At 46.0% G+C, this 72089-nt stretch overlaps 2 protein-coding genes across 2 annotated transcripts in view; one reads left to right on the forward strand and one right to left on the reverse strand.

The window, feature by feature from the left end:
- Positions 1-1773: 1773 nt before the first annotated feature.
- Positions 1774-29979, reverse strand: CTH (cystathionine gamma-lyase). Its single transcript, XM_089665623.1, has 10 exons — positions 29690-29979; positions 17415-17496; positions 17204-17299; positions 15099-15208; positions 13127-13258; positions 9205-9262; positions 7611-7688; positions 5185-5337; positions 3580-3701; positions 1774-1837 (listed from the first exon to the last, which is right to left on the reverse strand). The coding sequence occupies exons 1-10, from the start codon at positions 29864-29866 to the stop codon at positions 1781-1783; spliced, it is 1065 nt and encodes a 354-aa protein (XP_089521749.1). The 5' UTR covers positions 29867-29979; the 3' UTR covers positions 1774-1780.
- A 25877-nt stretch (positions 29980-55856) lies between these two features.
- The window catches only part of LOC149431413 (ankyrin repeat domain-containing protein 13C-like), a 65931-nt gene continuing 49698 nt past the window's right edge, over positions 55857-72089 (forward strand). The window contains exon 1 of the mRNA XM_089665624.1: positions 55857-56239. Within this exon, the coding sequence (XP_089521750.1) occupies positions 55978-56239 (262 nt within the window). The 5' untranslated portion in view covers positions 55857-55977. The remainder of the gene's footprint in view (positions 56240-72089) is intronic.

Consider the following 72089-nt stretch of genomic DNA (forward strand, 5'->3'; position numbering starts at 1 on the left):
TTTTCTTTTTCTAGAAAAAAACATTAAAGCAGTGAGTGGAAAGGAATGAAGGATTGGGATAAAATTCAAAGCCTGGATGTTGCAATTTTTTCCCCCTTTCCACCATGTGTGGCAAGAAAAGAAAAAAAAAAAAAAAAAAAAAAACCTTGCTCGATAACCCATACACACTCAGGGTTGATGGGGGAATCCCACTTACAGCCTTATTGTGTTGTGCCAGTGGGAAGCCTTCACAACTGGCAGAACACAATGATTACTGCTAGTGGATATAGCCTCCGGCAGTAATTGCACAAAAAAAAAAATTAAATCTGACAAGCTGGTTGTACCCTAGTTGATTGATGGATCGACCTGGGAACAGCCAGCCTACCCGTAGATGGGTCAAATCTCGGCAGGTCCCTGATGATCTTTGACCAGCTTAACTGCTGTGTAACCAGAAAGGGGATTGGGGGTGGGCTGAGGCAAAGCCCATTAAGTAGGGGGAAGAAGGCTCTTGGGAAGAATGGAAGGGGGGGGGAAACAAGGTGCCCAGATTTCAAAATATTTTTCAGTCTGGTCATTATTCCCACAGTAAGATGCTACAATAACTGAATATTGGCTACTCCAGCAAGCCATTGTTCTTCTCTAGGTGGATCAGTCTTTCCACATGGAGGGTATGCAGGCCTTTGCAGCAATCAAGAGGTGTTTGAGAAGAGAATTCTTATGGCGCTTAATAGACATTGGGGCAAGCATGATGCAGCTTTATAAATATGTTCTCTCCCCACATAACAGTTATGATCCAGGGCTTACATCTAGAGATAAGGATTTAATACATTATGATAAAAACCAACATCTGCCAAGTGGCTTTAACCACCTTCCGCCCGCCATATAGTACAATGACGGGCGCAAGGTGGTTCTCTCGTTCTGATAGGACGTCATATGACGTCCCACCATTCTCACCGTGCATGCGCGGCTCAGGGAGCGCGCAGCGTGGCGATTGCCGGTGCACGGTGCCCCTCAGACACAGCGGATCACAGAAAGCTGAAGATGTCGGCTCAGTCATGTGATCAGCTGTGTCCAAATCACAGCTGATCACATATAAACACGGAAATGCCGGTTATCGGCATTTCTCTCCTTTCGAGGTGTCACGCTGACAGCTTGAGAGGAGAGGAGAGCCAGTAATCGGCTTTCTGTGGAGGGAACATGTACACTGATCATCAGGGCACTGATGATCAGTGTGCCCTGATGATCAGTGTAGCCCCAGCAGTGCCACGTGCCAGTGCCCATAAGTGCCACATATCAGTGCATACTAGTGCACATCAATGCCACATATCAGTGCCCATCTGAGCACTGAGTCAGTGCCATGCATCAGTGATGCCTGTCAATGCCCATCAGTGCAACCTACCAGTGCCTCATCAGTGCAGCCTATCAGTGCCCATCACCGCAATCTCGTTAGTGCACATCAGTGAAGGAGAAAAATCACATATTTAGAAAATTGTATAACAAAAAACGAAGAAAAAACTTTTCTAAATTTTCAGTGGTTTTTGGTTTGTTCAATCACCTCTGGGATTTTTATTTTTTCTTAAATACCACCAAAAGAAAGCGGTTTCAAAAAAATTATAAAAATTTCATATTGGTACAGTGTTGCGTGACCACGCATTTGTCATTCAAAGTGTGACAGCGCTGAAAGCTGGAAATTGGCCTGGACAGGAAGGGGGTATAAGTACCCTGTAGGCTAGTGGTTAAACTAAAATGTAAAAAAACAAAAAAAACAAAAAAAAAAACACACCTTACAACTCTGTTATACTTACGGATGCTCAGCCAAACTTTCATATCCACCAAGACTTTCAGCCAAAGCAAAAACCTATCAAGACAGGTTTTGTTAGCAGAATGATCACCACATTACCATCTAGGCATGCAGTATGTACAAATAACGTGCTGCGACTACAGTGCTAAAGACAAATTTTTGGTTAGGGAAATTTGTACTTTAGGTATAAACATTTTAATCTTTGTTTCTAGTTATAGACTACTAGCAAGCTTTGCAGTAGTTTACAGAGGTCACAGTCCCACCTAATCAGTTCTGCACAACTAAAGAGCCTGTGTACAGGCGTGACACAGATCAGCAGATTCCTAGCGGCCTTAAAGTGGCAATAAGCCCAAAGTCTAAAATGTAATCTATTGCACGTTACCAGATTTGGTGGCTGCATTCATTTTCTATTTTAGGCTTTTTTTACCCCTCAGTTTTCACCTGGAGATCCAACCAGTAACACCTCCTGTATTAGAGCACCGCCACTCTGGATGAAGGAGCACGGGGGGGGGCATCTTTGGAGAACAGCATTATTAATCTGGGGGGAGGGGCGTGTTAGTGTATCTAAATCTGCTAGTCCATCTAACAAATTGGAGCCAAACCCTAGCTAAGAGCTGATTCACACATGTATGATGCGAATTGAAGCTCAGGTGTCACAGCCAATTGATACAGTAGTTATTCAGAGGATCATGTCAGGTTTACATCAGCTTCAGGACAGGATTAACTCAGGATTGTATCCTGTTCACACATATGCCATTTAGGAATGGTTCCCATAGAAGTCAATAGCCTGTAATCTGCACCTGAACCTGAAGGTACTGCTCAGGACTCTAAAAAAACACACTAAATCTGCACTGCCAGTGCACCTGACATATGTAAACAGGCACCAAAAAGGAAGCAATGTTGGTTCATATATGCAGATTGGATGTAGTTTGAACTGCATCCAATCCACACAACCTGTGAAATTACACTAATACTTTATAAGCAGTTACAGCAAACCACTTTTCCCTTTTGGAGGTTTTACATAAACAAAAAGCTGATCATTGGAAGCACCCCTATCAGTGGTAAATGGTTTTTCAAAAGAAAAAGTTCTCCTCCTGCAGAATGTATCCATTGCAAAGATGAGATAAACTGACTTACTGGCCAGATCACCAGATGAAAAAAATAGGAGAAACAGAAAAAAAGAATGCAGCAATCATATCTAGGAATTGGTAAGTTGCAATATAACAAAAAGGTTTGCTTTTGGGTTTAATACCGCTTTAATAGAGTGAATGGCAACTCTGGGGCTGTGTTGGAGTTGTGTTGATCTGTATGTTGTAAGTTCTAAAGTCCTGCATTGAAATGGTGTTTGCTGCCTTGCTTAAAAAGAGCAGAATAAACCTCCTTGGACTTTTGCTGGGTGTAACTGTTTTGTACATGTTTACTGCTCTATATCAAATTGAACCCGCCCTCTTACAATATATTATCACCACACATCTCAGATCAATTATATGGCTATTCTAAAGGGCATAGGGCTCCATGTGCTAGGTACCAGAGTCACATGGCCTGCTGAAGGGTGCAATATAGAACTAAAAAAAAAAAAAGTTGCTTTCATTTGTGTGTTATTTATGTGGCTCTGACAGCTAGCAACCTTTAAGCTCATACCTACACCCTTGTAACTAGTGAGGATAGGTCTGTGGGTCCTCGACATGCTGTATACCAGGGCCAGACAAGCTGCTGGAATATGTAGCTTTATAATGCAAGTCAATAATATATTCCAGAACATCCAGCCTGTATATTAGCTGCTGAAGAACAATATTCACCTTCACACTCTTCAGAAATATCTTGGCATGTTCCAAGTTGCCTTTGACGTAGAATGTAACCATACCAGGGACACCGGTGCACTGCCGCTTGGTGAGCTCGTATTGTGGATGGGATGGCAGCCCTTAAAAGTAATAAGTAAACAGAATAAAAGATAAATTTTAAAAGGGGAAAGAGGGGGGGGGGGGAGAGAAGGGGGGGGGAAGGGAGGGAGGAGAGAAGGGGGGGGGAAGGGAGGGAGGAGAGAAGGGGGGGGGAAGGGAGGGAGGAGAGAAGGGGGGGGGAAGGGAGGGAGGAGAGAAGGGGGGGGGAAGGGAGGGAGGAGAGAAGGGGGGGGGAAGGGAGGGAGGAGAGAAGGGGGGGGGGGGAGAGAGAGAAGGGGGGAAAGAGGGGGGGGGAGAAGAGAGAGAAGGGGGGAAAGAGGGGGGGGGAGAAGAGAGAGAAGGGGGGAAAGAGGGGGGGGGAGAAGAGAGAGAAGGGGGGAAAGAGGGGGGGGGAGAAGAGAGAGAAGGGGGGAAAGAGGGGGGGGGAGAAGAGAGAGAAGGGGGGAAAGAGGGGGGGGGAGAAGAGAGAGAAGGGGGGAAAGAGGGGGGGGGAGAAGAGAGAGAAGGGGGGAAAGAGGGGGGGGGAGGAAGAAGAGAGAGAAGGGGGGAAAGAGGGGGGGGGAGGAAGAAGAGAGAGAAGGGGGGAAAGAGGGGGGGGGGAAGGAGAGAGAGAAGGGGGGAAAGAGGGGGGGGGGAAGGAGAGAGAGAAGGGGGGAAAGAGGGGGGGGGGAAGGAGAGAGAGAAGGGGGGAAAGAGGGGGGGGGGAAGGAGAGAGAGAAGGGGGGAAAGAGGGGGGGGGGAAGGAGAGAGAGAAGGGGGGAAAGAGGGGGGGGGGGGAAGGAGAGAGAGAAGGGGGGAAAGAGGGGGGGGGGGGAAGGAGAGAGAGAAGGGGGGAAAGAGGGGGGGGGGGAGGAGAGAGAAGGGGGGAAAGAGGGGGGGGGGGGAGGAGAGAGAAGGGGGGAGGAGAGAGAAGGGGGGAGGAGAGAGAAGGGGGGAGGAGAGAGAAGGGGGGAGGAGAGAGAAGGGGGGAAAGAGGGGGGGGGAAAGAGGGGGGGGGAAAGAGGGGGGGGGAGAGGAGAGAAGGGGGGGAAAGAGGGGGGGGAGGAGAGGGGGGAAAAAAAGGGGAGAAGAAAAAAAAGGGGAAAGAGAAAAAGGAAAGAAAAAAAAGAAAAGAAGAAGACTACATTGATCTAGAAAAAGATTTCCCCCAAGTCAGTGTGACGCAGTTCTTGGATTGGTTGATAATTCACCTAAGAAATATGTGGAGACTTGCTGACCTCTACTGTATTTGCTAATGCTAGCTGCAATAACTGGCTTGCATACCTGATGCCAGTAAAAAAGGATCAAGAAAGTCAAAGTTGCTATCTAAACAAATAAAACTCAAAGCCCTCCAGGTGGATCTTTGTTCCTACACCTCAGACACTATTGCCGGGTGCTGGCCCAGCTGAGCATTTAAGGTTTTTCACATTAATGCAGAGAATGCATGTTTTATAAATTAGAACCTGTAAATTCGCCTCTCCTGCAGAACCTGAAATGACCCTTTAAACAGTTTGGATGTTCTACCTGGGAAGATGACTTTGTCAACACGAGGGTCCTTCTCGAGATACATGGCTACAGCCAGAGCATTGTGGTAGTGCTGCCTCATTCGCAGAGGTAAAGTCTTCAGGCCGCGGTTACAGAGGTAGCAATCAAACGGGGACGGAACGGCGCCAAGTGCTGAAACAAACAGATGTTCATCATCATAGAAATATATGTCTGATGTACAGTGGGAGTTTATGTGTAGCCTGGACACAAGGAAGAAAATATCCTCAATAGGATATCTCCTGCTCTCCAACCCATTAAACACTGAAGGAACTGACTTTATATTAATCTCATTATCCTAGTTATCTATTCGTACAGTAGAATCCTAGACGCTCTGTAGACTTTCGCTTCCAACTCTGCTTCCTGTGCAGCAAAATAGTTTAGAAATCTAATTGTGGCAATTATGTCTGCATAAATGGGGGACATTTATCAAACGAATTAGTAACACAGCTAGAACGCAAATCAGGCTGCCTCTTGTTTGGCGAAGTCTCCAGCATATTTGTGCCCCCCTTGCATCTGCACACTGTTGCAGTTGGCTGCCCAGGAATAAAGGTCTGAGATTTATTCAGGGCTTTCCCCCCCTCAGAGAATAGGTACAGGAACCCCTCCCATTCTGAGTCACTGTTTCCACCCCAAGCACTTTTCCCTGGTTCCACCCTCTACTCCCCTCCGAGTATCACCCCTTTTATAGAACACAAACAAAATATTTTGTGGTGACAAGAATTTTTTGATGGCATTATCAAATGATAAAGGCAGACAGTAAAATGTACCCCCTGGAGCTAGCAACAATAGACCCCCACAGCAATAGACCCCCTTTCCCATCAACAGATTTTCTCCAGCAATAATGGACACTCATGCATCAGGCGGCTCCCCACAGCCAGCATCAGGCGGCTCCCCACAGCCAGCATCAGGCGGCTCCCCACAGCCAGCATCAGGCGGCTCCCCACAGCCAGCATCAGGCGGCTCCCCACAGCCAGCATCAGGCGGCTCCCCACAGCCAGCATCAGGCGGCTCCCCACAGCCAGCATCAGGCGGCTCCCCACAGCCAGCATCAGGCGGCTCCCCACAGCCAGCATCAGGCGGCTCCCCACAGCCAGCATCAGGCGGCTCCCCACAGCCAGCATCAGGCGGCTCCCCACAGCCAGCATCAGGCGGCTCCCCACAGCCAGCATCAGGCGGCTCCCCACAGCCAGCATCAGGCGGCTCCCCCTTGAATAGTAGATATCTCCCAGCAATGATTGACCCCTAGCAACATAAGACTCACCCCCCCCAGCAAAAAATAGATCCCCCCACCAGCAGACAGACCTAACCAGCAACATTAGATGCCCCTCAGATCCCATCAAGCACCCTAGAGCCTGAGAACCCCTTGTCATTACATACATTCAGTGCTGGAACTGCATTCCCCCCACATTCCTGCTGAAAAAAATCCCTGGATTTATTACAGTTTGGGCTGATGTCAGATGGGCCATTCTGCCACCAGAGAAATCACCAGCTGCACGATCGCTAAAGAGGCCACCTGGCTGTCCCTATGAAATGGCTCCCTCTGTAGACAGGTGTAATATGCCACTCTGTCACTGGTCTAAGCACTGCTGAATTTTGAATTGCTAGCAATGGGAGCAACATTGTGCCACCTGTTACAAAAGCAATGATTCCATAGGAAAAGACAGGCTGCCTCTTAGCAATCTTGCGGTTAGAGACTCTGTATACAGCCCTAAAGAACAGACAGTGCACAGTCCACATGTGTTTATCTGCTGCCCCTCTGCTAACAGGAACTTTATTAGAAAAAAAGACAGTTAAAATCATAAAGGCAGCTATAAACACTGCCATCTACTGGTTGAAGAGTATCTCCATCGAATATGGTTGGTGTAGTTGCACAAAAATACAAGAACACTGTATTCCAACACTTGCCCTTAGCAATTTCATCAAACTGTCACCAGTAGGATTGCAAGAGTGTCCAGTCTGACATCAGCATCGGCCCCTTTCACATAGGCAATGCTGCTAAATTGCAATCTATGGTGGATTGCTTTGTCAGCAGTTGGTCTGTGATTAGCAGGCCATATGCCACCTTCTGCATGCCTTTTTGAAGACAGATTTCACAATGAAACCAGTTTTTCACTGCACTGCAGCTCCGTCCAATGGGCAGCCTGCTAATCTCAGGCCATCTGCTTTTAACAAAGTGCACTTCTGTGGGGCACATTGACAGGTGACAATGTCCATACATCTTGGTTGGGGGGGGACATGCAATTTGTCATTTGCCCTGGGCTCTAAATGACCTTCCAGGTGCAAGAGCAATTTCTATACATATGAGAAATTGGCTTAGCTTTGGATGGCATTGACCTAATCCATAGATCTCCAAATCCGCACTCAGCTACCCCACCCTTCGGCCCAGACGCCATATAGCAACTTACCATTCTGCAGAAATTTGAGTCTCTCGTAGAGTTTGTCACAGTTTACAGAAACCAGCCCCATGACAACATCACTGTGACCTAGAGCAAATAAAAACAAACACACAATTTTCAATATTTAAAAATTGTCAGACACACACACCCCCCCCCCCTTGTCAGGATGGGGGCAGAAGTGACTAACAATTGTTATCTACAGTCACCCATACAACAGGAGGGTACCATATTTCATTTACATGACAAAGTATTTCCAGAGCACTATAGGTTAGCTAAGGAGGCTGCCTGCCCTTAGGCTCGGTTTCTGAAAAAAAAAAAAAAAAAAAAGAAGACACACCAACACATACTGTCTGAACTATGCACCTTCTATGCGTTTAAATACAGGCTTCAGCCACTGAGATCCATAACCTGGCTTTTTTCAACAAAAAGGAGCCAATAAAAGTCTAAAAATGTAATCCTTAAAGAGTTTAACAAAAAATGCAAATGTGAACAGAATCCTCCTCTACAGTCCCCACAAATGATCCTCAAATTCCAACACCCTCTCCAGCCAGTATAACTGTTAGTCACTTTTTTTTTTAAGCCCTAGTCTGTTATAGTGGCTGGAGGTGTTGGAAGATTGGAAAATTATAAAAAAAAAAAAAAAAAAAAAAAGTGGGGACCAGAGGGGTGGTTCTTTGGAGAAAAGAAAACTAAATATAAAAACTAAAGACATTTTTTAGTTTTAGACAGAATCAAACCCCTGTGTTTTTATTGCGGTTTGTACCCCCTTTATAGAGATCCCCCCTCTTATTTGTCCCATTTACCATTGTCACTAAAAGTGAATGTAATAAAAGTCCAAATTTTGGGTTGTTCTTAGAATAGTGATAGAGGGGAAATGGTCAAATTAATCAGTGGGGATAAGTTCTGGTGGCATCCTGGGCTTCCCTCAGGGAAGAATTTCTGCACTTCTTGTTTTGCCTATGGGACAGGAAATAATTCATTATGGGACCCAAAGAAAAAAAAAAAAAAAAAAGAAGTACAGTCAAAGGTGTTTTTTTGTGTTTGTTTTTTTTTTAAGTCTTTCCTTTGACTCAAAGTATAAAGTAGGGTAGCGCCCATGGCCAGAACATATAACCCAGGCCTTTTCACTTGTGTGGAGTTTTACTTTTAAAAAAGAAAAAAGTGATAATCTTTTAGGTCTACATCAGTGGTTCTCAACCTGTGGGTCGCGACCCCTTTGGGGGTCGAACGACCCTTTCACAGGGGTCGCCTAAGACAATTGGAAAACACATATATCCGATGTGTAAAGAGCAGCTACTGTGTAGAAAGCAGCTGCTCTGTTGAAAGCAGCAGTATTGGAGGTAAAACACTTCATTAATTATAATTACTGGGTAAATAATTTTATGGTTGGGGGTCACCACAACATGAGGAACTGTATTAAAGGGTCACGGCATTAGGAAGGTTGAGAACCACTGGTCTACATCATCCTATAGAAAGGACAGACAGGACTATCACATTTGGCTTCAAGGTTTTGCAGCAAAGCACAAGAGCAGCCTCTAGTGGACAAGGAGCTAACTGCATACAATAAGCAACATTCAATATCCAAAAGCAATAATACACCTACCGTTCATGTATTTAGTTGCTGAATACATACAGATGTCTGCCCCTAGGGCCAGTGGGCGCTGTAAAACAAAGGACAAATCTTTTGCCTACAATCATATGAAGGTTCTACGACATGAAAAGCAATACATTATGTAGCGCTCATGTAAATACAAATATTAAATAAAAAAATTAAATAATGAAAAATACACACGTCACAGATGGTAGATGATTTAGATAAGGGGGGGTGTCCCCCAATCCACATGGGGATAATACGTGACCCCTTAATCCATAATCAGGGGACATAAACAGGTGTTAAGCAAGTCCCTATACCGGGATCAAATGCTTCAGTGTGAGTGAAAAACAGCACTGCAAATCAATAAAAAACCAAAACAGTCCAGTGATCTGTGTAGCATTCCTTCTGATCATGCAAATAGAAAGGAATGTATATGAACCAACACACCCTGGATGTGATCCAATAATGGCTGTAATGGCCTCTCACCTCCACCCTGCGACCCTGCAGGGCCACAGAGCTAGATCATCATCATCGCTGGGCCTCTCAGCAAACAGCACTCCTCAGGAACTGGTAACTTGAAAAAGGCTCCCCAGTAATCAGTATCCACCTTTCCAAATTCTCCTTGGGGACCAGTGAGCAGGATGAATCATAACTCAAATCCCCATAAAACAAGAGAAGAGAACATCCTCCATAGTGTAATGATTTGATTACAGCTGCATATATGCGAGTTTGCATTTCACTTACTTCCCTTAAACAATAAAGTGGATTACACTATGGAGGATGTTCACCAGTCTACCATGCTTGTTATGCACACAGTGAGTGATTGCTACCGATCACTCATTGTGTTCATTCAGGGAAGGAGGGGGCTGGTAAATGTAGCAAATTTAATGGACCCTTCCTACACTATCCATTCTGAATGATCCTATTGTGTGCTTGCAGCTGCCAGTGAGAATGAGAGGAGGGAAGCTGGCAGCACTGCAGGGGGTGTGGGCAAGGTATGGTGCACTGGATGCAGTGGGGGGGGCAATTACTGGAACAGATTCCCTGCATGGCTCTCTGCAGCAGCAGCTGAAAGCTAGCAGGAGGGAGAAAAGAAGCCAGCTTTCAGCTGCTGCAGAGAGCCGCACAGGTTGGTTACAGTAATTGCCACCCCTGCCATGCTAATCACCCTCCCTTCCCACATCCGAGTCCCCCAGCTGCCTGGACCACCCCTGCTGGCCCAAGCCCTGTACAAAAGGACTGGTAGTACCCCCTTATCCACTGCACTGCCTTCATGTTTGTTCCAGGTCAGTGACTCAAATTATTGAAGCAAATTTGGTGTGAAAGGATATTCAAATAATGATTGCCGAGTCTCTGTACAGGAAAGTGGCGGCTCACGATTAGTCTCAGCTCTTAACATTTGCTGAAGCTGTGTTCGGACGCAGTTCTGCTGCACACAGCCTCAGCTGTCAGTTAAATGGAAGGCTAGCAGGGGACAGCTAGAAAGAAGAATCCGACACACCCAGAAGTGTCAGGATCTGCATTTTCCTGGCTTTACTTGTAGAGCTAAAACTCAACTGAAATGTTAGTGTAAGTCTTTCAAAGTTTTAGTTTGTTTTCCTTAAAGCTTCTCAATAGCCATAAAAAGGATTAAAAAAAAAAAGCATTAAAATGTCTTTGCAAACCCAGATAACGCCTTGTAAAAGTAGCAGTGACATCTGCTGTACAGGGGTTAGACATAAAAATGGAAACACTACATAGATTGTAAACTCTAACAAGCAGGGCCCTCGGTTTCCTCTTGTAGCAAGTTGTAACTAACGTCTACCTTCATTTTGTAACGCGCTGCACAAACTGTTGGAGCTATACAAGTCCTGAATAATAAAATTTGCAAGTGTGAAAGTGATGACATGTTTCACATTGAAAGCGGAAGTGATGTAATATTCTTTTCTTTCCGCTGTGTGACGACAGGTGGGAAGCCTCACTTTCGTCATTCACTGTGTGCGCTGCTAGTAATACAGAGTCATGTCAGAGCTCACTGAGCTTCAAAGAGGGCAAATTGTTGGTGCCGCTTAGCTGGTGCCCCTGTGACTGAAGTTGCCAATTTGCCATATCACGAGGTACAGGATCAAAGGTTATGACAGAATATACTGTTTCCAGGAAAAAGTCGTTCGATCAGCATAGGTGCGGTTGATATTGTCAACTGACTGAAAGACAAAGGACATTGCGCAGGATTGGGACCCAGAATAAGAAAAAACAACTGCTGCAAAAGGGACTACAGAGCTCAATCTCAGTCTTCATGGGAGAAGCAAACACAGCGGAAGCAAAAAGAATGTTACATCACTTCCGCTTTCAATGTGAAACGTCTTCACTTCACACATGCAAATCATAGTGTTTCCATTTTTTTGCCCAACACCCGTATATAGCCAGTACAGAGAGCAGTGCAGTCAGAGGGGCCCACTACAGGCTGGCTGCAGAAAACTACATGTGAGGAAAGTGCTGCCGACAACTGGCAACTGTCAGACAGCTGCACTGATAGGGCACGGAAAAGTGCAGCCCCAAAAGTGCCCACCGGTGCCCCTCAGTGCTACCTATTAGTGCCCACCAGTGCAGCATCATCAATACCTCATCAATGCCCACCTCAGTGCAGCCTCAAAATGCACATCAGTGAAGGAGAAAAATTACCCGTCTGCAAAATTTTATAATAGAAACAAAAAGCATTTTCTTAAAAAAAAAAGTGGGTTTTTTTCGTTTATAGTACAAAATAAAAAGCCCAGTGGTGATTAAATACCATCAAAAGAAGCTATTTGTGTGAAAATAACAATTTCATATGGGTACAGTGTTGCATGACTGCGCAATTGCAATTCAAAGTGTGACAGCACTGAAAGCTGAAAATTGGTCTGGGCACGAAGGGGGTAAAAGTGCCTTGTAGGCAAGTGGTTAATCTAGAGGAAATCTGCTGGATTATGGCACAGGTCTAAAAGAAACAGCAAGTCAAGATCCACACAAAAATACACATGCCTCCTGTATTTAGACAATATTTGCTTATTCCAGTGTTGAACCTTAAAAAATAGCCACACGTAGTAGAAAACCCTGTTTCTGGCCAGCATGCTGCAGAGGCTGGTTTCCTTGTGTGGAAGCAGTGGTCTCTTTGCAGAGGTCTGACACTTCTCTGCAGAGTTAGAACTAGATCAGCAGGGAGCAGGAGATTCAATTGCAGTACTATAGGCCTAAATCAGCAAGCGTGTTAAAACTCAGACCACTGCTTCCACAAAGAGGGCGGGGATTCTCGGACATGTTGGCAGGAAACAGGCCTTCGACTTGGGCTACTTTCTGGAAAAAAAAAAATTATATATATATATATATTTATAATAATAATTAATAATAAATTATAGGATTAAAACAAGCTCCCTGTTTGATTTAAGCAGATTTAAAGCGGCCTAATCATATACTTGGCTTGGAGTGTGCGGCCCCCTTCATTGCTAGACCCCTTTTTGGGTTCCTGGACCCGCTCACTCCTCATGGGATCAAAACAAATCCTTTCAGGATGGTGATTGGAAGAACAAACAAACAAACCCTGTTCCCCAATCTGCTCTGAAATCACTGAACCTGGAAGTGCTCAGTGCTGAGCACTTCCAGGTTCGGGGCCATCATAACCCAGTGCCTCTAGCTGGGAAAACAAGGAGAGCGAGCCCTGCACTGGAGTGCAGAGGAGACATGAGGGCTCTAGTATAGAGTACCTGAGACTTCATCTATCATGTGTTAAATGTAATCAGTAAAAGCGTAAAAGCAAACTTCAGGCCAAAAATGTGCACTAAAAAGCTCAGCCAGCAAAGTGTTTTTAAAGACATGAGGATGGGGCAGGCAATTAGATTTAAGTAAAAAAAAAAAAAAAAAACCCCATTTACAGAAAACACAAATTAGTACACTTTTTAAAAACACCAGTTTTACTTACTTGGAAATATGCCGACATAAAAGTGTTGTCTACCGCCAGGATGATATCTTTATGTTTATGGACGACCTCAGCAGACCCTTGAATGTCGATAACGCTGAGGGTTGGGTTTGTTGGGGTTTCAATCCAAACAAGCTGAAAAAGTTAAATTGCCTTAAAAACTAAAGAAATAGCGGCACACTTTTAGAGCACAAACCACATTATATCTTATATATATCTACAGATGAATCAATTCTCCAAGTGGTCAATGTGATAGAACGGTCATTGTTTTTAGCCTGCGGACTTATTTTCAACTCCCATTAGCTATCTTTGCTGAAAATTGAAGTGGATCTAAACTCAAAAAGGTTGTTTACATTAAAGTATCTGTAACCCCTTACATATACCCAGTGAAGTGACTGGCCTCAGGTGATACCCAGAGATGAAACAAATCCTCCTACATAAGTTATACCTGTTTATCTGCAGCCGTCCATCCCCTACACCCATTGAAAGTGCAGAATTTACACATCTCTCAGCCCTGAAAAGCAGGGGGTGGGGGGAAAGTGAGGAGATCTAAGAGCCGATTGGAGGGGAGGGAAAGGACCCCTCCTCCATACAGAACGCAGGAAGAGAGCTGAGGCTGTCAATCTGCTAGAGGATCCTCCCATCACCATTTTTCTTTTGGGGTCAGGTAAACTTGTCGGAAGCGATTCATGCTGATAGCACACAAATAAATCAGCAGATGGAAATAACACTTAGTGCTCTGGATAGAGACAAGCAGACACTATAGAGCGGCTTTGTTCATATTTCAGATCTGAGGTTTACAACTACTGTAATACATTCTCTGCAATAGCCCTGGTTCACACCAGTGTGACTTGGTATGCGTTTCGACAGTTCCAAGTCGCACCCCTTTGTCGGCAATGGAATTGTTCTGAGTGACGTAGACGTGGTGCTGCACCGATTTGAATTTAAAAAAAAAAAAAAAAAAAAAAAACTCTGCATTATTCTTTGTGATTTTAGGTGCGACCTGTACAGGCATCTGTGCGTTAAGTCACACAGATGTCAGCCAAGTTGCACCTGAAATCACACTGACCAGAGGAGAGAAAGTGGCGGGGATTTCAAATCTTCTCCGCTTGCTTTCCTCTGATTGCAGTGATGACAGTTTGGCCTAGACGGCATCCGATTGGTCTGTACTTTTGTTATTGCAGTGATGTCACAAGGGCAAACTTATGATTTGCCTCAGCAGAGCTCAGGCAACATCTCAGTTTCAGAGATGGGGGGGTTGACTCCCCTATACCAGTGGAAGGAAGGAAGGAAGGACTCCGACTCCCCCCTCCGGCAGAGAGAGGGAGCCTGACACCAACCAACACCAGACCCCCCACCCCCCCCAGTGAGGGCCTACAAGTGACCAACACCCCAGCTCCATCCCCAATTAAGAGCGCCTTCCACTAACATCCACCCCCACGGCGACAGACTCACCTTCACAGCTCTGGACATCCCCAAGAATGAAAGTTTGGCTCTGCATACACCATCAAGCACCCAGCAGCCTCTCTCGGATCCCACCTGGTCCCCATGCTGCATATGTCCCTTCTTCTAGAGGGCAGTGCTGCCCCCCAAAAAAACGCCACCCTAGGCAAATGCCTTGTGGTAAATATGCCCCTGCCCTATACACATCCCATAAACAATTTATTGTACAGCGTTATATGGCTGAGTAGTTGTCAGTCAAACGATCACAGCGTTAAAAACTGAAAAATGTCCTGGTAATGGAGCAGTACAGGCTGATGCTGAAGTGGTTAAAATAGAAACCTGCAAACTGGAGTTCTGCTTTGATGTTCGTATTTCTTTACATTATATAGCACCGACTTGTTTCATAGAGCTTTACGGATTTAAAACAAATCCCTCAAACACCCAAGGATTACCATGTAATAGATAATGAAGTGTGCGCTCCTACACAACTGTTGTATGTTTAGCTTTTCAATACCCGATCTATCATACTTACTTTTGTTTCTGGTGTAATTGCTGCCTCTAGACACTTGAGGTTGGAGCAGTCAACAAATACCACTTTCACCCCCATTTCTGTTGCAATTCTTCTAAAATATCGGTTTGTACCTGCCAACAGTCCAGATGAAGGATCCTTAGTACAGAATCACATCAAAGTCGTATGACCCTTAAAATGGCATTTTAATAAAAATGTAGTAATCACTGCACACTACCCAACACTCATAAAGAGGACTTTCTACAGATCTATACCTGGAAAACTACATCCAAAAGAGCAAAATGCTGGCCTACATAAAGAGTAACTCCACTTTCGATGAGCAAAAAAACACTCCTCTGGGTGATCTATGTACATTGCAGGGAATTAAAAAAAAAAAAAAAAATCCTGTTGCAGAGTTCAACCTTTTGGTAAAAAAAACAAAAAACAAACAGGAAAAAGCTAGTTGTCTGTGTCCATGTGCAAATTAAATCTAATGGGAGTGATTTTATAATCAACTAGCTGCTGCACCTACAGCGTTCTGAGGAAAGTGTTGGAGTCTGCATCCCTTTAGATGTGATCTCACTTTGGGAGTATCTCACCAAGTATGTTGTTTTTGTTTGGGGGGGGGGGGGGGGGGATTTGAAGACCATTTATGTACAGAACACCTCCATGCTGCCAAATTGCATTTTACAGAAAATTACAGCACTGCAGTTCTGTTTTCTGTAGAGCACAGGGCTATGCACATCAGCACCACATTGGCATGAACTGCTTCCATAGAAACACATTGCTTTTAAGTATACGCCTTTGCATGCATTGATCAAGGCATGATAGCGCACCTGGTGTGAATGGGTCCTAAAAAGGTTAAAGAAGTATGGCCAAAGCTTTTGTTGATCATTCTTCTCTTATGGGTCACAGGAGTGCACTTTTGCTCTTCTGTGACCCAGAGTCAACCTATAGCGGACTATTACCCATTGTCAGTCAATCTGGTGGAGCCACTCCTGGTTCTAGAGGGATCCCAACAATATTGTTGGGATCCACCCAACTTCATGATTGACAGCTGAGAGACGGTGCCAGCTGCGCCCGCCCTTCTCCAGCCTGGCATAACAGTGAGTGCTGGAGGAGCTGAGTGTAGACCTGGTGACTGACAACCACTGCTGTCCGCTCGGAGCAGACCGAGAATCGACATGAACAGCTGCAGCATCAGACCTATGCTGCAACACAGAGGGGAGTATGGATCTTTGTTTTTAATTTTAAATCCCAGACTTTTTAGGTCCACCTTAGGTTATGTTAAACCCATATTTATTACCCACCCCCCCCCCCCCAGTCAAATTCCCCCCTCAACTTGTCCAAAGCAGAACTGAGCTGGGGGTTATTTACTAAAACTGGAGATTGCAAAATCTGGTGCAATTCTGCATGGAAACCAGTTTCCAGGTGTTATTCCTCATGCACAATGGATTTTTTTTTTTTTTTTTTACAGCCAGTAAAACCCCCAGCATGTTATCTTATGTGTCCATGCACACATAGGCTTTAATCAGCATTTCTTTGGCAGGGGCATTTTCTGGCTGGAAAAAAAAGGCCCAGAACTAGTGGGTTTCTACAGAAGTTTCTATCTGTAAAAATGCTCTAATGCTGGTAAACGCAGCAGGCTTTTTTTTTTGCCAAAATTTTAATTTGTTAAACACAGCTGAACGATAATGCAAAAACATTTAACGTGACTTTATACAGCGAACGCTACTGGAGTTTTTTTTAAAAAAAACACCCAATGTGCACGAGGACTTGTTAAAAATGAACAAGCTGAAGTTAGACGCCGATTGGCTACCATGCACAGCTGCACCAAATTCTGAGTGCTCCAGTTTCAGTAAATCCCCCCCACAAATATGACAGAATGGAGCCTGCCCTTGACCACTTAGTTGTGTATCTGTTTAGAGTGAACATTTGTCATCTTCAGTGAGAAATCTACTGCAGACCTCCGTAAATCTGTCACAATGAGCTGCCCGAGATTACAAGTGCACAGGTCACAATACTACAAAACAGCAGTCACACAAAACTTTGTTAAAAGAAGAGTCTTGATTTATGTCTAACTGGGTCACTCATTTACTGGATCGATATCACCCAAAGTTGACATTTACCGCCATATACGTCAGATGTACAGATTATCTGGTCTCCGGCTTTGAGTAGGTGAACAACGTTAAGAGTTGCAGCCAAACCAGAAGCATAGGCCAGACCTGACAAGAGAAAATCTGTTAGAGTGAACCTTTCAAGAAAAAAAATAAATAAAAGCTGGGATATTTCTATTTCTCTAGGAAATTGCTTATAACAGTAAATTTAAATGTTCCTTACAGTATTTTGCACCATCCAAGGTAGCAACAGCTTTCTCCAGGCAGTTTCTTGTAGGATTCCCGCTGCGGCTGTATTCAAAGCCCTGGAGGATTAACATAGAAGAAAAAAAAAAAAAAAATAGTCAGAACTTAGTGCATGGCATCAATATATTAGATAAATTGCAAATAAAATCACTTCGCTCTTGGCAAAGGAGGTAAGAGGCTTCCCAAGATGAGCAAAGAGATCAAAGAGGGAAAGCCACTCCACTTCTGCAGCAAGTAGGGCTGAGTCTTAGGTGTCCTTGTTAGAGAGCTCAGGATGTAGTTTGGGGGCACTAGCTAATTGTGCAGGCCATAAGCCTCTGGGTTGAAAATCCCTCTTCCCTTTTATTGCATGTAGCCTCCAAGCTCAACATTCTCTGTTCCCTTTCGTCTCATGCAGCCTCCAGGTTCAGCATCCCCCCCCCCCTTTCGTCTCATGCAGCCTCCAGGTTCAGCATCCCCCCCCCTTTCGTCTCATGCAGCCTCCAGGTTCAGCATCCCCCCCCCCTTTCGTCTCATGCAGCCTCCAGGTTCAGCATCCCCCCCCTTTCGTCTCATGCAGCCTCCAGGTTCAGCATCCCCCCCCTTTCGTCTCATGCAGCCTCCAGGTTCAGCATCCCCCCCCTTTCGTCTCATGCAGCCTCCAGGTTCAGCATCCCCCCCCTTTCGTCTCATGCAGCCTCCAGGTTCAGCATCCCCCCCCCTTTCGTCTCATGCAGCCTCCAGGTTCAGCATCCCCCCCCCTTTCGTCTCATGCAGCCTCCAGGTTCAGCATCCCCCCCCCTTTCGTCTCATGCAGCCTCCAGGTTCAGCATCCCCCCCCCTTTCGTCTCATGCAGCCTCCAGGTTCAGCATCCCCCCCCCCTTTCGTCTCATGCAGCCTCCAGGTTCAGCATCCCCCCCCCCTTTCGTCTCATGCAGCCTCCAGGTTCAGCATCCCCCCCCCCTTTCGTCTCATGCAGCCTCCAGGTTCAGCATCCCCCCCCCTTTCGTCTCATGCAGCCTCCAGGTTCAGCATCCCCCCCTTTCGTCTCATGCAGCCTCCAGGTTCAGCATCCCCCCCTTTCGTCTCATGCAGCCTCCAGGTTCAGCATCCCCCCCTTTCGTCTCATGCAGCCTCCAGGTTCAGCATCCCCCCCCTTTCGTCTCATGCAGCCTCCAGGTTCAGCATCCCCCCCTTTCGTCTCATGCAGCCTCCAGGTTCAGCATCCCCCCTTCCCTTTCATCTCATGCAGCCTCCAGGTTCAGCATCCCCCCTTCCCTTTCATCTCATGCAGCCTCCAGGTTCAGCATCCCCCCCCCCCCCAACTTGATGTCTCCTACTGTCCAGGAAAGTAGCCTTACAAGTAGGCATGTTGCTAGAACACACTAGCTGCTCTACATACACCTACATACAAACCTTTTACCCCTTTCCCTGTGCTGAGAGACTCCTTTACAGGCATAGGCCAACGTAAAAACAGCTTTATTTGCATTCAGCCAGTCTGCAGGCCAGGACTGAGTACAACAATGAAGGTGTCTGATCCACATTCCTGACAGATTCAGCCTGGCTTCACACTGATGCGGTGTGGGAAATGCAACAATTTCTGTGCTTTTCCCACACCATAGCAATCACACTGTGCTCATGTGATTTGCTGCAGGTGTCAGTTTTAAAAAAAGGACACCCCAAAAGCAGGTAGCAAAAAAGGCAGTGCCTGAATTGAATCACATGGAATCCGGATTCCATTGCGGCAAAAGTGCCTGTACCATTTTTGTGCGGATGCGAATTGAGCCATATAAAAATGAATCTGCACAGAATTACATGTGCGTTGCACAGGAAATCAGTGCTATTCCTGTGCAACTCACATGCGGTGTGCAATGAATCGGGGCTCAATGTCATAAAGTGTTGCATTGCACTCATGTAATCACTAGGGAAAGGGATCACAAACTGCAGAAAAAAAAAAAAAAAAACCAACAAACACACATGACAACCCGCAAGCAAGACTAACTAAGCCCTGCCTATCGCCTCATCCCTTGTGATTCAGCAGCAAAATTGTTGAAATCATTATGCACATCAAGTAGTATCTTTGTTTCTCTGTAATCTGTTTAATTACAGGCTGAAAGAACAATACAAGGCTTTCTCCAGCCAGGGAGTGTGATGACATCTTTCAGAACACAGGGAAAAATGTTAAGTTATTATAGTTGTAAAGATGCATCCCATTTATCTTAAAATTTAAGAAGTACCATTACCAGCTAAACCGGATCTTCACAGTACTGTAGAGAATTTTTTTTTTTTTTTTTTTTTTTTTTTTATTTAAGTTCATGGGTAAGTTCAAAGGCACACCGGTCTAAATGAAAGGCAGGAGTTGAAATCACAAACCAGTTACACTGAACTTGAGTCCTGGGAATAATTACTGATTCCATAGACAATCATTACCTTATATTGTACAGTTGCACAAGAACATGGAGTGAACCTTTGTCTCTAGTCCATCAGTTCAGAAAATCACATGTTGTAATCAGGATGTTAAAGTGACCTTAAAGTATTTTTTTTTCATACATAAAACAGATACAACTAACAAACTTCCATGTATTATCTGGCATTTCTATAAAATGTCTTCATCAGAGTTTACATTTCAGATTGCCCCCTAGCCACGCTGACACTTTCCCCATTCATGTGCTGTAAAAACTTGGAGAACCTGCTTCCCTCAGCCAGAACACTGAAGAAGGGACGTGAAAGGGTCTTCCAGCATGGCAATGACAAAAAAAAAAAAAACCCACTAAAACAGACTGATTCAAAGAGCACATTGAGATCATAGAGTGGCCTATAGCCAGTCTCCAGACCTTAATCCTATAGAAAATTTATGGAGGAAGCAACAGCCAAGAAACCTTAAGGATTTGGAGAAGATCTGTGAAGAGTAGACCACAATCCCTCCTGAGATGTGTGCGAACCTGGTAACCAACTACAAGAAATGTCTTACCTCTGCTTACCAACAAGGGTTTCTCCACCAAGTACCAAGTCATGTTTTGCTTGGGGATCAAATACTTATTTTACTCTCTCAACTGCAACTCAACCTATAACATTTGTATCTTGTATTTTTAGTGGATATTCTGTCTATTAATTCAAAATACACCTATGAATCAATTTATTTTTATGGACCCTTCATTTCTTTGTAAGTGGAAAAACTTACTCCATAGGTCCTCGTGGCACAAGGGGCAGAGATAGAACAGGAAGTGTGTCTGAGCGTTCAAAGGTCATTTTGAGAGTAAATGCAGAGGAAACAATTTATGGAAATAACAGAATACACGCAAGTTGCGTTATTTGTTTTATGAAAAATAGGTGTAATGTTACTATACCCAGCCTTCTCTAACACTTTGTTTAGAATTATAAATCTGTATTTTTTGGCTAGAAAAATTACTAAACACACTTTAACAAAGGCCTTAGAATAAAATGGTGGGTTTCTCAATTTTATGTCACATGTGGTTTTTCAAATGCATTTTTTGGGGGGGAAAAAAAAGTTAAAAATAAAAAAAAAGTCTGGTGTTATTGCAAGTAACTAGATACCAAATATGTCATGCTTTAAAATTGTGCATGTTTGTGGAATAACACCAAAATGTGGGATTTAAAAATCTCCATAGGTGACGCTTTATAAGCCTTTACAGGTTACCAGTCTATAGTTACCAAGGAGATCTGGTACTTGAATTACTGCTCTTGCTCTGACACTCTGGGCAATACCGAATGTGTGGTGTGATCATGGTTTATGTTCACTATTGCACATGAGCGCTTTAAACTTTTTTTTTTTTAAATTGTGTAAAAAAAAATAAAACTTTTACCACTTTTCTTGCTCTCACAAGGATTGTAAACATCCCTTGTGCCAACAGGTACTCTATGGAGAGATCTGGGGTCTACTAGACCCTTGACCAGGCCTCTCCTCTGCCCTAAAGATTGGTGTGATCAGATACTTTTCAGTTTCAAAAAGCAGTTTACTTTTGTGGAAACCGGAAGGGAGCTCATTGGAAGCCTTCCGGTCCTCCAATGGCAATATGGTAAGTCGGTGTAACCACCACTTTAAAGTGGGACAGAGATCCCAGAGCAGAACCGGAAGGGAGGGGCAACCACTGCCTGTAAAAACAATCCAATGGCTAATTAGCTGCGCTGATTGCTTTTACAAAAATACTGGCAGCCAGCAAAAAAAACAAAAAAACAAACAAAAAGGGGGAGACCGCTAATAAAGGAAATGCTAGTATTTGAAGGAATGGGTTCTACAAAATTCAAGAAGATTTTATCCATAAAAAGGGTTAAGTTTACCTTTTGGAACAAGTTCCATGCTCCAGCTCCCCCCAGCCTGTGACACCGTGATCCTCTACCAGTGGCCACTGACATTTCCCAGAGTGTGGGTAAAGAATCTACAAGTCCTGTGCCACCGTGGCAGACAGCTCGTAGTCCTCAATGAAGAGCAAGGGCGCTAATGAGCAGTCTTATCGGTTCCACTCACACTAGTGCGACTGGTCATACGACTTTGGACACTTAGGGGTCGATTTACCAAAGACAATTTGAGTGTGCACTTTGCAAAGTGCAGTTGCTCATTATTAAGGGGAAGCTCTGCCGACTTCCATCATCCAATCATGTGCAAGCAAAAAATGCTGGGTTTTTTTGTAGCTTACTTGAACCACATTGGGTATTCTTTGCAAAGTGAAGTTTCAACCCATTTTCTAACCTGTGGAGCAAATGCACTTTGCAAATTGCACAGTATTTGCCTTTAGTAAATCAACCCCATAAAGTCACATGACAAGTCGCAGCCCATTGATTTCTATGACAACCGTTACTATCTATACAACAAAGTCGCAGGGACGTGAATAAGATCCTGCACTACTTTGATGCAACTTTCTTGCAACTTTAGCACCACAGTGTAAAGTTGCATAAACGTCGGTGCCCAATGTGCATGTGTGAGTAGTGCTGCCCTTTGTGAAAAGTTCTGTAGTCTTCTGGGACCTGTCACATTGGAGGGGGACAACTTCTGATCACTTAGGCGGTCGCAGCAGAAGAGGGAGCGGGTAGCTGTCAAAGTCTTGTACCCCCCTCCCCAAAAGTTGCCAATTTCTCCTCACTGGGGACCAGTACTTAAAATGGAATGTCCCCTTTTGGCTGGAACTGCTCTTCAAGTTAATGGCACCCCAAAAACACAGGTCACAAATCTGTGCATTTGCCTGCACCAGATCACATCATGCAAAAGTACCATGCGATCCAGTTGCAGCAAGTTTCCAAAAAGTAGTGCATACCCTACTTTTGGTGTGGTGCAGTGCAATTTGAGCCCATTCAAACTGAATGGGCTCAAATTGCACAGGTAATTGCAGCACATCCCTGTGTGATTCCTAATGTGAACAGTCCCTAAAACTTCCTCCAGCTTTCAAACTGACATCCCATATGAAGGTACAGGCAAGAAAGCTGGGGGGAAGTGTCTGCAGCAGCCTGGCCATCTACAGATCATGGATGCAATGCTCTGCAGTTTCCTCTGAAAAAAAATAAATAAATCCACAATTTGTCCTGCAAATATGTAAATCAATTTTTTTCAAAAAAGTGAATTTATCCTTTAAGGATGTACAGCTTTCGTTCACTTTCATTTTTTGTGACAAGGTGAACTTCTACTTTATGGCTCGCCTGTATAATGAAGGCACCAGAAGTATTACTATACAGTTAATAGTGGGAAGTTGCACCGAAGTAAACTCTGACGTGTTACAACCTTGGGCAAATTTCCAAGCCGAGTGTACCGGGTAAACATTAAACTATTACTGCCAATCGTGTGTTACCAGCAACTACAAGAGTAGATAGTTGCACTTATTGGGCACCTTGCCCAACTAAAAATGGAGCTCCAGGCAAATTGTGTGTGCATAGCCCAGCGATTAGTTGCATCCTGTAGTCAGGTTTTTATCATTATCGCCATCTGAAACAGCATTGATTTATACGTCGTTTCCCCTCTCCGATGTGGATGCGTCATATTCCTTTGGAGGAGCCACTAGAGGGCATCACTGTAAGTGAAGGCAATGCCTTGGTTGTTACCGAGACAGGGAATGAGGGAGAACCTCCTTAAAGGGGACAAGCAGTTTTCCAAAAAGACTGAGAAACGCATTTTGGCTGGAGTTCCACTTTAGATCTTCGTTTATGCTGCATCCAATATCAAAACTGTCCCTCATCAACAGCTAGATTTAATTACAATACCTTCCAATGTTACCAATCATGTGGTTTGGTGTAAAGAATTCCAATAGCAGCCGAATAAAATGGAGGTCTTTTAACTTAAAGTGTTAGTAAACCCCGGACCCCGCACTCACTACATCCGGTCTCCCCGGGACCCCGCACTCACTACATCCGGTCTCCCCGGGACCCCGCACTCACTACATCCGGTCTCCCCGGGACCCCGCACTCACTACATCCGGTCTCCCCGGGACCCCGCACTCACTACATCCGGTCTCCCCGGGACCCCGCACTCACTACATCCGGTCTCCCCGGGACCCCGCACTCACTACATCCGGTCTCCCCGGGACCCCGCACTCACTACATCCGGTCTCCCCGGACCCCGCATTCACTATATCTGGTCTCCCCGGACCCCGCATTCACTATATCTGGTCTCCCCGGACCCCGCATTCACTATATCTGGTCTCCCCGGACCCTGCATTCACTATATCCGGTCTCCCACACTACACAACATGGAAATTGAATTTTAGTAACTATAATCTGCTAAATACCTTTTCTCATAAAGCAATCAAAAATGCATCCAGAGTACATTTTTGTGATGTGAACTGACCCAAATAGCATTTATGTAGTGGTGTCTATATAAAGGGAAAGCTTCTATATGCATCTTTGCTGCAGTGCAGCGAGGTGTGCTCAGCAATGCCCCGTCCACAGCATGCCAGTATTGGCCAGGTGAGACTGCATCTCCTTTGCACTGCAACGTAACATTGGTATATACGGCCACAAAAATGTCTTCTCAGGAGATAAGAGGGGGATACAGAAAGGAGAGGATCAGAGCAGACAGGATCAAACAGCGTTTTTACACAATGCAGAGGATTAACCCCTTAGGCTCCTCACTGAGTATAACAAGCATGCTTTACTGCATATACTGCTTTTACGGTTGTGGGTTTAGTAACACTTTAGCATACTTTCACACTATGGGGTTGATTTACTAAAGGCAAAGACTGTACTTTGAACGTGCAGTTGCTCCAGAGCTTTGCAAAGTGGAGCTTCAACTCATTTACCAAGAATACCCAATCACATGCAAGGAAACTAACAAAAAACAGCATTTTCTTACACATGATTGGATGATGGAAGTCAGCAGAGCTTCCCTTTATTTACCAAGCTCTGGAGCAGTTCCTGCAAAGTGCACAGTCCCATTTGCCTTTAGCAAATCCACCCCTGTGAAAATCACACAGGAATGCACACAGACTTCTTTTTTTGAGAGGAGGCGTCACTTTATAGTTAGTAGTGAGACGTTGCACCAAAGTTAAACGCCGACGTGTTATAACCTTGGGCAAGTTTCCAAGCAGAGTGTACCGGGTGAACATTAAACTATTACTGCCCGCCATGTTACCAGCACCTGCAAGTGTAGATAGCTGAATTTGTTGGGCACCTTACCAAACTAAAAATCGAGCTCCACAAATTTTTTATGTGCATAGCCCAGCAATTGGTTGCATCTTCTAGCCAAGTTTTTTTTTTTTTTTTTATGAGTTGCCTATGAAATCGCACAGGAATGTGCGTCACATTCCTGTGCAATTCACATGCGCGTCAGTGCGATACGATCCCGTTTGTTTTGAATGCATTTGGGGTGTCATTCACATTTCACTGACACTGCAGGTCGCAAGGGCAGTGCATTCAGAACACTGTGGGAAATTCACACAGATCGCACGTTCCCCACACTGCGTTCTTGTGTGAACTGGGACTAAATTATAAAATAGCTGGTGTTGCAGATTTATATACAACATATTTTTGTTTAAAGGAGTTCTTTTAACTACATGAATCCCATTTTAATAGGAAATTTCTGTTCCGGGAATTCAGCTGCATAAAATCAAAGTAGAAAAACCTGTGTCGTGTCAGTAATTTGTGTACTCATGGAAATGAATGCACCAGCTTACACAAACATTTACCATTCTGAGACTGAAGATCAAGCTAGAGACATGCAAACCGAACTGAAGGAATGCAAGAAGAACATTTCACATGGGAACATGTATAGTATAGCATGTTACTAACTATTACACACAATTGTTTTTATTGCAAGATCTGTCAGCAAGATTCTGCTGAGATATCCTTCAACAGGATCCAAATAACCAGGATTCAAATCATGAACCCCGGTGCTGCAAGGCAAGAGTGCTACAAGGTACATTTGCACTATAACATTATTGCACGAAAACTCATAACTGAGATCTGTAGCTCAGCTAGAAAGTTACAAATGTTCTTCTAGTTAAATGATCAGTTGATTAAAAGCTCTTTATATGTAGATCTCAGCAGCAAGCTCTAGTCCAGCCTTATGGGGGCGCCAGTCACCCACCAGTCACCTGCAGCTACTACAAAGTGCTGATTTACAGTGACTTAGCAGATCACTGCCTAATGTAACGTCACATCATGCAGATCATCTATACAACAGCCACATCACTGGGCATACAGAGCCCACTGGAAGCTACTGGTTCTCGATTTTTGTCTATAGAGCTGTACACAATTAACAGGCGGGTGGGGGTTGTGACAGCAGAAGCTTTTGGTCAATAGGCCTGACCACAATACAGCAAAGCTTTTTAACCCCCCAATACAGGTGTGATTATAGTTTGAGAGTCTTTTCCTGGAAGAACTTTAGGACTTTGTCTACTATGAACTTTACCCACCATGGGCTCTATCTCCACCATGGTGGACAATCCAAGTCCAGCTAAACACCTTGGGTGGTCAGTAGTGGCAATAGCCCCACTGAAAATACAAGATGACCATTCTTCCATTATGCATGATCGGAAAAAACTTGGCAACTTTTGTTTCTAACTCAAACAATGAGACAGTAAGTGCTGGAAATTCTCAGCAAGGGACAAATTTCCACCTACGCAATTTTTAAATACTTTAGCCTCCTATGGTCCTGTCCTTTTAAAGGAACTGATCTCTGCTAGGGAAGAAAATTCCAAGTCCAGCTTTACACCCGAGGTGGTCAGTAGTGGCAATTGTTCCACCCAAAATACTAGACGGTGATTATTCTTCTATCATGCATGGTTGGAAAACCCAGCAACTTTTGTTTTCAGCTCAAATAAAACAGTAAGTGTTGAAAATTTACAGCAAGGGACAATTCCCACATATGCATTTTTTTTTTCTAAATACATTAGCCTCCTATGGTCCTGGCTACCTATGGACTTGATCTCCACCATGGTGGAAAAGCCAAGTCCAGCTGAACACCTGGGGTGGACAGTAGTGGCAACTGTCCCAGACTGGGACCATTCTTCCATCACACACAGTCGGAAAACTCAGCAACTTATATTTCCAACTCAAAAAAAAAAAAAAAAAAACCCACACACCACAACAGTTAATGCTGGAAATTTGTGGCAAGGGACAATTCTCACCTATGCATTGTTTAAACACATCAGCCTCCTATGGACCTGACCCCACCTTGGCAAAAAACACAGGTAGAAAAAAACCTGGTGTGGTCAGTAGTGGCAACTGTCCCACTGAAAATACCAGATGTTGACTATTCTTCAATCACACAAGGTCGGAAAACTCTGCAACTTTTATTTCGAACCCAAACAATGAGACAGTTCTGGAAATTTCGGCAAGGGACAGTTCCCACCAATGAATTTTTTAAACACATTAGCCTCCTATGGACCTAGCCTCCCTATGGACCTGACCCCACCTTGGCAGAAAATCCAAAGTCCAACAAACACCTAGGGTGTTCAGTAGTGGCAATTGTCCCAGTGAAAATACTAGACGGTGACTATGCTTCCATCATGTATGGTTGGAAAACTCAGCAACTTTTTATTTCCAACTGAAAGATCGTGCTGGAATTGTTTTGAAAAAAAGGGACAGTTCCATCCTATAATTTTCTTTTTAAACACATTAGCCTCCTTCAGACCTGGCCTCCCCTATGGACCTGATCTCCACCATGGCAGAAAAATGAAGTCCAGATCAGGGGCAGACTGACAACTCATGGGGCCCCTGGGCAATAGGGGATCATGGGGCCCCTGTGTCTTTGCCCAAACTTAAAAAAGCCTATGAAAAAAAGGTACCAGGGGGCATCTCATGGAGCTCCCCCGGGCAATAGGGGGATCATGGGGCCCGTGTCCTTGGCCAAACTCAAAAAAGCCTATGAAAAGGTACCAGGGGCATCTCATAGAGCCCCCCCAGGCAATAGGGGGATCATGGGGCCCATGTCCTTGGCCAAACTCAAAAAAGCCTATGAAAAGGTACCAGGGGCATCTCATAGAGCCCCCCCGGGCAATAGGGGGATCATGGGGCCCGTGTCCTTGGCCAAACGCAAAAAAGCCTATGAAAAGGTACCAGGGGCATCTCATGGAGCCCCCCCGGGCAATAGGGGGATCATGGGGCCCGTGTCCTTGGCCAAACTCAAAAAAGCCTATGAAAAAGGTACCAGGGGCATCTCATAGAGCCCCCCCGGGCAATAGGGGGATCATGGGGCCCGTGTCCTTGGCCAAACGCAAAAAAGCCTATGAAAAGGTACCAGGGGCATCTCATGGGGCCTCCTACTGACCTGAGTTTCCAAATGGTCAGTCCATCCCTGGTCCAGATAAGCACCTAGGGTGGTCAGTAGTGGCAACTGTCCCAGTGAAAATACAAGATGGAGGCTATTCTTCCATCACGCATGGTCAGAAAACTCAGCAACTTTTTATTTCTAACGCAAACAACGAGACAGTTCGTGCTGGAATGGTTTGGCAAGGGACAGTCCCCACCTATGCATTCTTTATACAGGTCAGCCATTGTTTTAAATAGCACGAGTTAACATTTGTGCCACGTGCATTGGTGGAAAACGTTCATAGTGGTTGTTTGATGCACTGATGTGTGTTAAAGCGCCTACTGATAATAGCAATGCGGGAAACCCAATGAAAACAGTTTCATGCACATTGTTAACGCACGGAAAGGTGACAATTTTGCCCCAATGATGGGGAACATCTAACGCTTGTCAAGGAGAGGGGTGGAAAGTTGCCAGCTGGACAGTTCCTGCATCCAATCAGATGCAAGTACTGCTTAGGCATTCTGACAGCAGGAGGGGCTACAACACTCACAATGGGAGATTTGTTCATTCTGCGCTGTGTAGCGTGGATGGAAGAATCTATACGGGTAAGCCTTCGTTCACCGGGATTGCGCACCAGATTGCCCACGTTTCTTTTTGGCAGAGACCCTGTGGTGCCGTTCATTCTAAATGACACCGAAGACAATCCTGACAACGCACGTGCACCAAATCACACCAGAACGCATAGTATTTTAGCACCATATTTTATGGCAAGATCTGTAAAAAAGGGGGGGGGTTATGGATGTCTTTAGGGCTCATTCACATGAGCAACCCCTTGGAAAAGCCATCCATGGTGGATCGTCTTCTAAGAATGGTACAGCAGTGGCTGCCAGAATAACTTTTTTTGGCAGCTAATCATGGATTTTGAATGGGAATACATTGCTGCAACAGCGAGCCTAGAATTTGTGGCATGGCACAATTTACATGAATAGTTCACATTTGGGGGCAGTACTGCCCACTGAATGCAACATAAGGGATCATTTGTGCCATGGGAGTGGTAAAAGTGTGGCTCAACCGCCTAGTTTTACTGCTGCCCAAGTGAACAAGCCCTTAATGTGAGGAATGGGCTACCCTGACGCAACACACATGAAACACGCAGAAAAATAAAAAAAGCAAACATGTGTTGCCACCACATAGTTGTGGGACTAACAAGTCCCATTTTAGACTTCTATGTTGCAGAAACGCACGTTACAGCACTGATATTCACATAGCACACAACGCATTTTTATTGTAGAGTACCACAAGTTTACATTACAAAAAAGGATCGGGTTTTCAGGACACGGCCAGAACGCAACGCACATTAACGCACATTAAGTGTGACGTCACCGTGTCACTGACCAGAGGAGCATGGCAATGACTGACAGCTGGAGACACAAGAGGTTCTGCAGCAGCTGGCTGACGGAAGTTCTACATGATGACACAATTATATACATCTATTACACATGACGTATACTCGGGGGGTTCCCCCCACATCACGTATACTCGGGGGGGTTCCCCCCACACACATAGGCTGCCCGCTCACCGCGTGCTCCCCCGGGCTCAGCTGTTTGAAGGTGGTGGAGAGGGAGATGGGCGGCACCAGCGCCATGCACTTCCATTGCTCCGGCTCCTGCCCGCTGTGGATGGCCTGGGTGGCGAAGTGTCGGAAGGGCTCCAGGTAGCCCCGGTTCACACACCTACTCCGATCCGGGTTCTCCATGCTGCCGATATGCGAGGAGTGGATGAGAACGGTCCGCTATATCAGCGGAGCGCCGGCCAGGCCGGGCTGTGATTGGCTGGCGCTGGAGGCGTTTTCCCTGCTGATGAATGAGAGGAGAAAAAAAACTTCTCTGCCCCGCCCACCGTGTGCGACATGATTATAGCGAACAGCGAATGACACAATGTTACCGAATGATGCAAGAATAGAATGTATTGTACACACCGCACACCTCCTACAGGGGGAGGAGTCATACCATACGCTCTACACGACACCTCCTACAGGGGGAGGAGTCATACCATACGCTCTACACGACACCTCCTACAGGAGGAGGAGTCATACCATACCCTCCACCACACCTCCTACAAGGGGAGGAGTCATATACACTCTACACCACCTACAGGAGGAGGAGTCATACCATACCCTCCACCACACCTCATACAAGGGGAGGAGTCATACCACACGCTCTATGCTACACCTCCTACAGGGGGAGGAGTCATAGCATACACTCTGTGCCACACCTGCTACAGGAGGAGGAGTCATACCATACACTACAGCACACACCTTCTACAGGAGGAGGAGTCATACCATACACTCTACACCGCACACCTTCTACAGGGGAGGGAGTCATACCACACGCTCTACACCACACCTCCCACAGGGGGAGGAGTCATAGAGTACACTCTGCACCACACCTCCTACAGGAGGAGGAATCCTACCATACGCTCTACACCACACCTCCCACAGGGGGAGGAGTCATAGAGTACACTCTGCACCACACCTCCTACAGGAGGAGGAATCCTACCATACGCTCTACACCGCACACCTTCTACAGGGGGAGGAGTCATACCATACACTCTACACCGCACACCTTCTACAGGGGGAGGAGTCATACCATACACTCTACACCGCACATCTCATACATAGTGCTGTTAAGTTACGCTGCGCTTTACATATATATTGTACATTCACATCGGTCCCTGACCCTCAAGGGGCAGACTGACCATTTGGAAACTCGGGCACTGCCCGAGGGCCCGGGGTCAGTAGGGGGCCCTATGAGATGCTCCTGGTACTTTTTCATAGGCTTTTTGTGGGTGTGGTCGAGGACACAGGGGCCCCATGATCCCCTATTGCCCGGGGGTCCCATGAGTTGTCAGTCCGCCCCTGGTCCCTAGCTTACATTCATACATACTAGGGACAATTTAGACAGAAGCCAATTAACCTACCAGCACACCATGTGATCCAATAATATATTATTATAAGATTGCACAGTGCTCAGCTTCTTCAGGTGGAGGGATGATACATTAATAGAATATACTGTTATACAGTGCACAGCTTCTAGAGGTGGAGAAATGGTGCAATAATACTCACTAATACAAAGCCATATGATGCAACAATACAATACAACATGATACAATGATACAATACCATATGATGCATCAAACCCGCCCCGCAGGCCAGAGTACTTGGTGTCATTCTGGACTCCAACCTATCCTTCCAGCCCCAAGTCCAATCTTTAACAAACTCGTGCAGACTCCACCTCCGCAGCATCGACAAAATCCGCACGTTCCTAACCCCAGAAACCACTAAACAGCTGATCCACTCCCTCATCATATCACGACTCGACTACTGCAACTCCCTCCTCACTGGCCTGCCTCGCCGCTGGCTATCCCCGCTTCAGTCCATCCTGAATACGACTGCCAGACTCATTCACCTTTCCAACCGCTCCATCTCCGCCACCCCCCTCTGCCAATCCCTCCACTGGCTTCCGATTGCGCAACGGATCAAATTCAAAATCCTAACACTGACGTACAAAGCTGTCCACCATACTGCCCCGAACTACATCACTGACCTAATATCCAAGTACCACCCAACACGCACACTCCGCTCCTCACAAGACCTCCTTCTCTCTAGTTCCCTGGTCTCCTCCTCCCATGCCCGCCTCCAGGACTTCTCCAGGGTGTCACCCATCCTCTGGAACTCCCTGCCCCAACCCATCAGATTATCACCTACTCTCCTCTCCTTTAGGCGCACCCTGAAAACCCATCTCTTCAGGGAAGCCTACCCCACCCCCTACTTACTTGCCGACCTCCTCCACTCTTCCTACCACTCCATCCCCCACAGCTATCTCCTCCTGTACCACCATCCCCTCCCTCCTAGATTGTAAACTCGAAAGAGCAGGGCCCTCAATCCCCTCATGTTTTGCATTGTATTGGTATTGTTCTGTCACATGTTCTGTCCCCCTTTGTAATGTACAGCACTGAGCGAACTATCGGCGCTTTATAAATACTGTATAATAATAATAATAATGATACAATGATACAATACCATATGATGCAACAATACAATACATGATACAAGGATATAATAACATGTGATACAATACCATATGATGCAACAATACAATATAACATGTTACAATGATACAATACCATATGATGCAACAATACAATACAACATAACATGATACAATGGTACAATACCATATGATGCAACAATACAATATAACATGATACAATGGTACAATACCATATGATGCAACAATACAATATAACATGATACAATGGTACAATACCATATGATGCAACAATACAATATAACATGATACAATACCATATGATGCAACAATACAATATAACATGATACAATGATACAATACCATATGATGCAACAATACAATACAATATAACATGATACAATGATACAATACCATATGATGCAACAATACAATATAACATGATACAATGATATAATACCATATGTTACACTAATATAATACAATACGATATGATAAAATTATATAATACCATGTGTTAAAGTAAATACAACAACATATGTTACAATAATATAATCCAATACAAAATGATGCAATGGGGTTATGGGCAGCACAGTGGCTAAATGGTTAGCACTTCTGCCTGGCAGTACTAGGGTCATTGGTTCAAATCCCAACCACAGCACCACCTGCCTCGAGTTTCCAGGTTCTCCCTGTGCCTGTGTGGGTTTCCTCCAGGTACTCCAGTTTCCTCCCACACTCCAAAGACATGCTGGTAGGTGAATTGGCTCCTGTCTAAATTTACCCTAGTATGTGTATGTATGAATGTGAGTTAGGGACCTTAGATTGTACACTCCTTGAGGGTTAGGGACTGATGTGAATGTACAATATATATGTAAAGTGCTGTGTAAATTGACAGCGCTATATAAGTACCTGTAATAAAGAATAAATGGGGTTGATTTACTAAAACTGATGCACTGAGTCTGGGGTAGCCATTCAGCTTGTTCAGTTATGCTTTGGCAATAAATCTGGAAGCTTCACATTTTATCCCAGATGTCTGTAAATTAATCCTCCAATAGTGTGCAGTGATCTTAATGCTCCCTAGCTTCTACAAATCCCATCCGGGTGTCACATGCTCTGCCCTGAGCTTGTACTGAAGAAGCTCGTAAGAGGAGCGTAACGCGTATAGGAGTAGGAGCCACTCTGGTGAGAAAGATTATCACGGATATGGCGAACCACGGATCACAGACATTGGCCAAAAGCTTTGAGGTTTTATGCTGTTATCATAGCACTTGGGGTGCTTTTTTAATGTGAAAGTATTTATGTGGGAATTGTTAATGAAATAAAATAAGAATAAGCACTATTTTTGGTCCCATTTTGTATTTACATATACATTTACTGGAGAGTGAACAATAACATATAAAACCATTTATAACTCTGCCCCCAATTACATCACCAATCGTGTCTCCAAATATCACCCAAACCATCCTCTCCGCTCCTCACATGACCTCCTGCTCTCTAGCTCCATTGTCTCCTCCTCTCATGCTCGTCTCCAGGACTTCTCCAGAGCCTGTGCTCAGTAGGATGAGGAATATTGCCCCATTATTGGTATTAGTGGGAGGAATAGTGTCACACTGCTGATATCAGTGGGAGGAATAGTGCCCCATTGTTGGTGTCAGTTTGAGGAATAGTGCCCTATTGTTGGTGTCAGTTTGAGGAATAGTGCCCCATTGTTGGTGTCAGTTTGAGGAATAGTGCCCCATTGTTGGTGTCCGTGGGAGGAATAGTGTCCCATTGTTGGTTTCCGTGGGAGGAATAGTGCCCCATTGTTGGTGTCCCTGGGAGGAATAGTGCCCCATTGTTGGTGCCCGTGGGAGGAATAGTGCCCCATTGTTGGTGTACGTGGGAGGAATAGTGTCCCATTGTTGGTTTCCGTGGGAGGAATAGTGCCCCATTGTTGGTGTCCCTGGGAGGAATAGTGCCCCATTGTTGATGCCCGTGGGAGGAATAGTGCCCCATTGTTGGTGTCTGTGGGAGGAATTGTGCCCCATTGTTGGTGCACGTGGGATGAATAGTGCCCCATTGTTGGTGCGCGTGGGAGGAATAGTTTCCCATTGTTGGTTTCCGTGGGAGGAATAGTGCCCCATTGTTGGTGTCAGTGGGAGGAATAGTGCCCCATTGTTGGTGTCCGTGGGAGGAATAGTGCCACATTGTTGGTGTCCTTGGGAGGAATAGTGCCCCATTGTTGGTGTACGTGGGAGGAATAGTGCCCCATTGTTGGTGTCCGTGGGAGGAATAGTGCCCCATTGTTGGTGTCCGTGGGAGGAATAGTGTCCCATTGTTGGTGTCCGTTAGAGGAATAGTGCCCCATTGTTGGTGTCCGTTAGAGGAATAATGCCCCATTGTTGGTGTCTGTGGGAGGAATAGTGCCCCATTGTTGGTGTCCGTGGGAGGAATAGTGCCCCATTGTTGGTGTCCGTTAGAGGAATAGTGCCCCAGTATTGGTGTCAGTGGGCACTCATTGTAATGATTGTGCGCAATAGGGACATGGAAGTTGTACGCGACAGCCATCTTGTTAAGGTCTCAGCCATCTTGTTTTAATGAGCAGTGACCTTCCTCCCTCCCTCCTGTTGCCAACTATGGAATTTGTAGCTGTATCTTGTAACACACTTTAAAAGAGCCTCTTATCTCCATTAAAACACATGCCAGAGTCCAGGCCTGGAAGCAAGCTGTGAACAGCTAATTAGTCTTGGCAGGTTGCCTGTTTCCACAACCATGAAAAACTCTTGCCCCAATGTAAAACCATAATAACTCAGTCATGGCATCACACATGACCTGTAAGGCCATTAAAGCTCTAGGAATGCAGAGCGTGTGTCAGGAATGGACTCACCATTAGTGGTGGGACTCATCTGCCATGTGGGCTGCAGTACCAGGGCTGGCCAGCGGGTGCTCTCAGCAACCAGAAGCTCACTCCTGCAATCAGTCATCACCTGAGGCTGATTGCAGGAGGTGTATTTAAGGAATGGCCAGACCTTGTCAAGGTCCTACCTTTTCCCAGAGGTTATGTTACTCCATGTGCTGGCATCCATCTTGGATTTCTGCTGAGCATGGTGGGAATCTTTTATGCCTTCAGGTCTCTGAGGTCCATCCCCCAGAGGGGTGTGGCTGAGTACATATAAGCCTGTGATCCGCACATGCTCTTTGCACTTGTGTCTTGTGTCTTTGTCTTGCTACAGCTCTGTGTATACGCTCGTGACTCTTCTGGTATTTGACTTGGCTTGTGACTAGACCATTCTCTGTGTTTTCCTTCGATCTGACCTTCCGTTGCTGAACCCGGCCCGTGACCTGTTATTCTCTGTCTACTGTTCTGTACCGTTTTGTCCCGTTGTTGTCGACCCGGCTTGCCTGACTACGTTATTGTCATTCTCACCAGCTACACGCCATTGGCGGTGGCCATTACCGCAGCCGGGGTGTCTCGGGGGCCGCGACCTGGTTCCTGGCTGCGTCAAGTCCATCCCCACCATCAGGGGCCCTGGTGAAGGGCAGCCTGGGACTTTAACTCCGCGCCCTGAGGGACTTCGGTCTGTTGGTGGTGGTTGTCGTCAGCCAGTGCGTTACCCTGCCACTAGGCCTACCTGTCCGTTCCTCAGCCCTGCCCTGACAGACCTGCAGTCAGTGCCTTGGTGTGAGGGACCGCCGAGCGGCACCACTAGCACTCCACTGGTCAGGCGTGCCCAGAGCGCGGAGTCTAAGCCCCAGGGTACTTGTTCACCAGGGCCCCTGATGGTGGGGATGGACTTGTAGTACCCCGAGACCAGGTCGCCTCTACTGAGCACACCTGTCAGTGGTAGTGGTGTTCGCCAGGGGCTCCAACCAGGGAGAGCCAGATGTGAGGAGGTCGGGTGACCCCGATGGGATGGATGGATGGCTGAGCAAGTGCGTAGTCAGACAGGCCGAGTCGGTATTGTAGAGGACGGTAAGGTACAAGGGAGCAGGCAGAGAATCGTCGGGTCACACGCCAGGTCAGCAGCAGGAGGTCAGATCTAATAAAGGGCATCCAGGGAGAGAGGTCAGGCAAGCAAGGGTCTGGGCAGGAGAAATCAGCAAGGTCAAAGGCAATCCGGGTCAATAACTTACTAGGCACAGGTACAGGAACACAGGAAGCAGGTAAGACCAGAAGGCAACGAAATGACAGCTCAGGGACCTTTAAATATCCCGCCCTGCGCTGCCATTGGTGCCCAGCGGGCGGCCGCGGCTTCTACTGCGCATGCGCGAACTCGAACGCCGCGGCCGGCCCGGACCTAGTGCCCGTGCGCTGGGTGGAGCAGTGCGCCTGCGCCGAGCCCATCGCGGCGGGGATCGAGGAGATCCCTGACATTGCCCCCCCCCTACGGGCAACCTCCGGATGCCCACCCGATCTCTCCACCATGGGTGATCACGAAGAAACCCCCGGACAAGCCTAGGTGCATGGACATTATGGGCTGGCTCCCACGAATTGTCCTCAGGGCCGTAGCCCTTCCACTTGATGAGAAATTGGGTCTGGCCCCCCCTTCGTCGGCACTTCAGGATTGCCTCCACCTCGAATTCTTCTTCCTCTTCAACCGTTACGGCCTCCGGGGGCCTGGATTCCCGTTCTGGGAAGGCATCAGGGACTACTGGTTTCAACAGGGACACGTGGAAGACAGGGTGGATCTTGAGTGTCTCAGGGAGAACAAGTTCATAGGCCACCTCATTGACCATCCGTTTGATGCAAAAAGGGCCTATAAATTTAGGTCCCAACTTCTTTGACGGGCAGAGCAACCTCAAGTTCGACGTAGCCAGCCAAACCTTCTCTCCGGGCTGCAACACCAGATCCCCTCTTCGCTTCCTATTAAAAGCCCTCTTGTAGTCCTCTTGGGCTTGACGGATGGCTTCCTGTAGTTTCCTATTGTTGGAGGTGAAGAAGGTCAGTGCATCCTGTGTCGCTGGAATCGGGCATTCCGGGACCAAGTCCGGGAGGAAGACAGGATGAAACCCATAGTTGGCGAAGAACGGGGACTGTCCAGTTGCTGAATGGCAAGCGTTGTTGTACGCGAATTCTGCCAAAGGGAGGAGTGGCACCCAGTCGTCCTGAGAGAATGATGTGTAGCATCGAAGGTATTGCTCCAGGGTCTGATTGGTCCTTTCGGTCTGGCCATTGGTCTGAGGGTGAAAAGCCGAGGAAAGGGACAGCTTGATATCCAGGGCTTTGCACAATGCCCTCCAAAACCGCGAGGTAAACTGCACCCCACGGTCCGAGACGATGTCTTCGGGAACCCCATGCAGTCTAACGATCTCTCGAATGAAGACTTGCGCCGTCTCGGCTGCTGATGGGGTTTTCCGTAAAGGGATGAAATGGGCCATCTTGGACAAGCGGTCCACGACCACGAGAATTGCTGTGTGGTTCAGTGAAGGTGGAAGCTCGACTATGAAGTCCATGGAGATTTTCTGCCAGGGTCGTTCAGGGATGGGCAATGGACGTAGCAGGCCCCACGCCTTATTCCTTGAAGGCTTGTTCCGCTGGCAGATGGCACAGGAGCCCACGTAGTTCTTACAATCCTTGGCCATGTCCGGCCACCAGAAGGAACGTCGGAGAAGTTCCAGGGTCTTGACCGGCCCAAAATGTCCTGCCAGTGGATGGTCATGGCAATGTCCCAAGACTAAGGTTCAGGCATCCTCTGGCACCACAATCCGGTCCTCCCTCCATAGGAGTCCCTCCTTGTTCTGGAGGGGGGCCCCATCGGAGGTGGACATTGCTGTGGACGCTCTCAGGATCTCGGAGTGAAGGTTTGTCTGAAGGGCCAAGAAATTTCCTGCAGGAAGAATAGTGTCGGGCACTGGAATCTCCTTGGTGTCCTCGTACATGCGTGACAACGCGTCAGGCTTCGTGTTTTTTTCGAGCCGGGCCTGTATGTGATGTGGAACTGGAACCTCGAGAAAAACAATGCCCATCTTGCTTGTCGTGGGCGTAGACGTTTGGCCGTCCTCAGATATTCCAGGTTCTTGTGGTCCGTGAATATCAGGATGGGGTGGGAGGCACCTTCCAGCAGGTACCTCCATTCTTCTAAAGCGGTTTTGATAGCCAGTAGCTCGCGATCCCCAATGTCGTAGTTCCTCTCCGCAGGGGTAAGTTTCCGTGAAAAGAATGCTACTGGGTGGAGTAATTCCTTGGCGCCCTTCCGCTGGGAAAGGATGGAGCCAACCGCATTTTCAGATGCATCTACTTCTAAGATGTAGGGCAGGGAGGCGTCGGGATGGCCCAGAATGGGTGCCGAGGTAAATAACCTTTTTAATGCTTCAAAAGCTTCCTGTGCCTCGGGCGTCCATCTGAATCGCGTCCCAAGCTTGGTTAACTGAGTGATGGGGGAGACCAGACCCGAGAAGTTCTTGATGAACTTCCGGTAAAAATTTGCGAACCCAATAAAACGTTGGACACTTTTCCTGTCCGTGGGTTCAGGCCAATCTAGGATCGCTGAGACCTTCTGAGGGTCCATTGCGACCCCCGTGGTGGAGATGATCAGACCCAGAAATGTAACGCTAGCCTGTTCAAAGCAGCATTTCTCTGCTTTAGCGTACAACCCGTGCTGCCGCAACCGCCCCCAACACCTTTGATACATGTACCCTGTGCTCCCCCAGGGAGGATGAAAAAATTAAAATGTCGTCTAAGTAGACGATGACAAAGATGTCCAGGAAGTCCCTAAAGATGTCGTTCACAAAGTGTTGGAAGGTGGCTGGCGCATTGCACAACCCGAAAGGCATGACCAGGTACTCAAAATGGCCGAAACGGGTGCGGAAGGCCGTCTTCCACTCATCCCCCTCCCTTATGCGAACCAAATTGTAGGCTCCCCTTAAGTCCAACTTGGTAAACACTACTGCAGTTTTTAGGCTCTGGAATAATTCAGGTACCAGTGGTAATGGGTAACGATTTTTAATGGTGACCCTATTCAGCTCCCGATAGTCAATGCATGGCCTCAAAGTCTTGTCCTTCTTTTCTACAAAGAAGATCCCTGCACCTGCTGGGGAAGTGGAGGGACGGATAAATCCCTTTCGGAGGCTATCCTCAATATAGTCCTTCAGGGCCCCTAATTCTAGCTCAGAAAGGGGAAAAATTCGCCCGAACGGAATTTCCGAACCGGGCAACAGATCAATAGGACAGTCATATGGGCGGTGGGGGGGTAGAGCATCTGCTCCCCGTTCACTGAACACATCAAGAAACTCATGGTAGGCTGCAGGGATCACTTGTTTTAGGCTGTCATCCCCTTCAGAGCACAGGAGGACCTGGGGGACCTCCGGGCCCGAAGTTCGACACAGTTCCCGACAATATGGGGAAGGGAACGAGACAACCCCAGTCTCCCAGTCAATTTGGGGGTTATGGGCCCGCAACCAAGGGAGCCCCAGAATGACTGGGAAAAGGGGTGATGCAATAGCATCCAGGCGGAGGAGTTCCCGGTGCTGACCGGCAATGGAAGTCACAATGGAAGGGGTCTCCTGGTTAACCACCCCTGACTTTATCCGGGAACCATCAGCCAAAAAGATGTGAAACCCCTTCTCCTTTGGGCGGAGGGGAATACCCTGCTGGTGAGCAAAATTGATATCCACAAAACAGCTGCATGCCCCCGAATCAACTATGGCCGTCACCTCCACGGTCCTTTCTGAAAGCTGAAAGGAGAGGGGAACAACTAAGTACTGGGACGGGTTCATATTGCCAACAGATAAAGAAGATGAGGTGAACTTACTCAGTTTCTGCGGGCAGGAACGCACCATGTGACCAGCTTCGCCGCAGTACAGGCACAGATTCTGGGAGCGTCTGCGCTGGCGTTCCTCAGGCGATAGTTTAGGCCGAGCCAGGCCTAGCTGCATGGGTTCGGGAGCATCTTCAAACGGCAGGTTCTGGGTGCTTGGCCTAGTATGTTGACTGGATCCCTGAAATGACCCCCAGGGATTCCACGACCCTGACCAGACCTCTCCAATCTGCGCTCCCGTAGTCTACGGTCAATTTTGATGGTGAGTGCAATCAGGTCCTCTAATGTCTCGGGCACCTCCACCCGGGCGAGCTCGTCTTTCAGAGCCTCTGATAGGCCCATACGAAACTGGTGCAAGAGTGCGAACTCGTTCCAACGAGTGTCACCCATCCAGCGCCTAAAGTCAGAGGCGTATTCCTCAGCCGCCCGCCGACCTTGTCGGAGTGCGTATAATGTGGCCTCGGCCGAGGCTGCCCGTTGTGGGTCATCATATAAGATGGCCATAGCGTTAAAGAAGCTGTCGACCGTAACCAGGTGAGGGTCATTGTTTCCCCTTAGTCGGTGGGCCCAGTCTTGGGGTTCACCCTGCAACAGGGAGACAACAAACCCCACTTTCACTGATTCCGTCAAAAAGGTCCGTGGCTGCAGTTCAAAATAGAGCAGACAGGAGTCACGGAATGACCGAAAGCGTGTGCGATCCCCATGGAAGCGCTCGGGTAAGGGTACTCGGGGTTCCGCCATAGGGAGTGATGTGGGAGGCCCAGGAGCCGGCTCATGGACTGCTGCGACCGGTGGTGCAGGAGCCGGGGCCTGTGAAACAGGAACAGATATGGTGCAGGCCTGAAACCGATTCTCGATCTGCAGACATCTGTCCTGTAATGTGTTTACAGCTTGCGTCAGGGTAGCCAGGTGCCTGCAAACCTCGTCCAACGGGGAGAGTCCTCCTCGAGGCTCAGTCATGGCCTTCTGGTACTGTGAGGGACCGCCGAGCGGCACCACTAGCACTCCACTGGTCAGGCGTGCCCAGAGCGCGGAGTCTAAGCCCCAGGGTACTTGTTCACCAGGGCCCCTGATGGTGGGGATGGACTTGTAGTACCCCGAGACCAGGTCGCCTCTACTGAGCACACCTGTCAGTGGTAGTGGTGTTCGCCAGGGGCTCCAACCAGGGAGAGCCAGATGTGAGGAGGTCGGGTGACCCCGATGGGATGGATGGATGGATGGCTGAGCAAGTGCGTAGTCAGACAGGCCGAGTCGGTATTGTAGAGGACGGTAAGGTACAAGGGAGCAGGCAGAGAATCGTCGGGTCACACGCCAGGTCAGCAGCAGGAGGTCAGATCTAATAAGGGGCATCCAGGGAGAGAGGTCAGGCAAGCAAGGGTCTGGGCAGGAGAAATCAGCAAGGTCAAAGGCAATCCGGGTCAATAACTTACTAGGCACAGGTACAGGAACACAGGAAGCAGGTAAGACCAGAAGGCAACGAAATGACAGCTCAGGGACCTTTAAATATCCCGCCCTGCGCTGCCATTGGTGCCCAGCGGGCGGCCGCGGCTTCTACTGCGCATGCGCGAACTCGAACGCCGCGGCCGGCCCGGACCTAGTGCCCGTGCGCTGGGTGGAGCAGTGCGCCTGCGCCGAGCCCATCGCGGCGGGGATCGAGGAGATCCCTGACACTTGGTGTATGTTTCCCATGAGCCCCTGTACCTGCATTCTGTCTGCTTCCTGCCTGATCCTGACTCTGCTTTGATCCTGACTCTGAACGAACTCCGCCTGTCCTGACCTCGGCTATTCCTGACAACTCTTCCGCTCGCGCCTGGTACCCTGTTTGCCCATTTGCTACCGACCCAGCCTGCCCGACTACGTTCAATTTGTATATATGGTTATCTGTTGGAGGTTGGGTTGTTTGCACTGTGTTATGTTTACCTTGCACTGCGTTTGTGTTGTTTAGTCTTTAATAAATTGTCTTGTTTACTCTATACCTGAAGCCTGCTTTTCCCTGTGTCAGTCCACACACCTCTGGTCATACCCGGAGCCCTGACAGCATGCCATAAAATGTCTATTCCACAACTTAACAATTCCACACACAATTCTTAAAATCCAACAGGAACAGGACACATTAATATTAGGTATATATTTTAATACTGAATATCATAACAAACAATTCAAGGTCATACATGACTATGTTAGCACATAGGAAAGGGGAGAAAGCAGCCTCCTCTCTCCTAGTTGACATATCTGTCCAAGGTATGCTGTGTTTGGTATCCCTGGATATAAAATATAATTCTGAATAATATTTTGTCAGATTCTAGAATACCATCTGCATGCATTGAAAGTTATTAATATTAGTGTAAAACTGTATTTGGGAATTGGTTGTAAACGTGATGACCTCCCAGCACCCATCTCTTAAACCGGATTATTGGTCAGATTGTCTCTGGTGACACCCCTTTGATATCACAGAAAAGAGGATGACAGGACCTGGTAAGCAAACTCTCATTTTAGCATCAACCAAGGAACACCCAAGAGAGCCACAGCAACGTTTTTGCTTGGACAATTGGACTTTGCAAGTATTCTCCATTTTCACCCCCTTTATTTCTCTGTTGCGTTATTGTTCTCTATATTTCTTTGTAACATCCCTTCCTGTAAATATTTTAATTGCACCATTTGACCTTTTCATTAATAAACTCTATTTTGAAAAGTGTTAAAATTGTCTCTAAAGCTTTTAATGCAAACTAAAGAATCCCTGTCTCTTGAAGAGTGCTACTGATAATAATTCTCTGAATATTCCTGTCTGTGATGACAGTGTGTGTTGCACATGTAAACGTGGTTAACCACGTTTATAAGCGTTTGCGTTTAGAAGCGTTTTTTAACTGTTCCATATCCAGATGCTGTCCAGAGCTTTTTTTCATCATCAGAAATGCATGCAAAGCGTTTTCCAGGTACTCAAGTGGACCCAGTACACCAGCGCAGTCAGTTCCAGGTTTCACGTGAAGGAAACAATGGTAGAACGTGCTGCATTATGCTCATGATGGGATCCATAGTGAATACAATCAGAAAAGACAGGTCATCTCAACACATACTGCTCTCTTTGCTTCTGCTCTCTCAATTTATCTCAAATTAAATAGTTAATTCTTTACTGTTTTTCAGTGCATTCTGGGCATTTGGGAAGGTCTCCTGAGATTATCTTTTAAAAATGCTTTTAAACGCAAATGCTCATAAATGCGCGTAAACGCGGTATGCAAACGCGGCTAAACTGACATTTTTTTAACCTACTTTTCCAGCAGTCAGTTTCCATTATTCAGAAGAGTTTTCCAAACGTCCCGTGTACATGAGCCCTAAGATTGTGAGTTTCCTTCTTCTCGGTAAAAAGGCGGTGGTGGCAGTTTAAAGAGTTAATTGCGTAATTAAACTAACCCAGTGCTGGCACCTAGGTTGTGGTCCCGCAAGCTGGAAAATCTCTGTGCAGAGTGCAGCTGAGGGTGGCATTGTTACACAAGTGACAGCACAGTGTGAGATTGGCTGGTCCTTTCTCACGAGTTGGTGAGAAGGGCAGGGGTGGGGCACCACATCCGTCACACTCATCATCCCTGTCAGTGGGAGGAATAGTGCCCCATCAATGGTGTCAGTTGGATGAATTATGCTCCATTGTTGGGGCAGGACAGACTCCTACCAACTTTTGTAACTTACCTACAGGTAAGTTTACAATAAAAATTTATAAAAAAAAATGAATTGTGCGAATGTCTCGGCATTTATACAGGCACTGCAAATAATCCCTGTAATGTGCCCAATATGTTTAATTATTATGGACATCAGCTCCATCTAGTGACCATAATGTGATATTTTCTGAAATACTCCAGTCAGGAGAATACCATAAAATATGGCCACTGGATGGAGCTGATGAGTATAAGAAATGAACATACTAGACACCTTACAGGGATTTCTATAGACAGCTGCATGAGGAGTGTGAAATTTGCACAGCAGACTTTAAATTGGATTCCAAAGGGTACATTCACATGGGTGTTTTGCCATGGTGCAAACCCTAGGTGCAGGAATGGCAGAAAATTGCCGGCTTTGCCAAAAGCCACAAAAAGCTGTGCCCACTGACAGCCTGTAATTACAGTGTATTGGCTTGGCATCAGCAGCTAGCCACTCACAACTGACCCAAAGGCAGAGCACCGCTACCAACGCTACTCCAATGATCTCCACTGGATTCCGGGTCCCATGCTGTATGGCTGATCTGATACATTCTGAATACAATAGGCTGACTGCTCAGCATGGAAGCCATTTGGAGAATGCTTTTCATTTTCTGAATGAATGTAAAGCTTTCTCTCATTGAAATAGGTAGAGAGGTGTGGAAGGGATGTCGCCTTGTCCAATCAGAGAATGTCGCCTTGTCCAATCAGAGAACGCTTTGCATTCATTCAGGATTTGCAAGGCAGTCACAAATAGCTGTGGCCGCTGACAGCCTGTCATTGTAATGTATGGGCTTGGTGGCTGGAGCTAGCCACTTACAGCTCTCAAACCCAACAACAGGCATTAATAGATTCCTGCCACTGGGATTTGCACTGTACCAATGTACCCTAAGGCTTTTGGAGCTTAAAGCTGTCCCTTTTTTCTGTCTCAGTCTGGAAGTATGGGGACCCAAAGGAAAAGTCCAATAAATGTTCCACTCCTCACCACTACCACTGCTACTCCAATAATCTCCACTGGTTTCCGGGTCCCATGCTGTGTGGCTGACCTGATACACTCTGAACACAGGAGGTTGACTGCTCAGCACGGGCACCAAAATGAGAATGCTTTTAATTTTCTAAATTTATTTTTATTTATTTCAGGTACTTATATAGCACTGTCAATGTATGCACAGTTTATATATACCGGTATATATATTGTACATTCACATCAGTCCCTAACCCTCAAGGGGCGTACAATCTAAGGTCCCTAACTCACATTCATACATACACATACTAGAGCCAATTTAGACAGGATCCAAGAGCATGTCTTTAGAGTTTGGGAGGAAACCGGAGTACCCGGAGGAAACCGACGCAGGCACAGGGAGAACATGCAAACTCCAGGCAGGTGATGCCATGGTTGGGATTCGAACCAACAACCCTTGTACTGCCAGGGGGAATGAATGCAAAGCACTCTCAAATTGGAATAGATAAAGGTGTGGGGAAGGGACGTCACCCCCTCTACCTTGTTTGGTTAGAGAATGCTTTGCATTCTTTTCGAAAATGCAAAGCAGCCACAAATAGCCGACAGGTGGCAATACAATGTATGGGCTTGGTGGCCGTAGCTAGCCACTCACAGCTGTCAAAGCCAGCAGCAGGCATATGTAGATTCCGGCCACTGGGATTTGCACTGTACCAGGGGCAGACTGACAAATCACGGGGCCCCCAGGCAATAGGGGATCATTGGGCCCCTGTGTCCTTGCCCAAACTCAAAAAAGCCTGTGAAAAAGGTACCAGGGGAATCTCATGGGGCCCCCTACTGACCCCGGGCCCTTGGGCAGTGCCCCAGTTTCCAAATGGTCAGTCTGCCCCTGCACTGTACCAATGTACCCTAAGGCTTTTGGAGCTAAAAGCTGTCCCTTTTTTCTGTCTCAGACAGTTTGGATGTATGGGGACCCAAAGGAAGAGTCCAAAAAATGTTCCACTCTACAGCAGCTAGACTGGTCGTCTCATTAGGTTGTTGTGATGGTTTTATAACCAGTTATTACAACAAATCTGTTTTCGCCCTGGATATTAGGTTGATGAGACTGAGATGTATAACAAGAACGTCTCGCTCTGACACCTGCAATGCCATGATGGGTAATACGTTGAGGCATTCCAGTTCTATCACTGCATCTTCTCATGTTCTGTGCCTTGGAAATAATCTGTAGGGCATTTCTGCACAGATTCTGCCACAAACACAACCTCGGGTATTTGTCCTCAGGCCTGGATTGTCCAGTCTGGTTAGCCCGGGCACATTGATGTGCTCAGAGTGTAAACAGGTTCAGCAGGGAAAAACAAGTCAGGAATTCGTCTCTGGCATGAGATCTGATGGACACAAGATAAAACAAGCAATGGGGCACTGCTGTGAAATTCTAAAATAGTTGAATAGAAGATGAATGGATGTGCAGTGAAGGGTTTACACTTCAGTGAAGGGTTTACGTGCACTACTTATTTTGTAACAACTGACATTGCTAGTAGGCGGTGGCGACCCACAGAAGGTAGGACTGGTCTTCTGTGCATAAACTAGCATTTGGTCCTGGCATGTAGTGGTGCCAGGTGGGCATAGCCTTGATTTCTTGACAGGGACTGACTTAACCACTTCATACCGCTCTCTGCAGTAATATATGGAAGGGTTTAGACAAGAAAAACTTCATAGTGTAACCCCATTAAAAACAAATGTTCATTATAGCTTAAGTATTGCACTTACATTCGGTTGAGTAAAAGAGAGCAATGGAAAGACAAGTCAGCCATGGTGTCAGTCCAGCGGCTCATACGTGATGATGTCACAGAAAGTCTTTTGCACTATGAAGTTTTTCTTGTTTAAGCCCTTCCATATGTTACTGCGGAGAGCGGTATGAAGTGGTTAAGCCGGTTCCTGGTGTGAACACGCAGTGATCCATCCATCCTCCCTGGATTTGTCAATGAGTGTCAGTGTGGAATTTGGACAATATCCGCTCATTTGATCTTTATAGATTGAGATCAATTTGGTTCGGTAAGAGGCTTGCCTGTTTTTCTGAGGAGCACCTTTTGAGCAAAGCAGCACTTTATTAGAAGATTAATTAGGCATGCAGTACTTTTTTCATCACATTGGATTGGGGACTTATATATGAATTTATTTTGCACTGCAGTGCACTGTATATCAAATATTATTTGATGGTGTATGTATTTCAGGTTGCACAGTTTTGTATTTTATACAGATTATTATTTGATGATACATGAATTCTCAGTTTGCACACATTCCTTTATTTATTTACTATGGTTAAAGTGAACAGCGCACTTTTTAATGTAATCACACCAGGGGCGGACTGACAACTCATGGGGCCCCCAGGCAATAGGGGATCATGGGGCCCCTGTGTCCTTGCCCAAACTCAAAAAAACCTATGATAAAGGTACCAGGGGCATCTCATGGGGCCCCCTACTGACCCCGGGCCCTCGGGCAGTGCCCGAGTTTCCAAATGGTCAGTCCGCCCCTGGATCACACTAATGTGGTTGTGGACAGGGGCGGACTAACAACTCATGGGGCCCCCGGGCAATAGGGGATCATGGGGCCCCTGTGTCCTTGCCCAAACTCAAAACAGCCTATGAAAAAGGTACCAGGAGCATCTCATGGGGCCCCCTACTGACCCCGGGCCCTCGGGCAGTGCCCGAGTTTCCAAATGGTCAGTCCGCCCCTGGTTGTGGATATAGTCATTTTCAGCAGGAGGTCCCTGAGACCGGAAAGTTATTTCAAGGGTTCTTTGTGTTCAAAAGATTCAGAAAGGCAGATTTCATCTGTTTGTATGTATTTTCGCTACTGACACAAAGGTGCATAATACAGAGTTAGTGGAAGTGTTTGTAACATGCAACATGATTTGGCATTGCTGGAAGGTTGGTCAAAGCAGGAGAAACTGCAGCCCAACATTTTTCAATGAAAACTAATGCACTTAGGGAAAAAATTATTCTAACGAAAGAGTAAACTATTAGGGGTACAATGTTGGCAAGAACTACAATGAAAAGAGATTTGGGGGTTCTTATATTAGATGATTGCAAAATGAGTAAAACCCCAGCTTGGCAGTGGGGAAAAGGAATAGAAGTCTTGAGTACATCACCAGAGGGAAAAGGTACTGCTTCTCCTATATAGATCTTTAGTTATCACCAGAGGAATCACCAGCAGGAGAAAGAAGGTCCTGATTCCTCTATATACTGTAGATCTTTAATTAGAGGGGTTACCAGTAGGATGAAGGAAGTCCTATTTCTCCTACATAGATCTTTTGCTATCAATAGAGGGATCACCAGCAGGAGGATGGTGGTCATGATTCCTCTATATAGACCTTAATTACTGTATCTCTAGTGGGATCACCAGCAAAAGGAAAGAGGTCCTGATTCCTCTATATAGATCTTTAATTATCACTAGAGAGATCACTAGCAGGAGGAAGGAGGTCCTGATTCCTCTATATAGATCTTTATATCACTAGAGGGATCACTAGCAGGAGGAAGGAGGTCCTGGTACCTCTATATAGATTTTTATACCAATAGAGGGGTCACCAGCAGGAGGAAGGAGGTCCTGATTCCTCTTTATAGATCTCTAGTTATCTCTAGAGGGGTCACTAGCAGGAGGAAGGAGGTCCCGATTCCTCTATATAGATCTTTAATTATCACTAGAGGGGTTACCAACAGGAGGAAGGAGGTCCTCGTTCCTCTATATAGATCTTTATATCACTAGAGAGGTCACCAGCAGGAGGAAGGAGGTCCTGGTTCCTCTATATAGATCTCTAGTTATCTCTAGAGGGGTCACTAGCAGGAGGAAGGAGGTCCCGATTCCTCTATATAGATCTTTATATCACTAGAGGGATCACCAGCAGGAAAAAGAAGGTCCTGATTATCCTATATACTGTAGATCTTTAATTTCACCAGAGGGTTTACCAGTAGGATGAAGGAAGTCTGATTTCTCCTATAATAGATCGTTAGTTAGCAATAGAGGGATCACCAGCAGGAGGAAGGCTGTCATGATTCTGCTATATAGATCTTAATTATCTCATGTGGGATCACTAGCAAAAGGAAAGAGGTCCTAATTCCGCTATATAGATCTTTAATTATCACTAGCGAGATCACCAGCAGGAGGAAGGAGGTCCTGATTCCTGTATATAGATCTTTAGTTACATAGTAAGTCAGGCTGAAAAAAAGCTGAAAAAAAGTTATAATCCTATACCCACAACTGATCCAAAGGAAGGCAAAAAAACCCAGCAAAGCATCACCGAATTTGCTCCTGCAGGGAAAAAGATTTGGATGTTCCCTGGATCAACTTTAACTTTACCTTTAACTTTAATCTTTCTTCATAGCTGAGCTCCTCCATGCCTCTTATCAGTTTAGTTGCCCTTCTCTGTACTTTCTCCAGTTCCCCAATGTTCTTTTTGGGAACTGGTGCCTAAATTATATCATATTCCAGATGAGGTGTTACTAATGATCTGTACCGGGGGAAATGATATCTCTCTCTCTGGAGTCTACACCTCTTTTAATATAAGAGAGGATTTTGCTCGCTTTAGATCCCGCAGCTTGGCATTGCATGCCATTATTAAGCTGTACCACCTGCATTTTTGCCTTTTTTGCATACCCATGAATGTCTTGACTGTTTAACCTCATTCACACGAGTTGACAGATTCACAAGCACCTCTGAAAAGCAATTCACTGTGAATTACATTCCAGAAGTGGTTATTCCATTCCAAAGGATCTTGCGAAACAATGCCAGAACCACATGGCAAGCAATTTTTTAACACGGTTGCATTGTGGTCACATTGAATATAAAAGTCACACTTGGCAAGTGGAACTGCCTGCCAAAAGTGATATGCTGTGAAAAAAAAATCTGCCACAAAGTATCGCAGCTGCGAATATATATAGGTGTAAGCTAGGCCTTCTACACAACCCCTGTCTGGGAGATGCTGTTGTTCATTCTTCTCTTGCAAAATTAAAATAAACAATATTAATGAAATAAAAGATAAAATAACTCCATGGACCACTTTTTCTGCTCTCACTTTTCTGTGTTTTCAACAGATTCCTCTGAACAGGTGCACTGCTCTCCGAAACTTCTCATGCCATCTGCTGGCTTAAATCAAGAATGCAGCTCAGGTACATAGTACATGATCTGAAAATGTAAATTCCGCTGATTCCCTAGAAGCCCATTCACACAAATGTGATTTTGGGGTCCAAGGTCGCATGAAAGTCGCCCCCCGTGTTTTCCAATGGGTACCAATCATATCTGTGCAACTTCAAGTCGCAGCGACTTCGAAGTAGTTCCTGCACTACTTTGGTCCGACTTTCTTGCAGGGCCATATACTTCAATGTAAACCCTGCAAAGTCGCATGAAAGTTGCACCTGAATGTTGTACATGCGACTTGTGTGTGACTACTTTGTACCGCAGAAATCGTTATCCCTGGTCAAAGCCAAAGTCGCACTCATCCAAAGTCGCGTCAAAGTTGCATCAAGTCGCACTGTAGAGTTGCAATGAAAATTGCATGATTTTGACGTTTTACAAGTGTGAATGGAGCCTTAAGGTTGTATCTGAGGAAAAGGATTTTTCTTCTCCCTTCCACTGCTTTTGTATTTTGGTTTGTGATTGCTATTGGTATTTTGTCTACAAGCCCTGGTCTCAAGGGCTCTTCAGTCATTTACAGCCCAACTCTGCTTATGTTACGCTTTGCCTGAATACTGTCTTCCCTGATATGTGACTCTGCCTGAATGCTGCCTGCTGTGACCACCGACTCAGACTGGTACTTTGCTTCAGCTAATCACCTTACCTTACTTGGGGGCTAAGAATATGCATGCATCATACATACTAGGGGGGTACAACTGGGAGAGTCAGTGGTCGAGAAGGATCTGGGGGTTCTGGTAGATCACAAGCTTAATAATGGCAGCAATGCCAGGCTGCAGTTTCTAAAGCGAGCAAAATCTTCTCTTGTATTAAAAGAGGTATAGACTCCAGAGACAGAGATATAATTTCCCCCGGTACAAATCATTAGTAAGACCTCATCTGGAATATGCAGTTCAGTTTTGGGCACCAAATCACAAAAAGAACATTGGGGAACTGGAGAAAGAACATTGGGGAACTGGAGAAAGTACAGAGAAGGGCAACCAAACTGATAAGAGGCATAGAGGAGATCAGCTATGAGGAAAGATTAGAGGAACTGAATGTATTCTCTCTTGAGGAGATTAAGGGGGGATATGATCTCCATGTATAATACATAAGGGGGGATATGATCACCATGAATAATACATAAGGGGGATATGATCTCCATGTATAATACATAAGGGGGGGATATGATCACCATGTATAATATATAAGGGGGGATATGATCACCATGTACAATGCATAAGGGCGGATATGATCTCCATGTATAACACATAAGGGGGAAATGATCTCCATGTATAATATATAAGGGGGGATATGATCACCATGTATAATACATAAGGGGGTATATGATCTCCATGTATAATACATAAGGGGGGGTATGATCTCCATGTATAATACATAAGGGGGATATGATCTCCATGTATAATACATAAGGGGGGATATGATCTCCATGTATAATACATAAGGGGGGGATATGATCTCCATGTATAAATACATAAGGGGGGATATGATCAACATGTATAATACATAAGGGGGATATGATATCCATGTATAAATACATAAGGGGGGATATGATCTCCATGTATAAATACATAAGGGGGGATATGATCAACATGTATAATACATAAGGGGGATATGATCTCCATGTATAATACATAAGGGGGGATATGATCAACATGTATAATACATAAGGGGGGATATGATCTCCATGTATAATACATAAGGGGGGATATGATCTCCATGTATAATACATAAGGGGGGTATGATCTCCATGTATAATACATAAGGGGGAGATATGATCTCCATGTATAATACATAAGGGGGGGATATGATCTCCATGTATAAATACATCAGTGGTTCATATAGTGAACTCGGTGTAGAGTTATTCACCCTGAGGTCATCACAGAGGACAAGGGGGCACTCTTTCCTGGATTCTTTCTTAGATACACAGAATATAACTAGATATAACATTTATAGGTAAAGTTGATCCAGGGAATATCTGATTACCTCCCGGGGAATCAGGAAGGAATTTTTTTCCCTGCAGGAGCAAATTGGATCATGCTTTGCTGGGGTTTTTTTTGTCTTCCTCTGGATCAACTGTAGGTGTAGGATTATAACTTTTTTTTTTTTTTTTAACGGTTGAACTGGATGGACTATCATTTCCCCCACTACAAATCATTAGTAATACCTCATCTGGAATATGCAGTTCAGTTTGGGGCACCAAGTCACAAAAAGAACATTTGGGAACTGGAGAAGTTACAGAGAAGGGCAACTAAGGCCAGAACCAACTCTTGAGGGTGTCTATTCCACATTTTCACAGCTCTCACTGTGAAGAAACCTTTCATTGTTTGGAAATTAAAATTATTTTCCTCCAGATGGCCTCAGGGTGAATAGCTCTACAAAGTTCACTATGTGAACCACTGATGTATTTATACATGGAGATCATATCCCCCCCCTTATGTATTATACATGGAGATCATATCCCCCCTTATGTATTATATATGGAGACCATATCCCCCCTTATGTATTATACATGGAGATCATATCCCCCCTTATGTATTATACATGGAGATCATATCCCCCCTTATGTATTATACATGGAGATCATATCCCCCTTATGTATTATACATGGAGATCATATCCCCCCTTATGTATTATACATGGTGATCATATCCCCCCTTATGTATTTATACATGGAGATCATATCCCCCCCTTATGTATTATATATGGAGATCATATCCCCCCTTATGTATTATACATGGAGATCATATCCACCCTTATGTATTATACATGGAGATCATAACCCCCCTTGTGTATTATATTATTATTATTATACAGGATTTATATCGCGCCAACAGTTTTCTCAGCGCTTTACAATACAACGGGAGACAATACAGCAACAATACAGTTCAATACAAGAGGGATAGGAGGGCCCTGCTCCTTGGAGCTTACAATCTAGGAGATACATGGAGATCATTTCCCCCCTTATGTATTATACATGGAGATCATATCCCCCCTTATGTATTATACATGGAGATCACATCCCCCCTTACGTATTATACATGGTGATCACTTCCCCCCTTACGTATTATACATGGAGATCATACCCCCCTTATGTATTATACATGGAGATCATACCCCCCTTATGTATTATACATGGAGATCATATCCCACCTTATGTATTATACATGGTGATCATATCCCCCCTTATGTATTATACATGGATATCATATCCCCCCTTATGTATTATACATGGAGATCATTTCCCCTATATGTATTATACATGGAGATCATATCCCCCCTTATGTATTATACATGGAGATCATATCCCCCCTTATGTATTATACATGGAGATCATATCCCACCTTATGTATTATACATGGAGATCATATCCCCCCTTATGTATTATACATGGTGATCATATCCCCCTTATGTATTATACATGGTGATCATATCCCCCCTTATGTATTATACATGGAGATCATATCCCCCCTTATGTATTATACATGGAGATCATATCCCCCCCTTATGTATTATACATGGAGATCATATCCCCCCTTATGTATTATACATGGAGATCATATCCCCCCTTAATCGCCTCTTCTCAAGAGAGAATAAATTAATTTCCTCTGATCTTTCCTCATAGCTGAGAGCCTCCATGCCTCTTATCAGTTTGGTTGCCCTTCTCTGTACTTTCTCCAGTTCCCCAATGTTCTTTTCGTGAATTGGTGCCCAAAACTGAACTGCATATTCCAGATGAGGTGTTACTAATGATTTGTACCGGGGGAAATGATATCTCTCTCTCTGGAGTCTATACCTCTTTTAATACAAGAGAGGATTTTGCTCGCTTTAGAACCAGCAGCTTGGCATTGCATGCCGTTATTAAGCTTGTGATCTACCAGAACTCCCAGATCCTTCTCCACCATTGATTCCCCCAGTTGTACCCCCCCCAGTATGTATGATGAATGCATATTCTTAGCCCCCAAGTGCAGAACCTTACATTTATCAACATTAAACCTCATTTGCCACATAGTTGCCCAATTACACAGAGCATTGAGGTTGGCTTGTAAGTTGGAGACATCCTGTAAGGACGTTATTCCACGGCACAGCTTGGTGTCATCTGCAAAGACTGAAATGGGATTTGTAATCCCAGACCCTATATTGTTTATAAATATTAAAAAGTAAGGGTCCCAACACTGAACCTTGGGGTACACCACTGGCACCCCTAGACCATTCAGAGTATGATCCATTAACCACTACTCTTTAAATACGATTTTTTTGCCAGTTTTCTATCCATTTACATACAGATTCTTCCAGCCTGTAGACTTTACCTTACACATTAGCCGTGTGTGGGGAAATATTCCATTGCACAGAACAGGTAAGTATTAAGATGTTTGTTATTAAAAAAAAAAACCCTTTACAATCGCTTTAACCCTAACATGCGACTTTGGTCACATAAAGGTTCTTGCACTACTCTAATGCTACTTGAGTGCCAGAGTTTAAAAGTCGCAGTACATGAACAGAACTGTCATGATTTTCTATTAGCAAAAAATAAAAATACAAAATGCAACACTTGCTTCTTTGGTGCGGGTTCATTGATCCGATTCTGCACATTGCACCGTTTTGCGAACTGATTTCAGGGTGTTGATAACGGCTACATCGCGGTTGTCTAATTCTGGGAGGACGTCCGCCAAGAGCAAGCCCACTGCGCGCCCCCATTGATTGCCGCGTCCTACAGACACAGCTGAACACGTGATATGGCAAACGGCCAATCAGTCCAATGACACAGATCACCGGGTACATACAGTTGCCGGCTATTGGCTGCACTTTCCTCACGCTGTCACAGTGTGAGGAAAGTACTGCCGATAACCGGCAATTGTCAGAGAAGTGATCGGCACGATGATCAGTGCCCACCTGTGCCCTGCATTGCCATTCACCTGTGCCCATCAGTGCCACCCACCTGTGCCCAGCAGTACAATTTACCTGTGCCCAGCAGTGCCACCCACCTGTGCCCATCAGTGCCACCCACCTGTGCCCTGCAGTGCCACGCACCTGTTCCCAGCAGTGCCACCCACCTGTGCCCAGCAGTGCCACCCACCTGTGCCCAGCAGTGCCATTTACCTGTGCCCAGCAGTGCCACCCACCTGTGCCCTGCAGTGCCATCCACCTGTGCCCTGCAGTACAAGCCACCTGTGCCCTGCAGTGCCACCCACCTGTGCCCTGCAGTGCCACCCACCTGTGCCTGTCAGTACAAGCCACCTGTGCCCAGCAGTCCCACCCATCAGTGCCGTCAGTCAGTGTCATCTATCAGTGCAGCATCATCAGTGCCATCTATCAATGCCACCTATCAGTGCCTATCCATGCCACCTCATCAGTGCCCATCAGTGCTGTCTCAACGCACATCAGTGAAGGTGAAAAATTACCTGTTTGCTATATTTTATAATAGAAACAAAGAAAACTTTTTATTTTTTGCTCTTTTTTTGTTTATAGCGCAAATAAAACACCCAGCAGTGTTGGGTGCTATATTTGTGTGAAAATAATTATACAATTTCATATGGGTAGTGTTGCATGACCGCGCATTTTTCATTCAAATTGTGACAGCGCTGAAAGCTGAATATCGGCCTGGGAAGGAAGGGGTAGAAGTGCCCGGTAGGCAAGGGGTTACCATACACATACACGGCGGTTCGCAGGAAGGGGTGCGATTGTGATGTGGAACGAATTCCGCCCCGCATCAGTGTGAACCCGGGCTGAGTGTAAGACAAGCACTGAAATGTGCGCAGAAAACCAGCTCTGGCGGCAAAACGGTTAAATGTCTTCTATGGAAAGGTTTCAGCACGTGACTCGGATCCAACACCATCAGGACCTCTAGGAGAGATGCAGGTAAGTTCCCGCAATGACGTTCTCCGGCATCCTTTCCATGTTGTTCTGGAGGAGATTCCACTTTAAGAAGCCACAGCCCCGCCCCTCCCCACAGCTACTGTTTGGAATGGGTTGGACAGCGAGCCCCGCCCACCTCCGCTTGTGTATTTTATTGATTCGGCCAATCACGCGGCTCTCGTGTGCGCCTAGTTCTATTGTTCGCTGACGTCAGCGCGTACTCGCTACCCTTCTGTCGCCCGCATAGGGTTCCGCCCACTCGGTCCTTCCCCCTGAGGTAGAAGTCTCGCGGTGGGTCGGAACGGTCTCGCGAGGCTTGCGCCGTAAGATGGCCGCGGGAGGTCCTCCGCTGTTGCTGTGAGGAAGGGGAAGCGATGCCCCGGGTGTGAGCCGCTCCAATGACCGGGGAGAAGCTCCGTCCCCTGCGCCGGGACCACAAGCCGTGCAAAGAGGACGAGCTGCTGGAGCCGGACGAGGAGAGCGGAGGGGAAGGCGGGAGGAACAAGAACGCCAAGAGCTTCTCCAACCACCGGATCATCCCGTCCAACCCGGCCCTCAGCCAGGCTGGCTTTCCCGTCCATGAGTGTGTGTTCCGCGGGGACATCCGCCGCCTCTCTTCCCTCATCCGGAGCCACAGCATCGGCCAGAAGGACATCCATGGTACGGGGGAGAAGGGGCGGGGCCCGGGGAGAAGGGGCGGGGCCCGGGGAGGGGCTATGGGGCAGGTAATGTGTACAATGGGGGGATGGGGTGTATAGAGGGGGGGATGGTATACATAAGGACATGCTAGTGCATGGGGGGGACTGGTAATATGGAAGTGTCTCAGGGGAGCTGTTGTGTGAAGTATGGGGGGGCTGTGAAACTGGGGATGGGGTGTGTTGGGGGGAGAATTTATACTGGTAATAATGAAACAGGAGGCATTGGTGGGAGGGAGGGCTACTGTTAACAGGTGAGTGGTCATGTAAATCTGGGGATGGGGGGGGGGCATGCTGATATTGGAGGTTGTAAGGTGAGGATATGGGGGAGATCTTGTAAATATTGGGGGTCGGTGTGAAGTGGGGGAGGGAACAATATTAGTATGGGGGGGGTAAGTGCTGAGGGTATGGGGGGATGTGATGCAGGGGACAGCATGTGTATATGTATGGAGAGGGGTCCTGTTAATATGAAAAGGGAGGGTGGTATGGGGGGGGGGACAGGTCTGTGTGATACTGAAAAAGGCAAGTGCGGGTATGGGGGAGGGGGGGACTGTTGATACAAAAGGGGAGTCAGGTGGGTGGGGGGGGGTCTGTGATGCTGGGGATGGGATGTATGGGCAAGGGGGGGGGCACGGATGTAGTTCATGCATATGGGGTTGTAAAGATGAAAAATGGTGTGTTTGGAGGTTGTGTGAAGCCGAGGGATGGGGTTAATGGGTGACAGTGCATGATGGAGATGAGGTGTAGCTGAAGGACAGTGTCAACTTTGTGGTGAGGGGTTATATGACAGGGAGCAGTGCGAAGCTGGGGGATGAGGCATATCATGGATCCGAGTGAAGCTGGGGGATGGGTACTATGGATCCGAGTGAAGCTGGGGGATGGGTACTATGGATCCGAGTGAAGCTGGGGGATGGGTACTATGGATCCGAGTGAAGCTGGGGGATGGGTACTATGGATCCGAGTGAAGCTGGGGGATGGGTACTATGGATCCGAGTGAAGCTGGGGGATGGGTACTATGGATCCGAGTGAAGCTGGGGGATGGGTGATATGCATCCGAGTGAAGCTGGGGGATGGCTGATGCTGCTTTCAGAATGATCAGTTTTCCTTCCACCTTTGCGTTTAAAAAAAAAAGTGGGCTCGATGTGTTTTTTAAAATCCTGCTTGCTGCATTTTTAGTGCTGTAAAAAAACTGCACCAAAACCGCTCCTCCCCATTGAAATGATGGAAGATGTGACAAAAGCGCACCTGCGGTTTGTTTTTTTTTATCTTGGCGAGTTAAGTTGCATGTCCTGTAAAAAACATGGCAAACATGCATATTATTCTAGAACCAGCGTGAAAGTGGTGTGGTCCTCGGGGTTACAGGGATATATGACGGGGAGCGGTGTGGTCCTCGGGGTTACAGGGTTATAGGATGGGGAGCGGTGTGGACCTCGGGGGTTACAGGGATATATGACGGGGAGCGGTGTGGACCTCGGGGGTTACAGGGATATATGACGGGGAGCGGTGTGGACCTCGGGGGTTACAGGGATATATGACGGGGAGCGGTGAGGACCTCGGGGGTTACAGGGATATAGGACGGGGAGCGGTGTGGACCTCAGGATTATAGGACGGGGAGCGGTGTGGACCTCGGGGTTACATGGCTATAGGACGGGGAGCGGTGTGGACCTCAGGATTATAGGACGGGGAGCGGTGTGGACCTCAGGATTATAGGACGGGGAGCGGTGTGGACCTCGGGGGTTACAGGGATATATGACGGGGAGCGGTGAGGACCTCGGGGTTACATGGCTATAGGACGGGGAGCGGTGTGGACCTCTGACGTCTCTGCACCATGGTGTGAACGAGCCCTAAATCATAAAGCGAACTAAACCCATCAATTTAATTGGTTAAAATAAACCAGTTGCATTCCTGGAATGCCGGGATTCCTAGCTGTCACATTTGCGTCCTCAGCCAGTTTTTCAAACCATCAAATGGCTGAGGTCATAACTGATCACATGTGCAGCACCGTGGCACTTACAGCAAACAGAAGCATCTTTCTTGGCTGTATAGGATAGGAGGGTTTAATAACTGTCAGCAGATCGGCCTATACAAATTCGGCACAGTGCCTAAAAATGCAGAGCAACTGAGCATGTGCAGAGCAGGGGGAGACAGCGTATTACTGGATTTTACACAGTATAGACACTTATTTTTAATGTTTTTCATAGCAATACCTGCAGAAGGGGCCGGCCTGATGTGACCTAACAGGACTTTATTTTCTGCCTAAAGTTCCACTTTAACTGCTTCCGCGCCACCCTATAGCAGAAATACTGCTACAGGGCGGCACGGGTGTGCAAAATCGTGTGTGTATAACATTTTATATATATATGTTGCAGTTTTCGGGTAGGGGGCACGAGCGCTCTACCCGAGCCGCCATTCGCGGCCTCTGCTGTCAATCGCTGGGTCCTGGCTGGTGATTCCCCTCCGGCACACAGTTATCTCAGAGTATTACTGACGGGGTAGAGACTTGTGTATAAACAACACAGATCTCTCCCCTGTCAGCTCCTGCACACTGCTTTGTATGGCTCTGCATAGCACAGCCATACAAATCAGTGTGCTTACAGTGTAAAACGCACGCACAGCACATAGTAAAATAGCACACAGTTAACCCTTTGATCGTCCAGATGTTAACCCCTTCTTGCCCAGTGTCGGTGCTGTTTATTAGCACTGATCATTGTATTGGTGTCACTGGGGATGTCAGTGACACCAAGTCAGTTCCCCCCCCCCCCCCAGTGTCTGAATGCCCGCCGCAGTCCCGCTATAAGTCGCTGATCGCCGCCATTACTAGTAAAAAAAAATCTCCAGTATATATTCCACCATTTTTAAATGCTATAACGTTCACATAAACCAATTAATTTACACGTATTGGGATTTTTTTTTTTTAGCAAAGACATGGAGCAGAATACATTTTGGCCTAAATTTGTTTTTTTTTTAAAAAAAAAAATATTTTACTGGACATTTAATAGCAAACTGTCCAAAAAAATTTTTTTTGTTTATAGCGTAAAAAAATAAAACCGCACAAGTGATCAAATACCAGCAAAAGAAATCTCTATTTGTGGGGGAAAAAGGACGTAAATTTCATTTGGGTGCAGCGTTGCATGACCACGCAATTGTCAGTTAAGTAACGCAGCGCCGTAATGCAAAAAATGGCCTGGCCAGTAAGGGGGGTAAATCCTCTGGAGGACAAGGGGTTAACTGAAGGCGGCCATAAACCTCCTTTACAGCCAAGGAAGCTTCCATCCCGGCCTCAAGTTTGATCAGCAGTTGCCATGGTGCTGCACGTGATCATTTATGACAGCAGCTTGACGTCTTGATAGTTCAGTTGACAGAACAAGCAGCTGTGACAGTTCTCTTCTGTGAATGCCTTGAATGGAACTATTTTGGGAAATGTTTAAATTGATGGGTTTATTTCTGCTTTAAGATGAGCGGAAGACCAAGATCCCACCCCAGACCTCTTCTACAACCTGATCTATGGGCCAGTAGATTCAAAGAAAAGCCAAAGGCTCCTGTATGACAGTGCAAACAAGTACCAAATCCAGATACTACGGAATGCCATCGAGGAAATGTAAAATCTTATGTTGCCTTTCCTGACTGAGCCAAATCCTCCTTCATTTGTGTCTCGCACACTCCCCTCCCAGACACTGGAGGGCTTCAGTAACAGGCGCTGCTGTCACTCTAAAGATAATCAAGTGCTTAAGAAAATAATTATTAATGTGAGGCTTGAAATCTTCTTTATCTAGTTCGACTTTGGGCATGTGTAGCACGTCCAAAGAAAATCATCATCGTACACAGGACATGTGCAGCACATCCAGTCTCTCTTCCCTGCTTCTGGGGACGCCCCCACCCCCCAAGGTTACAGTAAGGCCTTATGCACACTTTTTTTTTTTTTTTCTTTTAACTCCTTTAGGAGCCTCCTCCTGGCAGCAGTGTTTTGGGCAAAAAAAAAGGCTGAAGCTTGTAAAAGCTAAAATAATCGGTCAAGTGCTAAACATGCAGGGTAGTTTAGAGGACGAAAAAAAAATGCCTGTGCTCTTAGAAGTGAATTAAAAAATGCCCAGTGTGCATGAGGCCTAACTGTCAGCTTTATTTATGTAGCTGCCAATAAAGCAGTCTGGCTTGGTGTTCACACTTTCTCAGACAGGAATATAGAAAGATACAATGTAGCGTTTTGTTACGTTTGTATCTTTCTGTTACTTCATCTGCAGGTCAAAGGAATGAACTTGGTTCTGAAAGTGATGTTGATTAAACCTGTCAAGTTTAAAAAAAAAAAAACTGTTTTTATTAAAAAAAAAAAAAAAAAAAAAAAAGTGGTTTAATACCTTATTAACCTCCCTGATGGTATTCCCGAGTGTAGCTCGGGGTAAAATGTCTGTACCAAAAGCGGTAACCCCGAGGTACACTCGGGCTTACCATGCGGCGCTGCATAGGGAGTCCCTGCAGCACTTGCCTTGTCCTGCGCTCCCGCGATGTGTCCCCTGCAGCGTCCCTGGCCATCTCCTCCGGCTGATGCCGGCATCCGGCTCCTGTGTTCCGGTCCCTGTGACGTCGGGACGTACGGGCGGCGGGAAATTTTGAAAATTTAAAAAGTCATTTTTTTTCAAAACGATTTTACATAGTATAACATTCCTGTTTCAACCCATTTCACATACATTTTGTCCCGAGTGCTTTGTCCTGTCTTCTGTCTGCATTTTGACTGTTCTTTCTGCCTGGAAACTTAGAAAAGTCCATGGCGTCCAAAAAGTGTCCCTTTAGGTCAAAAGCGGTTTTAGATCAGCTAGAGAACAGCGATAGTAAATCAGAACCACTTGCAGAATTGAGTGATAATAATTTGTGGGGGAAATTCATCATCAGACACTGAAAACGATTTTGCGACTTTGCTCAGCAATGTACAAACTTGGCGCTATATTTCAAATTTCAGTGTTTTTTGGTTTGATTATATTATTGAATTAAATGTATTATTATTATATTATTATTTTTTATGATTATTAAATTATAATTTATGATTTTGTGTTTCAAATTTTATCATACCCGGGATGTTTAATAGACTCTTGCTCGGACAGATTTCAGTGAGTTATTCCTAAAAATTACAGGCCTACAATAAAAAAGCTACATATTTCCATGCAAAAAAATGGTACCGCTTTCAGCACCAAAAATCTGAAATAATCAGACCGCCAGGGAGGTTTAGCCCTTAGTTTACTCAGCTTCTAATTTCTCTTCTCCCTCAGCTATTATTTTCCTGCTGATTTTCTTTTTTTAAATAACTATTAATTTTTAAACTTGCTTTGTGTTTGTTTTGTAAAAATGTGTACACATTTAACATAAATTTACACATTTCCCATTTAAAAGTAAAAAGAACACTTTATATTTCTAAATAACTTTGCAGTGCCTTGTACCAGAATCTTAGTGTATTTTAAACAGGACAAATTACATCATAAAACACACATTTTATCTGCTGAAACATTATTTGTTTTTAAATTAAAGCTGCTCAAAAAAAAGTAAATGCGTTTTGTTACACTTTATTGTCGAAGGATTGTGGGGGGGAAAAAATCTTTGTTGCAAGACAGTATCATGAAAAAGCCTTATTTGTCCTTTAAAAAAAGTGTTAAGTGTGGGATTGAGCAAAAAACAAACACAAACTTACCTACATGAATGGAATGATGCTGCGTCTGTCCCTCGTTGCCTCCAAGACTGAGAACTGGGATCAAACATCACTCATTGCTCAGTTCTTGGTTTTCAGGCTGCATGCACATTTGTTTAAAAAACGCTGCTTATAGAGGGGTTTAGAGTTTTGCCTGCAACTAGTACACCTTCTGGTGCACCGAAAATTCTGGACCAAAACTGAAAATTCAGGATGCATTTGGCCAGAAACCGAAATGGACAGTTTTTAAAAAATGTATATATTTTTTAATATATAATTGTATTGTATTCAACTTTTTTTTTTTTTTTTACATAATGAATTTAAATGCATATGAATTAAAAAAATTCAATCCAGTAACGTAAAATAACTTTGAGCCCGGGTTCACACTTGTGCGGTGCATAATCACACCGGTTTCAGTGCGAATTCCACACCACATCACAATTGCACCCCGTTCATGCAAACCGCTGCGGGTGTGTATGTTAACACCCCGAAGTCAGTTCGAAAAACGTGGTGTGATGTGCAGAATCGGATCGCATGGCTGTGAATACCCATGCGATCCGATTCTAGTGCGGACCAAAAATAAGGGTCCTGCACCTTTTTGGTACGGATGCAGTGCGATTTGATCCATACAAAATGTATGGCTCAAATGGCACTGCACAAATTTGCATGTGATTTTGTACAGGAATGCGGTGCGGTTCCTGTGCAAATCACATGCTATATGCTGCACCGCATCAATGTGAACCCAGGCTGAAGAAACACACAAAAGTTGGACAGAAAATAAAATGAAATCTATAAAATGACAAAAACTTAGAGGTGATTTTGCATTGCTGTCAATGGGAGACGATTTAGCATTGAAGTCAATTATCATCGGCACTTGTCACGGTTCCCCCTGCCCTGCTCTCTCTCTTACCCCCTTTCCGGATCTCTGCCCCCTCCCCTTCCTATGCCCCTGCGCTCGCACGTAGCCCACATAAAGTGGTATGCTGGGCGATCACACACCTCTCCTCGGCCAGGCGCCGAGGAGTCTGCAGCCCCTCTGTGCCTGCCAGAACTGCCTCTGCTGTGTGCCCCCTGGATGTAACCATTGTCTGCCAGAACTGCCCTTCTGTGTGCCCCCCCCCTGGACTTAACCCTCGTGCGCCCTCCAAATCACTCAAAAAAAGCCTTGTGTGCCCCACTGCTCTCCGCTTGTGTTCTGTCCCACCTACACCTCTGTCCAGGGGCGGACTGACAACTCATGGGGCCCCTGTGTCCTTGCCTACACTCAAACCACACCCAAAAAAGCCTATGAAAGGTACCAGGGGCATCTCATGGGGGGCCCCCCCCCCCCCACTGACCCCGGGCCCTCGAGCAGTGCCTGAGTTCCCAAATGGTCAGTCCGCCCCTGCCTCCATCACAGCACTTTTAAAAAAAAAAAATGTTTTCTTTCGGCAAAACATCAATAACCCTATTTTTAAAGATTGGTTTTTGACCGATCACTAGAAGCGGCTAATGTTATCCTATGTGTCCGTGCACTTTACGTAGTCTAGAGGAGTTTTTGTAAGCTCAGCGTTTAGAGGCAGCAAAAAAACTTTTGTTTTGTGTTTTTGAGAGCAATTTTCTGGCAAAAAAAAGTGAAATGCTCCTAAACGCTGGTACAAAAAAAAACCACTCAAAATAGGCTTTTTTTTCTCCAGTGTCCAGCTCTCTGCTCTGCCTCTCCAGTGCTCATTCGAGTGTTGGACTACACAGGGGCAGCAGCGACTGGATCAGGCTCTCAGCAGCTGCCTTAGAAGCTGAGCCAGATGCCAATCTGGGTGGATTCTGACTTCCTTTAATATCAGGACCTTTTTGGGCTCTGTGATCTTTCGACCTAAAACTGGTTACAGAAGTGCAGAACGGCTAGACCGTTCCAAAACTTGAATCTTCTTCTGGTGAAGCCATTCCTTTGTTGATTTGGATGGATGCTTTGGGTCGTTGTCATGCTGAAAGATCAAGTTCCTCTTCATGTCCAGCTTTCTAGCAGAAGCCTGAAAGGTTTGTGCCAATATTGACTGGTATTTGGAACTTTTCATAATTCCCTCTACCTTGACTAAGGCTCCAGTTCCAGCTGAAGAAAAACAGCCTAAAGCATGGCGCTGCCGCTACGGTTCATGGTCGGTATGGTGTTCTTTTGGTGATGTGCAGTGTTTTTGTGCCAAACATATCTTTTGGTATTGTGGCCAAAAAGTTCAACCTTGGTTTCATCAGACCAGAACACATTTCCCCACAAGCTTTTTGGAGACTTCAGATGTGTTTTTTGCAAAATTTAGCCGGGCATGGATGTTTTTCTTCCTAAGAAAAGGCTTCCGTCTTGCCACTCTTCCCCATAGCCTAGACCAGGGGTCTCCAAACTTTCCAAACATAAGGCCATTTTACTTTGCTTCAGACTTTAGGGGGGCCAGGACATGGCCAAAGGGAGTAAAAATGTCCTGGCATCCGTTGGAGTTAACAATGTCCCATATTTTGGTATTAAAGGAAACATTAGTACCCTATCATTGATGTCAGTGAGAGGGATAGTGCCCCATGGTTTGTATTAGAGGGGGGCATAGTGTCCCATCGTTTGTCGGTGGGAGGAACAGTGTTCCATTGTTGGTGTCAGTGGGAGGCATATTGCCCCATCATTGGTGTCAGTGGGAGGAATAGCGCCCCACTGTTATCAATGGGAGAAATAGCGCCCCATTGTTGGTATTAGTGAAGAATTTTTTGCCCCATTGTCTGTGTCAGTTTGAGGAAGAGTGCCTCATATCCATGTGAGGAACAATACCCCAAGGGCCCGATAAAGGTATGCAAAAGGCCACATTCGGCTCCCAGGCCACATTTTGGAGAACATTGACCTAGACCTATGAAGAAAATGGGAAGATTGTCACATGTACCACACAGCCAGTACTTGCCAGATATTCCTGCAGCTTCTTTAATGTTGCTGTAGGCCTCTTGGCAGCCTCCCAGACCAGTTTTCTTCTCGTCTTTTCATAAATTTAGGAGGGACGTCCAGTTCTTGGTAATGTCACTGTTGCGCCATATTTTCTCCACTTGATGATGACTGTCTTCACTGTGTTCCATGGTATATCTAATGCCTTGGAAATTCTTATGTACCCTTCTCCTGACTGATACCTTTTAACAGTGAGACCCCTGTGATACTTTGGAAGCTCTCTGCGCACCATGGCTTTTGCTGTAGGATGTGACTAAGAAAATGTCAGGAAAGACCTACTAGAACAGCTGAATTTTATTTGGAGTTAATCAGAGGCACTTTAAATGATGGCAGGTGTGTACTGACTTCTACTTAATAGGATTTTGAATGTGATTGCTTAATTCTGAACACAGCTATATTCCCCCCCAAAACAATTTCAATTTGTTTTTTTTTGTTTTTTTGAGTTGTATAGGTTATAGGTCACATTAAAGGTGGAAAAAGTTCTGAAATGATTTATCATTGTCATTTTTTTTTTTTACTTCACAGAAACCTGACATTTTAACAGGGGTGTGTAGACTTTTTATATCCACTGTATGATGTCCACATTATAGAAATACATATTAATAATATAATAATAAAAATCTGGTCAGACCTTTTGCTGATTTCCCTTAGTTGGGGTTAAGAATTATTTACTTGAAATGGCAATCTGAGGATCGCTCTTTCCCCCCCAAAAGGGATAAAGTGCCAGAGGGTCTGTTGAGTACATAAACATACTTGCTTGACCAATGTGATCACTTGCATGTCTGTGGACAGTTTAAGGCCCCTTTCAGAAGGGGTGGACCAGTCAGTGGATCCACCTGCTCAGTGGGGGATCTCTCAGCTGATCCCCACTGAGCAGGCAGATGACAGGTCCGTCTCCGCTGCCGTAGAGTGGACACAGACACTGCCCGCTGTCTTCTATGGGGCGGGGTATAACGGATTGGATGGAAACGGACAGGCTGTCCATATCAATCCAACTGCCATCCAATCCGTTCCACCAGACGGATGGGGACGGATCCCCATATGTCTGTTTTTTGGCGTACAGGATCAGATCGGATGCCGGTGGGTGTCAGCGGACGCTTGTCTGCTGACACCCGTCGGTCCATATAGGTCTATGGATGGTCCGATTGGGTCTGCCTGAAAAACTGAGAGGCGGACCTGATCAGACAATCACTGTGAAAGGGGCCTAAGGCTCCTGCAGCTGTGATTATTGGTTTATAGATTAACAATAATCAATGTTCTTGTGCCCCTGGCGATGACTATGCGCCACTCATTCGAGTCATATTTACATTTATAGAATATTTCCTGTTTGTGTAGATGCACCAGGTGCTCATTCCCTCTGTTCAAACCTGTATGACCTAAAGCAAAATATTATCTACAGCTTCATTCCCCGTTTTCTGGTTCAGGGTTCTTTGGACAGATGTTGTACAGTAAATATTTTTTGCTTCCTTGGGATGTTTTGGTTTTCCTATTATATTTACACACCCACATGCCATGGTAGTCACTAATTAACTGGCTGTCCGACATAAATGTGATCTGTAGCTATGTCAGGACTGATTTGTTTTGTGTTTTTCATGTATGCTCTGCCCAGAACAGCCGTATTTCTTAATTCCAGGTCCTAAGTGGATAGATTGAGCTCAGAATTTTTTATTGGAGTAGGAAGCCTTTTATATGGATGAGATGCAGTGGAGAAGCAAACACAGCAGTAAAATGTAGGCTCGGTAAACATTCTAGTTATAGTACCCTGGTGAGGTACAGGATGGTAAGCAAAAAAAGGAAAATTTCCACTCTTAAATAATTCTACATGCCTGCTATGTTATATAAAGATGCTGTATAAAATGTCCTGGTGCTGAAAATGGTCCAGTTAAGTGCTGTTTTATAAAGCAGATGTTCTTTTATTGCACAGTAGATTATATGGATTCCTTGTGTGTGAATTTAATATAGAAATTATTATTCCCATACACTGCATTTTCTTTTCTTTTCTTTTTTTTTCTTTTTTTTTTTTTTTTTTAAACGGACTTTTTTACCGTTACATATTGTAGTCCTACACATTCCAGTAAACATTATACAAGAATACATGTTAAAGGGATAGTTCACCTTTTATAGAAAAAATATAAAGGTGACCTAACACTGCTGGACCCCCTCCCTTCCCAGGTCCCTGCAGTACTTGGTTCTGGAGTTGCTGAGCTCTCCTGCAGTAGGTCCAGTGGTCAGGGGATTTGAAATCCCTGTTCTGCTTCCTCTGTCACAGGGATCTCGCTGACCAATCAGAAATGATCTGGTTCATCCCTAAGCACTGAGGGAAAACGGGCTTCAGGAGTGCTGATGGCTCGGCAACCCCGGAGGTAGGTACAGCAATTGATGGCCCCTGCTTGGGCATGTCTGGTTGCTCCTGTTTTTTTTTTTTTTTTTAAATGTTTATAAATTCAAAAAAATCATTGAAATACAAAGGGTTAGTTCAACTTTAGAGGAAAAAAAAACAAAAATCCCCCCCCCCAAAAAAAAAACCAAAACAAACACACAAAAAAAAAAAAAAGTAAAAAAGGAAGGTGAACACTGGACCCCCCCCCCGTCCAGTGTTCACCTTCCTTTTTTACTTTTTTTTTTTTGTGTGTGTTTGTTTTGGGTTTTTTTTTTTTGGGGGGGGGGGGAGGATTTTTGTTTTTGTTTGTTTTTTTTTCCTCTAAAGTTGAACTAACCCTTTGTATTTCAATGATTTTTTTAAATTTATAAACATTTAAAAAAAAAACAGGAGCAACCAGACATGCCCAAGCAGGGGCCATCAATTGCACATAAAAAAAAAATAAAGAAAACAGTGCTCTAACACCAACAGAGCAAAAGCTGTGCCCACGCAGGGGCTATCAATGGCGCATAAATGACAAAAACATTGGTATAACACCGGAACTAACCCTTTAACATATGTTCTTGTATAGTGTTTTTACAGAAATTTGTAAGACTACAATTTGATACTTTAAACGTCTTTTGTCCCAAAAAAATAAATATATATATTTTATAATTTTTTTTTATTTTTACAAGTTTGGCTGCTGCTAAGTCAAGCACTCATATTTCCTGTCCCCAGCATCTTCCTTATTGTTGGGGGTGACTGACTGGGAAAATCAACCCCAGGCAGTAGAGTTGGCTCTTCACTGGGACCGCTCTGCAGGATATCGGCAGATGTTGCCATTGACCTGTACTGTACTTTGCCATATATAGGCAAATACGGGCAAATCAAAGATCTTTATCCGGTTGCCGCTTGTTTGCAGTGGTGTGATTGCATTTATTTTGGGGTTGGGCAGATCTAGCAGTCAAGCCTTTGTCATGAGACCTTAGGGACCCATAAGTAATAACTGATTTAGCCTGCTATCCTTTACATATAATCAGAATCTTTTTACATGATCTGACCCTTTTACATTACCCTTCTTATTTTAAAACCCTAAACTATCTACAGGATTTTATTCAGTCAGAACAGCTCTTCTCTCGGACACTTGGGACCTTGAAGTGGAGGTTTCCTGTACGGCTTTTAATGTATTGTATCGACATGTAGAGTACAGTCTGTTGTCATTTAATTTTAAATGCAGACTCTCTTGTTCTAGCAGCTTTCACGGTTAAGCTAGCTTTGATTAATACATTGTGTTCTATTTCCATTCCTTGTGGATTGGATCGTTTTAATGGCAACTCAGTTTCTGTTTTGTCCATTTCAATCTGCAGCCTTCTGACTTTTCTAAATTTGTAAAAAAAATAATTGCTTCCTTGTAACCTTGACAGCACTTGGGCTGGGAGGCTGGCAGTATGTCAGCAATTAGTATGGGAATGGGCGGGGGGTTAGCAACATGGCAGTACTTGGGATTGGGCTATAACCTTGGCAGCACGTGGGTGGGGGCTGGGGAGCTAGCAATGTGGCAGCACTTGGGGTGGGAATGGGAGGCTGGCAGCATGGCAGTACTTGGGGTGGGAATGGGAGGCTGGCAGCATGGCAGTACTTGGGGTGGGAATGGGAGGCTGGCAGCATGGCAGTACTTGGGGTGGGAATCGGAGGCTGGCAGCGTGGCAGTACTTGGGGTGGGGATGGGAGGCTGGCAGCGTGGCAGTACTTGGGGTGGGAGGCTGGCAGCGTGGCAGTACTTGGGGTGGGAGGCTGGCAGCGTGGCAGTACTTGGGGTGGGAGGCTGGCAGCGTGGCAGTACTTGGGGTGGGAGGCTGGCAGCGTGGCAGTACTTGGGGTGGGAGGCTGGCAGTATGTCAGCAATTAATATGGAGATGGGCAGGGGGGGTTAGCAACATGGCAGTACTTGGGATTGGGCTATAACCTTGGCAGCACGTGGGTGGGGGCTGGGGAGCTAGCAATGTGGCAGCACTTGGGGTGGGAATGGGAGGCTGGCAGCATGGCAGTACTTGGGGTGGGAATGGGAGGCTGGCAGCATGGCAGTACTTGGGGTGGGAATCGGAGGCTGGCAGCATGGCTGTACTTGAGGTGTGGATGGGGGCTGGCAGCATGGCAGTACTTGGGGTGGGAGGCTGGCAGCGTGGCAGTACTTGGGGTGGGAGGCTGGCAGCGTGGCAGTACTTGGGGTGGGAATGGGAGGCTGGCAGCATGGCAGTACTTGGGGTGGGAATCGGAGGCTGGCAGCATGGCTGTACTTGAGGTGTGGATGGGGGCTGGCAGCGTGGCAGTACTTGGGGTGGGAGGCTGGCAGCGTGGCAGTACTTGGGGTGGGAGGCTGGCAGCGTGGCAGTACATGAGGTGGGGATGGGGGGCTGGCAGTGTGGCAGTACATGAGGTGGGGATGGGGGGCTGGCAGCGTGGCAGTACTTGGGGTGGGGATGGGGGGCTGGCAGTATGGCAGTACTTGGGGTGGGGATGGGGGGCTGGCAGCGTGGCAGTACTTGGGGTGGGGATGGGGGGGCTGGCAGCGTTACAGTACTTGGGGTGGAGATGGGGGGCTGGCAGCGTGGCAGTACTTGGAGTGGGGCAATAATCATGGCCACACTTGCTGGTGAGGGGTTGTATACAGAAGATCCCACTTACCACTCTGAAAGTAACTGGGACACATACATGTACGGGATGCTTCAGGGATGGTTGTTAAATTCTGATGTTTACCTGTCCCAGAATATTTCCCCCCCTTCCTTAAAGGTGGTTACACTTTATAAAGTGGGGCTAGCAACCAGTAGATCATGGCCAGATGACTGGTAGATCACGGTCAGGGCTTGCTGGCCTGCCATCCCAGAGCATCAAACAGAGTGCAATGCAGAGGGACCATTTGTAAAGTTGGAGTTGTAGTTGTAGTAGGGAACAAGAGCCGCATAAGTCGATGCCTCCTCTGTAGTGCTGCTCCTACACCCTGTCATGGTTTTTGGGTGTAGCACCTGCCAAGCATGACCTATTCAAGTGAATGAGGCCGCTCTGCAAGTGCCCTGCAACCTTGTTCAGTACAGCTAACAAGCGGTTAAACAGGCAGCAGTGTGTTGCTTTCTCACATCTTCATCTCCTTGAAACCCACAGAAGCATGCAGTTATGGGACACTTGCCGAGTGGCCCCATTTACTTGAATTGGTCTCGACTGACAGCACCCACCAAAAGTAACGGGGTGTCATTTGTGCTGACTCAACCGCATGGTTTTACCACCCCCCTGCTTTACATGTGAACGAGCCCTAAGAGAGCTGCTGCCGAATGCAACTAAGGACTCATTCACAAGTGCAGCAGGCAGTGCTACTCCTATGCAAAGCAATCAAAGTGTGTTTGACAAGTGGTGAGGAGGCGATCACCACCTGATATAAACCCATGATTGCGATGCTCGCTATTGTGACCAGGTAGTACGACAACTAGAGGTTTAAATCGGGTGTGAGGAGGCAACACTGGGCGATACTGTGCCCGGTGATCTTGGACTTCTCCCATGTTGTTCCAGTATATCTCCACCTCTTTAAGGTTGCCTACCCCTGTTATAAAGAATCCTCAGCATTGATACACTACAAAAATACTAATTTACTTTATTTCCTAAAGAGGCGCTTCAGTTCCTGCCCCCCCTCCAAAAAATAAGTCATCGGCTACCAGTACTGTAGCTGCTGACCTTTAATAGAAGGATGTTGCGCCCGTCTTTGGGTCCCCAACGGCTTGTTAACGAAGTGAAACTGGCTTTCCCACTGCGCATGCACATTATGAATGGTCTGGAGCCTTTTAGGACCTGTGATGTTTCCCAGATGGCTGCGGGGAAAAGGGGTGTGCCACCTAGGCGATCCGGGCAGAAGTGGGAGCATATAACTGTCAAGTGTTGAAAATGGAAGAAGAGACCGAAAAGTGGAGCTTCCCCTGTTGAGTGAGTGACGTTCCTCTTTCACCCCCGGTTCACATCTGTGCGGGTGGTGCCTCTGCGGATCCGGACGAAAATCCGTGCAGCCGCACCACCCGCACAGAGAAATGTGGACCCTCGGGCTGGTGCTAATGGCACGCCGCCAGCACTGGGAAATGCAATCGTACTGAGAACCGAGGTTTCGTTTTCCAAAGTAGTGCAGGGACTTCTATCCCTGCGTGTCACGGGCACGGGAGTCCATTCAAATGACTGGGCTCTCGTGCCCGAGCAAAACACGGCCTGTACGGCCGCATAGGTGTGAACCGGGGGTTAGTAAGCATTGGGATGTGTAGTCAACAGAGGACTTGCACATTTCATAAATCCTCTTCAGAGGAATGTTCTACCCCAATATAGAAAATAGCTGGGCACACATTGTTCCTTTTAAAGATGAAAAATGCCAAGTCTCTATTTAAGTTTACATAAAAGAAATGCTATAAAAATCCATCTAGCAGCTTTCTGTAAGCCTTTAATGTGTCCTTCAGCTCCTGTTTGAAAATGTTATACACAGATCTTAATGGGAGTGTTGACTGTTTCTTTAAAAAGTTGCTAGGAGGCTTCAGCTGTTGAAGCCTGCTAGCAGCTTGTCTAAAGTGACAATCAACACTCCTATTAGGATTTGTGTTCAACATTTTACTAACTGGAGTTGAGTGGTCCTTTTTAAAGCTTCAGCAAATCTTCTGGAAGCTCTGCAAATGCATGCTGTTCACACTGCTTCTATACAAGCTGAAGCCCTTGTCAAACAGGCCTAACACACTTCCTGTACTTGGGTGGCAATAGTTATGATTTTGTCACCCGAGGCAGCTCTTTGGAATACTCATCTCAAATACACAGAG

This window comes from Staurois parvus, unplaced genomic scaffold (assembly GCF_062004578.1).
Source record: "Staurois parvus isolate SC_StPar_1 unplaced genomic scaffold, SC_StPar_1.0 ptg002276l, whole genome shotgun sequence".
Classification (NCBI taxonomy): domain Eukaryota; kingdom Metazoa; phylum Chordata; class Amphibia; order Anura; family Ranidae; genus Staurois; species Staurois parvus.

Coding starts and splice junctions, on each gene's coding strand:
- CTH (XM_089665623.1), bottom strand. CDS start 29,866: ATGGAGAACCCGGATCGGAGTAGGTGTGTGAACCGGGGCTACCTGGAG. Junction 17,300..17,414: donor CTTGGATGGTGCAAAATACT/GTAAGGAACATT, acceptor TTCTCTTGTCAG/GTCTGGCCTATGCTTCTGGT. Junction 5,338..7,610: donor ACTCAAATTTCTGCAGAATG/GTAAGTTGCTAT, acceptor TGTTTGTTTCAG/CACTTGGCGCCGTTCCGTCC.